This window comes from Lolium perenne, chromosome 4, assembly GCF_019359855.2.
Source record: "Lolium perenne isolate Kyuss_39 chromosome 4, Kyuss_2.0, whole genome shotgun sequence".
Lineage (NCBI taxonomy): Eukaryota > Viridiplantae > Streptophyta > Magnoliopsida > Poales > Poaceae > Lolium > Lolium perenne.
The window spans coordinates 67,853,210-67,924,447 of record NC_067247.2 but is presented as its reverse complement, the minus strand read 5'-3'; the positions used below and the strand labels follow the sequence as shown (position 1 = coordinate 67,924,447).

The 71,238-nt window shown below is 47.0% G+C and overlaps 4 protein-coding genes across 4 annotated transcripts; 2 read left to right on the top strand and 2 right to left on the bottom strand.

Annotated features, from left to right (window-relative positions):
- Positions 1-28,987: 28,987 nt before the first annotated feature.
- On the top strand, positions 28,988-32,452 carry LOC127292864 (uncharacterized). Its single transcript, XM_051322376.2, has 4 exons — positions 28,988-29,950; positions 30,057-30,836; positions 31,138-31,251; positions 32,082-32,452. The coding sequence occupies exons 1-3, from the start codon at positions 29,101-29,103 to the stop codon at positions 31,218-31,220; spliced, it is 1,713 nt and encodes a 570-aa protein (XP_051178336.1). The 5' UTR covers positions 28,988-29,100; the 3' UTR covers positions 31,221-31,251; positions 32,082-32,452.
- Positions 32,453-40,576: 8,124 nt separating this feature from the next.
- LOC127346859 (mitochondrial import inner membrane translocase subunit TIM17-3-like) lies at positions 40,577-41,104 on the top strand. Its single transcript, XM_051373111.1, has one exon. It carries the CDS (start codon positions 40,577-40,579, stop codon positions 41,102-41,104), a length of 528 nt encoding a protein of 175 aa, XP_051229071.1.
- Positions 41,105-41,857: 753 nt separating this feature from the next.
- Positions 41,858-42,515, bottom strand: LOC127346858 (late embryogenesis abundant protein D-34-like). The gene is made up of 3 exons (XM_051373110.1): positions 42,378-42,515; positions 42,115-42,333; positions 41,858-42,010 (listed from the first exon to the last, which is right to left on the bottom strand). Exons 1-3 carry the CDS (start codon positions 42,513-42,515, stop codon positions 41,858-41,860), a joined length of 510 nt encoding a protein of 169 aa, XP_051229070.1.
- A 5,795-nt stretch (positions 42,516-48,310) lies between these two features.
- On the bottom strand, positions 48,311-57,820 carry LOC139838982 (uncharacterized). The gene is made up of 8 exons (XM_071829000.1): positions 57,640-57,820; positions 56,115-56,959; positions 55,907-56,018; positions 54,450-55,537; positions 54,182-54,401; positions 53,888-54,058; positions 50,472-50,668; positions 48,311-48,391 (listed from the first exon to the last, which is right to left on the bottom strand). Exons 1-8 carry the CDS (start codon positions 57,818-57,820, stop codon positions 48,311-48,313), a joined length of 2,895 nt encoding a protein of 964 aa, XP_071685101.1.
- Positions 57,821-71,238: the final 13,418 nt, after the last annotated feature.

Sequence of the window (71,238 nt, the reverse complement as noted above, 5' to 3'; positions counted from 1 at the left end):
AGCTTTATTGATAATCACACATAATACAATGTCATTTACAATATCCAAAATAGTAATATGAAATATTACAACACTTTACATAAATTGACAAAAATGGAAGAAAGAAAATAAAGGAAAATTACAAGAGAATGATTCTATCCTAAATTCTACAAAGACATTTTCACTTGAACTTGGATTAGTGATCTTCATACACATCTGGAGCATCAGATTGATCCCTGCATAAATCAAAGCAAAAAACAAGTTATGCCAAGTGGCATAGCCACTTGGCAGGTTAGAAAGAAATGGAAATGGTGGATAATACCAAGTTCTGCCGAGCTGATCCATCAAATGGACCAAGTCCCAAGCTTGGTACACTCACACACACAGGCTGCACACACAGCATGTGTGCATGCAGTACACACACACAGCAAGAGAGGAGTCACCAACACATGCCAGGCTCAGCTGTCGACCAGGGAAGCATTGGCTGGCCACATATAAGCTTTTCACAGCCAAAACCCTAGCCAATTGCTTCATCCATCGACAGGCATCAGGGTAAGTAACTAGCTAGCAAGAACAGCTCAAGAACACCAAGAACTGGTGAACCGCCACTGCTGTTCAACAAATCTTCACAACCACAGAAAATAAACCAAGATCACAAGCTCACAAGGAGGAGCAGGACAAGCACCAGCTCATCACTCAAGCAATCCTCTACACCAACCCCATTTCTAGGAGCTGGAGTGAGGTATACACAAGAATCATGAGCAAGCATCTGTCTTGCTCATAAATAAGCATACACTTGCATCACAGAAGCAAAGTGGGCATGAAACCCTGGATATATCATCATTTGGTTGCAAGACTAATTGGTGCCAGTAAATCAAACAAAGGCTAGGAGGAAAATTAACCAAGGGAACACTGGTTGTGTCAACCCAGTGACACAACCAGAGAAATCCAGCATGGATTCAATCCATGTAGCCATTCCAAGACACCAAGCACCTAATTGTCAAGCTACACCATCAGAATGGTAGATATACAATCTTCTACCAATTTTGTCAACATCACAAAGCCTCTGGCAATCATACATGATCAGCCAGCAAGCATTTGTCCATGCACAGTAAGCCACAGAGTGGGGAGCTACCATGACAGCAGCACAAGTGCTGTCAGGGCTACCTCAAACCCACAGGAACAATCACTAAGCCACTGCATCATAACCCAATAGGGTTCAGCATGAGCTAGGGTACCCAATCAGTGATTGGCATCCCTCTAGCTACATCAAGTCTATCCATGAGATCATTACTGCTTAGCAATTCACCTCATTTATTTAAACAATCAAGTTAAACCACCCAGATAAATGAAATGAATAATTAAACAGTGCACCAGACCATTGCAAATGATCCAAATGATCACTGCAAGCAACAGCAGGTACTGGGGTAAGCAAGAGCATGCACCAGCACAGGCTTAAGTGCCCCACAAGCCATAGAACAGCAGAATATTACCAAGCACTGAGGATCTTATGATCATCAGGGCCTAACAAAGCATGCAAGTGCATGCTAGGGCCAACCTAGCACCAAATCATGAATCATATAACTTACACAGAACCAATTCATCAACAGTTGCTTCACAGATAATCAAATGAATGATTTATAATTGTATCCAGAAGCACATCAAGTGGATCAAGCTAGACATGAATAGCACACATCACTGACATTGCTCAAGCAACAATTATTCAAGTAAACCAACCAGGAATACATATATATGGCACACACATATAATTAAGCCATAACAGCAACCAGAGCCATTAAGCAAGCAATTGAATCAATTGTAGCATGACCAGTAGCAACTTAGCAGTCCATGAGCATTACAAGATGCTCATATGAATACACTTGGATTTCTGGCAAGCAAAATAACCAGAACCAATTCACAGAGCTAGAATTAAGCAAAAGAGGCAAGCATAGCAAGCAATTAGATAAGAATCTTGCACAGAAGCATTGACCAAGGCCAGCAGATACACATCAGTAGCATGACAGCATAGGAGCAACACACAGCAGCTCATAAGCAGGCAAGCAAGGCGCCACAGTAGAGCATCGGCACGGCGAGCATCTCTACTTAGAGATACAAGCCATGACCAGAGCTTGAGGAGGAAGAAGAACAGACACATGAAGGAGAAAGAATGGAGGCGCACATACCCGGGGTCGAGCAGACGGGCGCAGCCATGGCGGCCATGGCGGCACACGCCGGAGTGCGGCGGCGCCAGGCCAAGCCAGGCCATGGCAGCACCAGGGCACCCCGCGCACACGGTGGCGAAGCCACGGCGGCACCACAGCGCCAGGAGCGACGGGATCGCCCAAATCCCGTAACCCTAGCTGCCGCAGAGGTAGACGAAGACGAGCTGGAGTAGCACCGCTCCAGATCGACGCGGATGAGGAGGACCGCCATCGTGAGGCGCGTCGATTGCGCACCATGGCGGGGGCCAATTCCGGCGGAGCTCACCGGAATCGAGCGGCGACCGCGGAGGCGACGCGAATCGCCAGAGAGGGATTAGGGTTAGGGTTCGGTCACGCGCGAGAGAGAGAGAGGGAGAGAAGTGAGGTGGTCGAGCCAGACCAGGTGGGTCGGCCGACCTAACCCGTTGGGCCACCCTGATAGGTGGGGCCCAAGGGCATTTTAGTCATTTCACAAAATTAGTTAAAAACATAAACTTTGAAATTACATAAGAAATGTTTAAAAGCTCTAAAAAAATAATTAAAAATATGAAAATTGATCAGCAGAAAATTCTCTATCTAAATAAAAATATCAAAGAGAATTTTTGAAGACAATTAAGAATAAGTCTTAATTTGAGGATTTAAATAATGATTTAAATCACACATATTATTTTCAATAATGAAAATAAGTCCATTAATGCAATTGGATTTTAAAAACACCTTGACAATATTTCAAGGTTGTATTTACCCTAAATAGAGTATCTCCAAATCTATCTTAGTATTAACCTCTTACATGAAATAATAATGTCATCGGAAGGGGGGGACAAACCCTAAAACTGGAATCATGCATAATTGCTTCTTTAACCATTGCCCTTATCGGACAATGATGCTATTTTTCAGAAACAGAGGACAAGGGTCAGTCCACACCATCCAACTGCAAAACTTTGCAGTGTTCAGGCAAGTTCATCGCTTGCTCATTCCATTTGAGTATCTTTATCAAATTACTTGCAAAGTACTATGATTATCACTATTGCATAAAAACCAAAACCATTATTTTCATAACTATGAATATGACTATGTGGTGGGAAATGGAACCATGGATTGTGTGGATATGGTGGAGGTTCCATTGCAAGGGTTTATATCCATCTAGGATTAAACAACAAATGTCGTCCAGTGATTCTTGTGCCATAATACCCGTGTTAACCATAAGATCCGGAGTGGGACGGAGTAGTCAAAAGTGTTTCCACCTCTCGTTCATCAACGGATGCGCTTTACCGTAGACACTTGTATCTGTCAGGGCAAGCGGTTGGCTGGGGAAGCCTTAAGTCCCCACGGCATAGTCCGTAGACACTTGTCGCTCGAAGAACAAGCGGTTGGCTGGGGAAGCCTTAAGTCCCCACGGTATTGCGGTCTATGATGGGTTGCAGCTACCGGCGAAGGAGTTTGGTTCGATCCCAGACTGTCGTCATGGTCGGGGTCCACCCGTGAGTGGGAATAATGGGACCGGCGAGGACCCAGGGTCGGAGCATGCAACAAAGGGTGGGTGTTCGAGGTAGCGGAGGAACATGATTGGCTAGACCTTATACCGGGCCTCACACCATAGGAAGTGTGGACGGGAGAGCTGCCCGGTTGGCACCAAGGTTAAGATCTCTTATGGGTAAAGCAACACACCTCTGCAGAGTGTAAAGAACCGTGACCTATCACTCCCTGTTCCGGGATATGGAACTGCGAACGCGGCCGGAAAGGAGCTCCATGAAGTTCTAGTAAACCGGTGAAGGCTGACGGACATAGCTCTTTGAAATAAAAGCAATCTCTTGAAGAAATGTTTATCAAAACCTGCATTGGTATTAGACTTTCTGGTCTAATATCGTAGCTAGTGCATTAAACACCTCTTATCTATAATGAACTTGTTGAGTATGCTCGTACTCATCCCACTCTTAAATCCCTTGCTTAGATTGTCTGAATCGTCTGGAGGAGGACTACGACAACCCTGAAGGAGCCGAGATCATCGGTTATGAAGAACCAGACCTCTCTGGAGGTATTGAAGGCGTAGACTACCTCATAGTCTACGGAACCGGGGAGGCTTCCGGAGGAGATCAAGCCTAGAAGCATCGAGTAGTAGTAGTAGCCGAGCAGCCCGAACTCTTAATACTTAGCTGCTCGAGAGAATAAATGTAGAACTTAATGAGACTTCTATATTGTAAGCTAAGTTGGGTTCGCCTCGAACCCAGGAGTATTCCTCTTAGGACCCAAGAGGAACTCCGTGACGATATGTGTATTATGTTTGTAATATTAAATGAATGAGTTATGGACCTGCTATGTTCTGTTGTACTACTCTGAGCGATGTAATATTTGCGGAATGGTACTTCATGAATGTTATATCAACGACTGGCATACTACAACATGCAGTGGTATGCAGGGTCACCACACGTATAGTGGAAAGAGGAGCAGTGAAGGGGAGTCTCTTTAATGCACCTATCTCTACATGAGGCGGTTTGTGATCCGTCGGCATGTATTGCGCTAGGGGTGGCTGAAGGTGTCCACCTGTCAGCGTGACTGGGAGTCTGGATCATACGTTGATTTTAAGTCGTTAAACCACGAATTTACGTGCGATCAAAATTAGAAAAAGCACGAGGAAACAACAAGTCAAGATTAGGGGAGATTGTTGGAAATAAGATTGCCTTAATCATATAGTTAGTGTTTAATTTGGCAAGTTCTATGCATATGTGTATGCATTGCATGGAAACGTCAAGTTAGTAATTGTAATGTCAGAGTAGTACTTCGTCTAGGTGTGCCCTGTAGTGATAATCGAGTCAGGTTAGGAATCATAAGAGTGAAATGCATGTGCAGTCCATACACTTGTTAGCTATGTCTAAAACAGTCCTTAAACTTAGGAAGTGCAGTAAAACAGTCCCTAATCTAGCTCTGTAGGTCCACATACGGTCCAAACTACGATTTGTGATCGTATTTGGATGACGTGGCGTAGGATTGGTCCCGTAGTGTCGTACCCCACCACCATGCTGCAACGGCCGCTGGGTGCCTTCGTGCTACTTCACGTAAAGTGTTGTCGTGTCCGTGTCCAAGTAGAGTTTCCGTAGGAGTAGGTTTAGTGCGTTGTGTCGGTTGGCCCTGTATTTATACACGAGATTGTCGTGAGTTTGTAACCGTGAGTTGTGGAAAAACAAAAAAGAGAAATAAAGAAGAAAATTATAGAGTGTGACACGCACCCTTGGCTAAAGTTTTGTGTGCTTGCCCGTTCGTCTAATTTGATGACATAGGTCCGTGGGCGAATTCCAACAATTGGTATTAGAACGAGGTCGAAGATCTGAAGCTGCGCTTGCCCAGGGGAGGTGACCCGTACTAGCGCCTCGGGGCAGGCGATCGTCACTCGGCGGAGCGACACGGAAGGGACGGCAGGGTGTTGTCGTCGGCGAGGCGGAGGTGGGTGATCGTTGATGGGAGAGGTGGTGCCGAGGTTCGGTACGGGAGTCTCATCAAGATCATCATCCGGGAGTTTCGTCAAGGTCGTCTTTGGAGAAGTCCGATGAGTCAAAGAGTCAAGTGTGTGCACGTCTAAACGTGCGGTCATCGTCGAGTCTGTGAGTCGTCGTTGTGTCCAAGTGCTTGTTTCTGTGATGATCCGTTGCAGTTGAAGTGTGTCACGTTGAAGTGCTATCCAGTGCGGGGTGTCAACAAGGGCTAGTGCATGAGCGGAGAGGTGTGTCTTAACACAGAGTGCTCAAGCCTATAGTGGGACGAGGAGCAATGAAGGGGAGTCTCTTTAATGAGGACCTATGTCTACATGAGGCGGTTTGTGATCCGTCGGCATGTATTGCGCTAGGGGTAGCCGAAGATGTCCGCCTGTCAGCGTGACTAGGAGTTTGGATCACACGTTAAGTTTAAGTCGTTAAGCCCCGGATTTATGTGCGATCAAAATCAGAAGAAGCACGAGGAAACAACAAGTCAAGATTAGGGGGAGATTGTTGGAAATAATCTTGCCTTAATTAATCATATAGTTAGTTTTTAATTTGGCAAGTTCTATGCATATGTGTATGCACTGCATGGAAACGTCAAGTTAGTAATTGTAATGTCAAGAGTTCTACTTTGTCTACGTGTGTCCCTGTAGTGATAATCGAGTCAGGTTAGGAATCATATTAGCAGCTAGCTGTGTTGTAGTCAAGTTAGATGGCAAGTGTTGTCGTGTCCGTGTCCAAGTAGAGTTTCTGTAGGACTAGGTTTAGTGCGTTGTGTCAGTTGGCCCTGTATTTATACACGAGATTGTCATGAGTTTGTAACCGTGAGTTGTGGAAAAACAAAAAAGAGAAATAAAGAGGAAAATTACAGAGTGCGACATGCACCCTTGGCAAAAGTTTTGTGTGCTTGTCCGTTCGTCTAATTTGATGTGATAGATCCGTGGGTGAATTCCAACAATTGATATCAGAACAAGGTCGAAGGTTTGAAGCTGCGCTTGCCCCGGGGAGGCTACCCATACTAGTGCCTCGGGGCGGGCGATCGTCGCTCGGCGGAGCGACACGGAAGGGACGACAGGGTATTGTCGTCGGCGAGGCGGAGGTGGGTGATCGTTGATGGGAGAGGTGGTGCCGAGGTGCGGTACGGGAGTCTCATCAAGATCATCATCCAGGAGTTTCGTTAAGGTCGTCTTCGGAGAAGTCCGATGAGTCAAAGAGTCAAGTGTGTGCACGTCTAAACGTGGGGTCGTTGTCGAGTCCGTGAGTCGTCGTTGTGTCCAAATGCTTGTTTCTGTGAGGATCCGTTGCAGTTGAAGCGTGTCACGTTGAAGTGCTATCCGGTGCGGGGTGTCACTAAGGGCTAGTGCGTGACCGGAGAAGTGTGTCTTAATGCAGAGTGCTCAAGTGTATAGTGGGGCGGGGACCAGTGAATGGGAGTCTCTTTAATGAGGATCTATCTCTACATGAGACGGTTTGTGATCCGTCGGCATGTATTGCGTTAGGGGTAGTCGAAGGTGTCCGCATGTCAGCGTGACTGGGAGTCTGGATCATACGTTGAGTTTAAGTCGCTAAGCCACGAATTTGCGCCACGAATTTGCGTGAGATCAAAATCAGAAGAAGCACGAGGAAACAACAAGTCAAGATTAGGGGGAGATTGTTGAAAATAATCTTTCCTTAATCATATAATCATATAGTTAGTTAATCAAATAGTTAGTGTTTAATTTAGCAAATACTATGCATATATGTATGCATTGCATGGAAACGTCAAGTGAGTAATTGTAATGTCAGAGTAGTACTTTGTCTAGGTGTGATAATCGAGTCAGGTTAGGAATCATATTAGCAGCTAGCTGAGTTGTAGTTAAGTTAGATGGCAAGTGTTGTCGTATCTGTGTCCAAGTAGAGTTTCTGTAGGACTAGGTTTAGTGCGATGTGTCGGTTGGCCCTGTATTTATACACGAGATTGTCGTTTGTAACCGTGAGTTGTGAAAAACAGAAAAGAGAAATAAAGAGAAAAATTATAGGGTGCGAGACACACCCTTGGCTAAACTTTTTTTTGCTTGTGTGTTCGTCTAATTTGATGTGATAGATTCGTGGGCGAATTCCAACACTGTCCGAGTGCCTCGTGTGCCTGACTGTCGCGGCCACGAACCTCATCTCTGGCTGCGGCAGCACCACACGCCGCGCCAGCATCTGGACCAACGGGTGCTTCGTTGCCTACGCGGACACCGATGCCTCATCTGGCAGCGAGGATGCCTTTTTACATCAAAAGGATCATGAATTTGGACTTGCATACCTATTCGGTAAAATGATCAAACGATTTTTACATCATGATAAGAGTCCAGTGGGTTGGTTTAATTTTGTCATCTAGAATGATTTCTTTCCTTTTTGGTACATTTTTTTTTTTGCTTCTTTGAATATTGCAATGTTTCCACAAGACTTCTCCTCTTATTCACAGGTCTATTACAAAAATAAACCGTAGTTCTTCCTTAGCTTAACATATTGTAGTTTCTGTTTTAATCTGTATTGAATGCCATCTAAATTATTGTGTCGGTGGAAGCAAATAAAATGGAACATGTAGATGATTTGATTGGACCTCAAAAAGAATGAATCAACATTTCTAAAACTGAGTTAAAATGAACTTTGCATATTTTTTTTATCGCAAAAGGATCAATTTCTACAAGAAGAACCATCTTTACGTTTTAGTGTTGTAGGGTCTCCACCTCTTTCTCGCGCTAGGGTCTACGACTCGTTAGTAACTACCCTGCCACCACGCTTGACCCTACGATGCATCCGACGCTGGTGGAGATGCCTGGCGGATGATCAGTGGATTGTGTTGGTGATTTTAGTCCAGTTTTGACAACTCCGATATCCCAGACGTGTCGCTATTATCTTCCTATTTACACTAAATATGTTTACTTATTTGTAACTCATTGAATCAAAATATTAACAAGTTATTAATTGATACAACAATCTTAATGCTTTTTTCCTTTTTTCTATAATAACATTGGCCATGCACTTCAGCTCTCATAGATTAATTATATACAACTCAAACTTTTCTAACTACAAATATACGAATACAAGATTTTAAAAAAAATTTTGCAAACTATTTTTTTATTATGGCATGATTTAGCTAAGTACCATAGTAAATAAAAAACATAAAAATCTCATGAGTCCCTACAAAATATTTTATGTCCACCACTTCTATGTATTACGATGTGTTTGTATGTTTTATGCATATCTTGTTATCATGATATCTTGATCGAAGGTTCCATAGACGTACGAGCGCAATAGATGTTAAGGGCTCATACTAAATATCTAGTATCCATGACAATTTTCCTGTTTTTGGAAGTAAATTCATGCAAGTCAAAAATATATTCAACATACTTACATAAACCATGATAACCTTGGAAGTCGATCCTCTAATGTTCATCCATCTCATTGCAGCAAACAGTCGACATCAACAACCAACTAGCAACATAAAGAAAAAGATTGTCCTGCTCGAATCATTTTCTACCCTACAATCGGTCAATTTGGCAATACAGTTGCAACCCAATTAGGGGAAAATATGTCTACTTTAGAGGTGTTCGGTTGGAAAAAATGGTAACGGTAACAACAACGGTATGAGAATATACACTGGAATTGTAAAGGTAATGCGTGAACCGAAAACCTCAAATGTAACCCGGGCTACGCATAGCTGGGTTTTTTATATTTTTCAAACTTCAAAGTTTTTGGTTTTGAAATTTCAGAAAATTTCAAGAATATAATGTAGATGCAGAGAATATTGTAATCTATCAGTGTGTAAATTTTTGGATTGAAATACATTATATTTTGTTCTCAGTAAAAATAACAAAGTCTCACAAAATGACGGAATCTAGATTGTAGTTCACTGTTCACCAATGCTAAAATCAAGATTTGTTATTTTTGTTGAACCCAAAATAACATATTTGATTCTGAAAATTTACACACTTGTAGATTTTGATATTGTCTACATCATACTCCCTCCAATCCTAAATATAAGCCATATAGTTTTTGGCACGGAAATTAAGAAACACACATTTAGAAGAAAAAAAACAATGTTTAGTTGTGATTAACCCTAGGCAATTAATGTGAGCTAATAGATGACTTTGGATAAGCTAAGAAAACATAATCAAATCACTAAAAATATTACCATATAAGTGGAGCAATGTCGTAAACCTTATATTATGAATTTTTTCTCAAAACACTATATGTCTAGTATTTTTTTCGAATTTTTCTAACATGCTTAAAATGAAAATTTGTACATTTAGAAAATGTCCTACATGTAGCTCGAGCTACAAACGTCCATTCTCGTGGGTGAAACCGATTTTGTTTGGTTCCTGACTGTAAAGGTAACGATGTTTATTGTTGCTTCCTCCACCTTGATTCAGTGCGGCCATTGGTAAGGTGGCGTTGCCGCTGCAACTTGGTAGGCGGTGGATTTGCTTTGCCGCTGCTGGAACTTGGTAGGAGCTGGATTTGCTTGGATTCCAGGTCGAAGACGAGATCGACAGAGAACTATGACGCGCTGACGCTCATGCTGCTCGTCCCATGGCGAGTTTGCTTGTGGCATAGTTAAGGGAGAGGGAGAGGCCATTCTATCTATCATTACTTGAAGTGCTAGGAAGTAGGCTATTGTATCTCATTTGAATAGAAAATCTAAATATAAAGCGCTCGTCAATGTGATTGTTGAACTAATCTAGGTACAAGCACTTCTGAGAGAATTTGGTGTATCTCAGAGTCGTCCACCTATTCTAAGGCGTGACAATATTGGAGAGATGTATCTCTCTTCAAACCTGGTTTTTCATGCTTGTACAGAACATATCGAGTTGGACTATCATTTTGTTCGGAAAAGGGTTGCTCAGAAGTTGCTCCAATTCTTCTAGAGATCATCAAGATCGAAACCAAACTTTGGGTCGCCGGCGGGTGCTAAATATTTGGGATTTGTAATGCTGGGAGAGTAATCCTTTTTGCGTAGCTTAAGTAACACACTTTGTCATATCACAACTCTCCTTCTCAATTTTTTTAGATAATAGGTAATAAAATGCCTAACTTTAAATTAATAAAACATTTAGGTTCCAAACATAGTTAAGATATATTACGGCCTACAGCTTCACCAAAGGAAAACACACTACGCACCCAGGGTCGACCTCCCCACAACAGTCGAGGAAAACAACTAAGTAAGATCAGGGTGCCTGCTTGGGCTTGGAGTTCTTGGTCACACGGCTGCATACAACTCCCGCAACTCGCTCGTCAGTTAAAACGTTTCTTCTTAGTTAATAAAAGAGTTATATATATTTTTGGTACCACAACTTGCACTAGACGTGCAATTTAGTACCACAACTTGCAAAACGTGCATCTAGAGTACCACAACTTGCACTGAGCGAGCAAATAGGTCCACGACCAATTGAGAGCGGCCATGTGGCATTGTGATTTTTGCAAAAAAAAAAACTCCCTTTATATTTTTCTCCCGCAAATGTGACCTTGTTGTTTTTTTTACATGCAGGTCCCACCTGTCAGAACATAGAAAAAACTGAAAACAAAGTAGCAATGCTGGAATTCGAACTCGTTACGTGGAGCAGACTCAAAACAAGGTTGCCATCGACCCAAACAACACTTCGGGTAATTGTTGTCGGATTTTATTATATCATACACATGCATCTTCAAATAGGCTTTAAATACATGTATAGAGGATACACATCGTTCCAACTTCTAACAAACTAAGCTAGTATATCTTCTCCAAACACATGAATAGCAATAAGTGAGCTACGTACAATTTTTATAGATAAAATAAAAGATCAAAGACCCGACATTATTAATTTAACGTCTTTAACTGAGAAATAGATACACGATGTTCAGCCTAGCTTACAAGGTAGAACTGCACACACAGAAGACAAGATTCATCCTAGGAAACACCAGCCGAAAACGCGAGCAGCCGACACGACTATTACAGTCTACAAAGAGGAAGAGCAAGCGCATGACATGATACGTTGTTGGACCGGTGCTCACCCTAGCACGGGCGAACCGACAACCACTGGAACCGACGAGATAGCAGCACCATCGCAAACGCCACCTACGGCCAGCCACCACCAAGAATTGACCAACAAAGCTCACCGCCAACAAGGAACACCAAGGACGAGCACTTCGAGAAACACCACGGGTGCATCACAGAAAGGAAGCTTTGCCGAGGAGGGCAGACCGAGGCGGACCTCCGCCACCTAAAAAATGGAGCGCCACACAGCGTGAGAACCCCAAGGTGGCATCTTCAAGAAGATGACGATGCAAAAGCACCGCTGCCACCCAACCCGGGGATCTTGAGTTTTCACCCGGAGAATGTGAAGTGACTGCACCGCCACCACGACGCCTCCAAGAAGGGAACGATGTCCGCGGACGCCTCCGTAGTGACCCAGAAGGGCAAGGGTTCCCCCGACAGATGTGGAAGGCGACGAGATGACGAGGCGAGGACATGCATAGCCTCTCGTAGTCATATCCTACAGCTAGCGGCATAGACGCTTACACTGATTGTCGTGGGTGATCGATCCGGTAAATCCGTCTCCTACATAGTTCACTAGCCATGCCATTGTTGGTTCCGTGGTACTCGCTGAGGTGCTCATCTTGGTGATGTATGTGGGCTCCTGTTGTCATCCTCTTTCTTGTGCTCTGCTGCTAAACACACACCACATCGTGGTGGTCGGCGGTGCCAGTCCGGCACCACATCATGGCCATGGCGACGTCATCATGGCCAGTACCGTCCGCAATTCACGTCTCGTTCTATGTTGTGCTCTTTTTCAGATGAAGCCGCAGATTTGTAAGAACCCGCAACTTCACTTTCAGGACGTGAGGTGCCTTGGTTGTCATCATCGACAACAATGCGGTCATCGACTTCTCCACCCTCAGGAAGAGGAGGAAGAGATGCGAGAACAGGGTGGTTCTGAGAAAAAAAAAGTGTCGACAAAAAGAAGTTATGCAGAGGAAGCCAGCAAGATAGTAGTCGATAAATATTAAAACTCTGGAATGGCAATATAGCAATTAAAATAAAAATTACCTCGGGGAGAGGATTGGCGCTACTATATGGCATAATGCGGCAAGAAGATGGAATTGGATCCTTCTTGTTGAGCGATGAGATTTTGCGGATAAGCTTTTCATAATCCTTCAGAGGAAGGTCTTTCGAGAGCCTGTCGACATCTTCTTCGCTAGCATACTTCCAGAGGGGATTTTTGCGAGCCTGGAGAGGCTGCACCCTAATCCTAAGGAAATAGGCAGTAATCTCAATGCCCGAAAGTTCCTTGCCGCGAGTGTTTTGAAGCTCGTGGATGCGAGTCATCAGCGCTTGTCGTCGTGGTGAACGAGCAGATGCCATAGGATGGCTTAGATTGGGGCCGAATGGACGCTAGAGGATTCGGGGGAGGGTTTGCGATTAGATGGGAAGAACTTCCGGATGCTTTCCTCAAGAACACAACCAGAGGCCGGTATACAAGAAGAGAGACAAGAGGAAGAACTCTTTACTAGATCGCAAGCTTCATAGATCTCAACATGGTTACAGGTTCAGTTGTCTAATTCCTTCTGTGGACTCGCGCCTGTAAGAGGCAGTACCCCCTCTCCTTATATAGGGGAGAGGGTGGCTTACAGAACAAGAAACCCTAATGGCATCTTTGACTGGACAAACTACTTTACAAAGCTACTTTAATCATAGATAACGCCGGGGTCCTCTTTAATCAGGGCTGCTGATGTCCTCCGGCTTCTTTTAGCGTCATCCCTCTCTTTGGCGCCAGGGCTCTGATTAAAGTCACTTTGCTTAGCTCATCCTTGTCTTCTTGCTCTGAAGAGAATCTTTGACCAGTCCTGCCGATAGGCCCTTCTTTCCGGTAACTTCTTTACCGGGTTCTGGCATACCCCTTTGGGGATGCCGGCTTGGCTTCACTTAGCCCAAACTCCTACCTTTGTTTCCGGCAAGAACATTGAACCGGTATCTCGATGGCTCAAACCATCCGGTTTGGCATGCCTTTGGCATACCGGGGGTTATCCCCCCAACATTAGTCCCCGAAGCTGGTATAGTCTGGAGGATTCTATCCTACAGACCATGCCAGGTTTTCATCTTTTCAGGATACCGGTTTAATCTCTCCGGCCTGAACTTGGATCCGGCATCTTTGCCCTTTTTTGTCTTTTCTCTCCTTGCAAGGTATCTTCCGGCATCTCTCTATTCCGGCATCATTCGCATTTACTCCTTCCTCGGCGAAGTCGAGAATATTTTGGGCCCCGCGCCTGTCAGTGACATGCGCACTGTTAACTGCCACGCCAGTGTCAGTTGTCACTTCGCTTCGACTCCCGCGCGGTCATTAAATGCCCCACTGCGGATCCCACTAGCCGTTTTGGATCCCGTGTGTGCCTCCATGTGGCCTCCCCTTTTTTGCGTGTACCTCTTTGCCACGTGGTGGGTCGTGGTGCGAACCGTCGCGGGCCGCGAGGCGAACCGCCGCGGCCCAGCGGTTTTCGGCCCACCTCCTCTCTCCTTTATAAGCACAACTGCCCCTTCTTCTTCCTCTTCTTCGCATTCCTCATCCTTCGCGCACAGTGCTCCTCGCCTTTGCGCTTCCGCCGCTCTCCGTCCGCCGTCGCTTGCTCAAGCTCCGGCGCCCGGCGAACTCACGCCCTGCTTCCGCCGGACCTCGCCGTGCGGGAATCTTCAGCAGCACCTTCACCGCGCCCGCTGCATTCTCGCCTCTTCGCGAGCTTCTCCGCCTCGCCGTCGACGGTGCTCGTTGGCGACCGCAGGTCCGCTCCACCACCGGCGAACACCTTCCTCAGCGACTGCGTCGCTCCAGGTTGGTACCAATTTTACCTTGCTTGCCATCTGCTTGCTTTTCAGATCTTGGGTCTACGGTGTTCTTATTTCCTCTTGTTCTTTGGTTTTCTTCTTACTCGTAGATCTTCACGCGGGGTTCAAGTGTGGGATTTCTGTTTTTTCGCCTACCTCTCCAATGTCTGACGAGGAATCTTCCTCCGCATCTTCTTCTTCTTTTTCCGTTAAGCGCCGTAGACAATCTCCCGGCGAACCCACGGCTTCAGATCCAATGGACACCGATTCCGGCAACCAGCAGGAATCCGGTAGCCGCCAAGAGTCCGGTGGCCATCTAGAATCCGGTAGCTTTAGCCAAGCTTCCGGTAGCCAAGAAGCGAGTGGCTCTGGCCAAGCCTCTAGTAGCTCTAGCCAATCTTCCGGCGCAGAGCCTTCCCCAATCACTCGCGGAGCCTGGATGGGCTCCAATGTCACTGAGTATGAGATCGATTGGTTATACCGGTCCCGCAGGATTCCGGAAGGAGTCACTTGCCGGATTCCTGGTGACGAAATCGAACCGGACCCCGAACCCGGTGAACATGTTGTTTTTCTTGCTCACTTTGAGCGTGGCTTCGGCCTTCCTGCCTCCCCTTTTTCCGGGAGTTTTTAGATTTCTATAAACTCCAACCTCACCATCTTCCTGGCAACGCCATCTTCTACCTTTCTTGCTATGCCACCTTCATGGAGGCCTATATCGGCATTCGTCCCACTCGTGAGACGTTTGCCCGCTTCTTTTGTTTGCGGATTAATTCCGTCCAGGGCAAGGAAATCCCTAAGCCCAAGCCGCCCGTGGAGTGCGGATCTTGCATCGTTGGCTCCCGCCAAGGGAGCACTTTCCTTAAGTTTTCCGGCCTCGAGTCCTGCCGCGCCTGGCAAGGAACTTTCTTCTATGTGAAGAACAACGGCCGCGCCAATCTTATCGATCTTCCTCCATTCCAAGCGGGGCCTCCTAGCAGAGCCAATTGGAGCTACAACCCGAAGACGGATCATGCTGAAACCAACCGGGTGGTGCGCTTCTTGGCCTCTTTGAAGAAGGAGACCAACATCTGCTCGGATGATATCATCCGCACCTTTATTTCACGCCGGGTGCTTCCTCTGAAGCGCCGTGCGCATAGGATGAGCGAGATGTATGGCCCTGGCGATCCTACCAAGATCACAGGCCGTCCCCTTAGCAAGAAAGATGTTGTTCGCAAGGCTAAGCAGATTTGCCAAACTGCTATGCCATTTGACTGGGAATGGGGCCTCCTTCCCCTCAGCACTACTAACCCTCCGACCCAAGAAGTAAGAGATTACGCAATTGGGGTTGTTTTTGCCGGTAACTTTCTGCTTTTGTTAACTTTCCTTTTTTCGTGTTTCAGGCCAAGGACCGCTTCCCCCTCATCCAAGCAGAGCGACGTGGGATTCCGGTGAAGCGCGCCCTTGACTCCTTCGACCCAGATCCCTACATTTTTTGGAAGGATCTGAAGATGGGCAAGATCCCGGCTGCGCGCCTTGGCCGGGACCCGCCGGAGCCAACCGGGTCCTCCGATGACCTGACCACGCTTGAGGTATTTTCTTTTCTGGTCTCTTTTACTTTTCCGCTATTGCTTTCCTGCGAATTGCCTCTTAGCCATATTCATCTCATAGATCCACGAGCGTGTGCCGCCCCTGCGCGCCGAGGCCGGCTCTGAGTTTGTGGACAAACTCATGGCCCAGGGCCAAAAGAACAAGCAGCCGGCGTCTAATGCCGGTTCCAGCCAGGCCCCTCCCTCCAAGCGCTTCCGGACTGAGCCCGTGGGGGAGAAGGAAGTGGGCGTGCGCCGCTACGGGCGCAAGGCGATGCCAACTGCTTCCGGGTAAGTTTTTCATTTTCTTGCTTGCCTCTTTTGCCAAGTTCTTTTTCCGGTTGCTTTTTTCCAACTATTTTTCTTTCTTTTTCTCAGCCCTGCGCTCAAGCTTGGCCCAAGGCCATCGGGCTCTGAAGGTTCCGCAAGGACCTCAACCCCTCCTCCTCACTCAGGCCCAGCACCATCTGGTGCCGGCAACACCTCTGCCTCCCTTTCGGGGGGCACAACAAATTCGGGGCGTGCGGCCCCTTCATCATCAGATCACCGCACGGAGGAGGATCTTTCCTTTCTCCAAGAGAACCAAGATACCGGCGCCAGCAACATCGGCGCCGAAGAAGAAGAATCTGCCGGGCGGGCGGAGCCTCCGGCTCCTCCCGTCCTTGAAAAGACGACAACTTCCGCGCCGGAATCTTCCGCGCCGGAATCTTCCGCGCCGGAAGGCTCCAAATCGGGTGACGCGCCTAGCGCTCCCCCTTCTCCACGAACCATTCTCATGCCACCTCCAGACGCTCCTCGCGCCAAGCCCTCCCGGGCTGCTCCAACTGCGCCGCCGCCCAAGACCTCCAGGCTGATCAAGGGGAAGGCGACGGCCTCCAGCGCCCCTTCCGGCGGCCAGCAGCCCCTGGTGCTGCACGTCGGCAAGGCCGCCAAAGATACCGCCACGAAGGCCACCGGCCTCCTTGGCCGTATTACTGAATTCCAGCGCCAAGGTCGGGACTTGGGGCATCTTCTGCCCTACGCCCAAAAGTGGAACGCCGCGGACATGACTCCGGCGACCCGCGGCCTGGGCAAGGACAGGCTGCCGGCACCTGACCCTGTCGGGGACCGGTCTTCCGAGGAGCACTTCATGCGGCTTCGCAGCGCCGTGAAGGAGCTCGACAGCGCGTGGTACGATTCCACGAACAACTTGATGGTACGTTCTACTAACTTTCTTCAATCTTTACCGGTTTCCTTGCTTCCGGCTTGCTCTATCTTTTCTTTAGTTTATGCCAGTTTCTCTCTTGTCTATCTTCCCAGTCCCCGAGTTTTGTGGTGAGAGCGCAGCTCTTAGCGCAAAACTTAACTAAAAAACTTAGCGCAAAACCGGCACTGCCAGTCCCCGAGTTTCGGGTCAAACACCTTCTTCTTAGCGCACAACTTATCTCAGAAACGCGCAAAACCGGCACTGCCAGTCCCCGAGTTTCGGGTTAAGAACTTTGTTCTTAGCGCAAAACTTATCTTAGAAACGCGCAAAACCGGCACTGCCAGTCCCCGAGTTTCGGGTTGAGAACTTTGTTCTCAGCGCAAAACTTAACTCATTTCTTTTTCTTGAACAGCTCACGGCTGACGCTCGGAAGGCCCTCTTTGAGGAGCTTCTATGAGAGCATCGGGAACTCGCTGAGGCACACGATAAGTGCCAAGGTAATTTTGTACAACCGGCATCTTTTTACCGGAAATCTTTTTTCCTTCTGATATCTATAATCTTTGCTTAACAGTGATCCCGGAAGCTTCCATCGAGGCTCTCAAGGAGCAGCTCGCTGCCGCCCAACGTACAACTCTTTCCCCTCTTTTGTTAACTTGGTTTTCTTTGCATCTTTACCAGCACAATCGTGTCAACATCTTCTTTTTCGGGTTGCAGGGGAGAAGGACGAACTCATCCGGCGGCATCAGGAAAAGCTGAGCGCCCAGAAAACCAGCTACCAGGAGCTCAAGTCCCAGCTCATCCAGCTGGGGCTTGACCATGCCAAGGCCCTCAAAGCCGCTGAAGCTGATGCAGCGGCCAAGATGGACGAGGCTCTGGAAGATGCCAGCAATGCCACTGTGGTGTTGCGAGCTGAGCTGGAGGAGCTGGCCAAGGCCCGGAAGGGTGCCGAGGAGAAGGCTGCGCGCCTGGAGGAGGAGCAGAAGGAGTGCAACAGGATGGTGCTGCAAACCGACACGCTTGCCTATCGTAAGTCCTTTGCCTTTGCGCTTTCTTATTGCTGCCCGCAAGTCTTTTTCCTTCCGACCGCATTTTCTTTCAGTTGCATTTTCTTTCGGTTGCATTTTTCACTCCGGTTACATTTTCCATTCCGGTTGCATGTTCTTCCGGATTCCTTTCCTTAGCCTTTTTCTTTCTTCGCACAGGCCTCTTTCCGGACTCTCAGAGGTATGCTGTCAAGAAAGTTGACGAGCGCCGCACTGCCCAAGGCCAAGCGAATCTTGCCGTGCCATGGACGCCCTATGACCATCTGGTCGCGCTGAACGCGCGGGTGTCTCACATGCGCGCCATAGATCGCAACTTATCTGACATTCCTGATGTAGCTACCCAGCTCTTCAGGATCTGTGGCCTGGCGAGGAGGTGCCGGATACTTTCTCCCTCATCAGCGATCGTCTCATGGGCGCCGGCAAAAGGATCCGCGAGTGGCAGTGTTCTGCTGCCCGCGCTGGAGCAGATTCCGCCCTCCGCGTCGCTTGCTCTTGGTACCCGGAGCTTAACCTGGATGCCCTCACCGGAGTGCGCGAAGGCGCGGAAACCGATGTGGACCCGATTCTCACCGCTAAGCGGCAGGATCGTGCGTACCACATTGCGGAGTACGCCGACATGCGCACCTTCATCCCTCCCCCTCCTGACGTCAAAGATTATCTTGATGAGGAGGAGGATGAAGCCGAGGAGGAGCCTCTGGACGACGCTGGTGCTGGCGATGCCCCTCCTGAAGCTCCCGCTGCCTGATTACCTGCCTTAAGATTTACCTTGTCGTGCTGTTTGGCCCTGCGTGCCTTAAAACAATGTTCTGTTAAATTCTACCCCGGTATGCCGGGGTTTATGATGTAAAACCTTAAGTCCTTTGTGGTTGCCGTACAACATTTTATGCCGGTAAGTTATACCGGTTGCTAATTACCTTAAGTTTGTCTTAGCATATTTGCTTTTGGTTTTGCTTTTATCCTGTACTGCAAAGATTTCCAAATTGTTTCCGCATCCAATTCGATGCACACTTGGTTCTTTTGCCTTGGCTCTGCCTGCCTTCTCTGGGCGTTCTTTGGCGTATGAGCACAAGGTTCTTTCACCAAACAAGCATTTTCTTGAACTTAGAAATAACTTCGAAATTTTGCAAAAAACCGGTTAAACTGGGGTTAGTTAAATTTTCCGGATTGTTCTTTCCTGCTCTCCCTCTTCGCAGTTCATGTGCTTATCCCCTACCGGTTTATCTTGCTTGCCATGAAGCCGGGTTGCGGACAGCAGCAGAGTCGAAGACTCCGGTAGGATTTAGCACATTACTAAACCGGAAAGAAAAAACGTTCAATAAGCAACCGGTAAACTGAAAAAATAAACAAGTTCCATGCAACCTTATTGGGGTAGTCCCCGAGATTCATTCAAGGTTCCGGCATCTTTTATTCATAGCAATTAAGGTACAAAAAGGAACTTCTTACACCGCAACTTCAAGAGTAGAAAGGACGCAATAGAGCTACGTTCCATGGACGCTTGCTCTCCTCTCCGGACCTGTCCGCCTTTCCTTTTTTCCACTCCTGTGCATCGATCAAGTAGTATGCATCATTGTGAAGCACCTTGCTTACAATGAAGGGACCTTCCCATGGTGGTAAGAGCTTGTGCCGGCCTTCAGTGCGCTGCACTAGGCGTAGCACCAGATCTCCTTCCCGGAAAACTCTCGGGTTAACCTTCCGGCTATGATAGCGTCTGAGGTTCTGCTGGTAGATGGCTGTTCTTGCCAAAGCCAGCTCTCTTGCTTCTTCTAACAAGTCCACATCATTTTCTCTGGCCTCTTTGACCTCTTGCTCAGTATAGAGCTGTACCCTTGGTGAATCATGAATGATGTCAGTCGGTATGACCGCTTCTGCTCCATAAACCATGAAGAACGGAGTGTATCCGGTAGACCGGTTTGGAGTTGTTCTTATACTCCACAGTACTGATGGTAGCTCATCGAGCCAACATCCCGGTGATTTTTCCACAGCATCAATGAGTCTTGGTTTGATACCGGAAAGTACCAGGGCATTCATTCTTTCCACTTGGCCATTGCCTTGTGGGTGTGCCACTGAACACAAATCCAACCGGATGTTGTTGTCCTCACAGAACCTTTTGAACTCACCTTGAGCAAAGTTGGTTCCATTGTCAGTGATGATGCTGTGCGGGTATCCATACCGCAAAATGACATCTTTCAAGAACTTCACCGCTGTGCGCCCATCACACTTTGCGATAGGTTTCACTTCTAGCCATTTGGTGAATTTATCCACCATTACCAAGATGTGAGTCATGCTGCTCCTTGCAGTTTTGAATGGGCCAACCATATCGAGGCACCAAACGGCAAACGGCCATGTTAATGGTATTGTCTTTAAACCGGATGCTGGGGTATGATTTTGCTTGGCGTACCTCTGGCACCCGTTGCATTTTCTTACCAAATCCTCAGCGTTCTCCAAAGCAGTGGGCCAATAAAACCCATGCCGGAATACTTTTGCTACTAGCGCCCTTGATGAGGCATGATGCCCACATTCTCCTTGGTGAATTTCCTCAAGCATTTCTTTCCCTTCTTCCGGTTCCACACATCTTTGAAGGACACCGGTAACGCTTCTCTTGTACACCTCACCATTGATGAACGTGTATGCTTTGGACCTTCTTTGTATTCTCCTTGACTCATTTTCGTCAGCCGGCAAGCCTTGTTTAGGTTGGTGTAGTCGATGCACATGCGCCACACCTTCGGAGCTTTTGCCTCCAGGTTCTCATCTTTTTTCTTTTCGACCATTACCGGATTGGCCAGCCACTCTGTGTGCGTGACCTCCACAATGAATCCGGCAACAAGCAGTTTGGTTACCTCTTCTCCTATGATTTTCCTTCTATCTTCAGCGAACCGGCGCAAGGGTTGCCGCACCGGCTTGGCGTCCTTCCGGACATTTAAAGAGTGCTCAGCCAGCTCCCTCGGAACACCTACCAAATCATCAGTTGACCAGGCAAAGATATTCCGATTCTCACGGAGGAAGCTGACGAGCGCGCTTTCCTATGCTTGATCGAGTCCGGCACCGATGCGAACTGTGCGCTCTGGGTAAGCCGGATCCAGCACAATGTCCTTTGTTTCATTCGTCGGCTTGAATGCCGGTGAGCCCAAGTTTCCACTCATTGCCGCTAAGCTCAACTGTGAGGACTGAGCCAGCGCAACCGCTGTTTGCATCCTTCTCTTTTCCTCCGCGATCACCAGCGATTCCGCTAGGTTCGATCCGGCAGATGCAGTTTCCAGTGAGACTTTGTAGTTCCCCACCACAGTTAAGGGTCCACGAGGTGCCGGCATCTTCATCTTGAGGTAAGCCGTATGAGTGGTAGCCATGAAAGCTGCTAATGCTGGTCTTCCCAACAACGCATGGTAAGGACTGTCTAGATCCACCACCTCAAACTCAACATTTTTAACCCGGCAATTGTCACGTCCTCCAAATGCTACGTCCACCCGAACTTTTCCTATCGGGGCACAGGACAAGCCTGGAACGATTCCGTGGAACGTTGTACGCGTGGGCTGAAGCATGTTTTCCGTTATGCCCAGCGTATGCATGGTGTGCTTGTACATGATGTTTATGCTGCTGCCGTTGTCTATCAGCACCTTGCTGAACTTTACTCGAGTTTGCGGCCCTTTCATGATTGGGTCCACAACGAGAGCGTATCCACCCGGATTCGGCATGATCTTAGGGTGATCCTTAGATGACCAGGTGATTTCTTGATTGGACCACAGCATGTATTTGGGAACTGCCGGCATCACGGTGTTTACTTCCATGGAGCGGCGATGCATACTTTGCCTGTCTGTTGGCTCAGTGACAAAAACAACACAGCACAGATGCGGGTCTTCGTAAACATTCCGGCCTAAAGGTGCCGGTGGAGGTGGTTGGTTATCGTTTTGCTCCACCCGGTTAACTTGCTGGTACTGCTGCCGGTTTGGCTGCACCGGTAAGGCGTTTGCCCCGGTAAGTGGTGGTGGTGGCGGTAGCTGTTGTTGCCGAGGCATATCTTGTGGTGGTTGTGCATCTTTTACCGCTCCCTTTTGCATCAAGTACTTGGTCCAGGTACAATCCTTCGTCAGGTGGTTTGACGGGTGTGCCGGATTCGGTGTGTGCCACCGGCAAGGTTGGTCCATGGCAGCTTCCATGGTGTACTTTGCGGGTTCTTGCCAGTTTCTTTTCTGGACCCAGGGTTTCTTTTCCACCCATTGTTTCTTAGGACCCGCCCATGGCTGCGATCCGGTTCTTTGCCTCTGACTGCCGCTGGCCTCAGAGTTTTCCTGTACAGCAGCAACTTGCTGCGGACCGTACCTTCGATCCGGAAAATCTTCTCTTCTTTTGTTATTCCGGTTATCCCGGTGTTGTTCGTGGCGCAGCTGTTCCGGCTCAGGTTGCACTGCTGGCTGCGTTGGGTCTCCCAACGCATAGCTATCCGCCACACGTATCATCTCTGCCAACGTTATCGGCATGTTTCGCTGCAGCTTTTGCCACAACGGTGAACCTCTTCTGCACCCACTGCTAAACCAAGCGATGGCCTGTGCCTCGATTACCCCTTCACAGGAGTTCCTTGTAGTGTTCCACCGGGCCAGATAATCCCGGTCTGTTTCATTTGCGCGCTGTACGCACAGAGCGAGTTGCTGCGGCCTGTTTGGCCTTTGATAGGTGCTGCTGAAATTGCTCACAAAAGCTTCCTCAAAATCCAGCCAGCCATTTATGCTTCCTGCCGGCAAATTGTTCAGCCAGATTCTTGCCGGCCCAACCAAAAACGATGGTATGATCCTCACAGCCCAACGCCGATTTCCTCCTCCTGCTACGGTTCCTCCACCGCCTGCGACGTATACAGCGGTCACGTAATCAGCGAGCCAGTCTTCCGGCTTTGTAGTGCCATCGTATGTTTTTGTGTCACGGGGCAACATAAAGTTGCATACTGGTGGTTTTTCTTTCATGATCCTTGGGCCAAAGCACTTTGGGCCTGGGGGACCTTCCTCCTCGATCATTTCTGACAAGTATACTCTATCCAGACGGTGCCTCGCATCCCGTTCCGGTAAGTATCTCTCTCCCAGGCGTTCTCCCAATGCGTTCCGGAAAGCTGCCGGTCTTGCAGAATCAGCTTCATCATAACATTCCGGTACCACGGCCCTTGCCTGCCGGTACCTCGGGGGATCTATTTCCTCCTCATCGTACGCTGCCCTCGCAGCTCAATAATTTTGCCCGGTTTCATATCTACCGGCATGATTGTTTCCGGCATAGCCTCCTCTGGCGTAGCCTCGTTCTGCCCCTTGGCTTTTTCTACCGGCATCATGTTGCCCGGCTTGTTGCTTTCCGGCCAGAACCGGATCATACACAGTCATCTGCTGCGCATTCACTTCTTTTTCTCTTCTTCTGTCCGGATGGGGGGACGAAGCCTGCCCATGGGACTTGCTACCGGCATTCTTTGTTGAACGCGCGGATTTTGAGGCCGCGGCCTTGTTCAGCTTAGCCAGCTGCTCAGCGTTCTGCTGCTCGATAGTTTCCAGCAGCTCTCTAACACGCTCTTGCTGTTTTACCAAAGCATCTCCGGAAAGCGACTCGCATAGCTCTACGGCAGCTTTAGCAGCTTTTATGGTTTTATCCGGGCTACTGTACTTAGGTTTTTCCACGATGCTAACAGATGCAGAGGTACTTTTGCCGGCATGAATTTCTTTGCGCAAATCCTGATCTAGGTTGCGAGCTTTTAGCCGGTTTTCCGGCATCCTAGCAGCATGCGCGCTAACAGAAGCAAAGCCATGGGCAGCGTTGTACTCACGTAGGGTAAGGTTCAGCTCGCGCTGCGCCCGGATGATGTCCTTGCCGCTCTCGAGCACCTTTTGGTGTTGCGCCTCCAGCTCCGCCTGAGCCGCTGCCGGATCGATGTTCTGCGCGATGGGGGTGGCGAGGACGTTCATCGCCGCTTGGAGCGGTGTTTCCGGTGGTGCGGATGATGCTCCCGCTGCGCCTGCGTCGCGCTCCAGCGGTGGCTTGGCCGCACGGGTCGAAACCGCACGACCAGCACCTTCACCCACAGCCTCTTTTCCTGCACCAACCACACTGGTCATCATTACCTCGACGCTGCCGGCGGCGCGGCCAGCACAGAGCCATCTTGGCGGGTCCGGTGCCACCAGCACCGGCGAGAGGCGCTGGCGCACAGGGACGGTGCCGAAGTAGACGCGGTGGCTGCCAAACTCGATGATGCGGCCGTTCTTGGGGAAGATGCCGCCGTTGGCGAAGCAGCCCGCGTTGTCGTTGATGAAGTCCATGGCGTAGATGCGCTGCACGAGCGCGGACACCATACGCTCGCCGGCGACCTCGAGGATGCCCGCCCGAATGTGAACTCCTTCAAGCGCCACTTCCAGCCCCACGGTGGGCGCCAACTGTCGTCGTGGTGAACGAGCAGATGCCATAGGATGGCTTAGATTGGGGCCGAATGGACGCTAGAGGATTCGGGGGAGGGTTTGCGATTAGATGGGAAGAACTTCCGGATGCTTTCCTCAAGAACACAACCAGAGGCCGGTATACAAGAAGAGAGACAAGAGGAAGAACTCTTTACTAGATCGCAAGCTTCATAGATCTCAACATGGTTACAGGTTCAGTTGTCTAATTCCTTCTGTGGACTCGCGCCTGTAAGAGGCAGTACCCCCTCTCCTTATATAGGGGAGAGGGTGGCTTACAGAACAAGAAACCCTAATGGCATCTTTGACTGGACAAACTACTTTACAAAGCTACTTTAATCATAGATAACGCCGGGGTCCTCTTTAATCAGGGCTGCTGATGTCCTCCGGCTTCTTTTAGCGTCATCCCTCTCTTTGGCGCCAGGGCTCTGATTAAAGTCACTTTGCTTAGCTCATCCTTGTCTTCTTGCTCTGAAGAGAATCTTTGACCAGTCCTGCCGACAGGCCCTTCTTTCCGGTAACTTCTTTACCGGGTTCCGGCATACCCCTTTGGGGATGCCGGCTTGGCTTCACTTAGCCCAAACTCCTACCTTTGTTTCCGGCAAGAACATTGAACCGGTATCTCGATGGCTCAAACCATCCGGTTTGGCATGCCTTTGGCATACCAGGGGTTATCCCCCCAACAGCGCTTCTGTCGCCAATTTCTCTGCTTCGGTAGCTTCAGCATCCCAGGAACGGCGGCGAAGGATTTTGGTTTCTCCATCAAAAGGGGCGATGTTTTCCTCCACTGGATTGGAGCTTTCTTCGCGGATATATAGCCACTTCTTTCGCCAACCTTGGACGGGGAATTTGACATCGAAATACTCGACGTCAGAGCGAATACAGATAACAACGCCGCCAATATTGTAGGCGACGTTGTGGGAGCCATTACGGCGGAGGCAGAAAATACGCTTCAACAGAGCCCAATTAGGTTGGACCCCGAGGAAGCACTCACACAATGTGATGAAAATAGAGATGTGGAGGATGAAATTGGGCGTCAACTGATGCAGTTGAAGCCCATAGACAAACAAAAGACCACGAAGAAACTCGTGGATTGGGGGAGAAAGACCTCGGATGAGGTGGTCAGCAAAACTGACCCGATACTCGATTGGAGGCTTGGGGTAGCTCTCCTCCTTGGGGAAGTGGAGCGAGTTTTCCTTCTTGCTGAACCCCATCTTCTTCAGCAGATTGATGTCTTGGGCAGAGATCTTGGATCTTTCCCACTCTGCGCTTCCTAGATTCGCCGTCGCCATTCTTGATTCCGGAGTGTTGTACCTTGTCAAACGGATGCGAGGAGGCATCAATGGACTTGGCGGCGGAGGGTGTGAGTGTGGTTGCGAGCTTGCAGCACTAGGAGCAATGGAGGATTTGGCAGAGGAGAAGCAGAGGTGCGGCGCGTGCGAAAAGACTGAAGGAGGAAGATGATACCTTTTTATAGAGGTGCGGTGAATCGACGCACCGTTGGATTGAGAGGTTGCGGGACAGATGGTGTACACGTGGATAAGGGGTAAAAAGTAATTTCATACAGACGAGAAAGCATAGGCACTACAGTACGTGCGCCAGGAAAAGCGGAGGACGTGTGTCCCCCACTTGCGCGACGTGTCAATACGATGCATAATTTGGGCCCGCAAGGCAGTGAGAGAGAACTTCTCGCGTTTTCCAGGAACAGTGGTCGTGGCTATCGTCAGCAGTGATGTCAGATTAATAAAAGAAAGTTTCGACTAAGCAGCTTCATAAAAAGGCGACAGCAGAAGATTACGGACTATTCTGAGAGACTTTGATCAAATACAAGTTTTTGATCAAATGCTCGGGGGCTACTTTGGAAAAATGAAAAATTCGAGAAAGACAAAATAGAAATGGCGAGAGCCTATGATCAAATACAAGTATTTGTTCATAGCCTCGGGGGCTACTCCCATCGGGAGCGCTGTTCGCGCACCCGAGAGATTTGAAAAATTATGCGACAGGTGAAAAATATAGCGACATAAGGCGTGGAGCCTACACCCAAGCACAAGTCCTTGGTTGTAGCCTCGGGGGCTACTCCCATCGGAAACGCTGTTCGCGTGCCCGATGAAATTATAAAAAAGAGAGAGAAAAAGAAGAAGAAAAAGTGAGCATATTTCGAGTTATATACATAACTCTACATATACTCCCATCGGGAGAGAAATATAAGTAATCAATGACTCAATAAAATGTGCTATTCCAACGGCCGAAAAAGCACTCGACAATATATTCTCAGAACGCCAAAGTTGCGAACAATTTCTGAATGCCGCAAAACTTTGCGAAGGTAAGACCCCGGATCCGTTCTGTGTGGCGTGGCGCCGTCTCTGACGTCGGTTTGCTACTTTTATCCGTATCAATAGATACGAAGAAAAATCCTAACGGACGCGTTAGGTACCCAATAAATATGATTGGGACTCGACAGAATGGTAAGACCTTAAGCGGCACCTGTCGAAGTTTACACCAGTATCCCGAGATCATGTCCAGGGACGTGATCTTGAAGTAGGTTTTTGCGGATTGCCACTAGAGCAGTTAACTAGTACCTGATCCGTCAGATGAACTAGCCCCAACTACCATTATCCCTGTACAATATAGAAATTTGTATGCGAAAATATATGATAAAGTTCAGAGTTATCGAATAAAAATAAAGGTGGAGATTTTCCCTGACTCTACGATTCAAGCAAAATCTCGGGGGCTACTGACATAGGCATCCCCAATGGGTCTGCCGAAGATGGTACCCGGGGTTTATTGAAGGCCCACGACCCGAAGGATAAGAAGAATTCAGAAGCCCAACTTGTTAGTTAAGGAAAGCTAGAGTTGTATTAGGAAAGAACACTTGTAATATTACGGGAGGAGTTGAAAACCTTCCCGAACTCTGTAACTTGTACATCAAAAATCCCTCGGCTCCACCTCCTATATAAGGGGGAGTCGAGGGACAAAGGAAGCATCGATTCATTGTCTCACAAACCCTAGCTTTCGTATCGTCGAGCACTTTTCGGCTGAAACCTTCGAGATCTACTTGCCCTCTACTTCTAACTAAACCCTAGTCTACAACCCGTAGGCATTGACAAGTTGATACCTTGTCATTTATGGCGAGGGGTTCCCTCGTTGCTGTGGCATGTGGTAGTGCAACACCCCCTTGTTCTTTGGCTCTCTACCGACTCATTACGGAAACCGTCGACGCCATCGTGTGCGTGTCCTACGATGCCACCACGCTCCGGACTATCAACGAACGCAACAGACGTATGTTCAACAAGTCTTCACAACAGTAACATCCTATCACGTAGTGTACCTAGCTCGCGTTATTGTTATTCGCGTGCTTGGAGAAGAAATATTAACTTAGTTTTTTGGAAGTTAAAACGATGTGAATATCTTTATACATGTATTTAAGCCTATTTGGAGATGCCTGCGTCCATACAACAATCGTATAATATAGTGAAGTCCGACTACAATTCACAAAAGTGTTGCCTGGTTCGGTGGCAACCTTGTTTTTGAGGTTGATCCAGGTAATGAGTTCGATTCCTAGCAAGCGCTACTTTGTTTTCAATTTTTCATATGTTCTGACAGGTGGGACCTGCATATAAAAACAACAAGGTCACATTTGTGAGAGAAAAATATAAAGGGTGCTTTTTTGCAAAAATCACAATGCTATATGTCCGCTCCTCATTGGTCGTGGACCTATTTGCTCACTCGGTGCAAGTTGTGTACTCCGGATGCTCGTTTTGCAAGTTGTGGTACTAAACTGCACATCCAGTGCAAGTTGTGGTACCAAAAATGTATATAACTCTTAATAAAATGAGGCAAATCTTTTACCTCTGTTTTAAAAAAGTTACGTCAAATTAAGTTCATCTCCATTAATTCAACTTTCATCCGACGCCAGCACAGCTGCACATGTATGATGGCCAAAAACTACCACTCTCGGCACACACAGCGATTACTTCCTGGTGTGGTGATCGTCCTTCTTTTGCATGCTACCGCTGTCACCGTGTCCACACCATGGTCAGAACTCAGAAGAAGTAATGCCACAATCTTTTTTTGCTTCGGTGTGCACCTTTTTTTTTTTTGTAAACTTTGATCCTTTATGAATAGCTAGAATTTTCCCATATTTTTTCGTGGGCTAACTTACCTTCAACATTAGTGATAGTGGAAGCGAAGGGGACACCGAATCTCACCTCGATGCCACAATTCACGAGTTTGGAAAAACAGGAAAAAGTGATTGCAAGCGCGTTGGGTGCAAGGAGGGCTTTATTTCGTGCAAGAACTCACCTCTTCTCTGCGTCGAGGCTCGTGCGGTTTCCCTCCTGGAGCTCCTCACTTTGTCCACCACTTCATAGCTAGCTCTGCCTCGTTCCTCCTCCCACCCACTTCCAAAGTTCCAAAACAATGGCGTTGCCAGGGATCTGGCTACTTCTCTCCCTCCTCGTCGTGGTGATGCCGGTCAAAGGCTCCTGCGAGAAGATCGTGCGCACAGGCACAGGCAACCTGATCCAGTGCTACGACCCGGCGCCAGCGCTCACCGACGCCACGAACGGCACGGCGTTCAGCGCCCGCCTACACCAGCTCCTCCGCGCGCTCCCCTCCGCCGCCGCGACGACGGGCTTCGCGTCGCTGCACTCCGCCGGCAACGACACTGCGTTCGTCCGCGGGCTCTGCTTCGGCGACGCCACGGTGCCGTCCGACTGCCTCGCGTGCCTGACTGTCGCGGCCACGAACCTCACCTCCGGCTGCGGCAGCACCACACGCCGCGCCGGCATCTGGACCGACGGGTGCTTCGTCGCCTACGCGGACACCGACGCCTCATCTCGCAGCGAGGACGCCTTCCGCTCGCGTGTCCTCCTCCAGGGCCACGTCGCCGCCCCTGTCCCTGACACCGACGCGACAAACTACTCCGACTACCAGCTACGACGGCATGCTTATGTCGTCGCCATGGCTAAGCACGGGGCCGTCGATGCTGCTTCGGACATCTCGGGGCCTCGGATGCTGGCCACAGCGGACAAGACCAGCTACGACGGCTGGCCCGTGGTCATGAGGAGCAGGGTGCGCGTGCTGGCGCAGTGCCCCAGGGACAGTACGGAGGACGAGTGCATCCTGTGCCTCTACGACTCGGTGCACGCCGTGGACTGGGACGTCGACGCCGCCAGCGGTGACGGCGGCGTTGCAGCTGCGGTGGTGGCCTTCAACTGCTACCTACGGTTCGAGGTCTCCACTTCCCTGCTACCTCAAAAAAATTTCAGTGAGCTCTCTCTCTCTCTCTCTGAAAATTACTGTAAAGTGTAAACCTAATTGGAAAAGCATTACGTGATCACCGTCTGGGCTCCTGTAATCCTTTTTGCACGCAGGCAGCTTCTTGATCGACAAGCGCGCGCACATAGGCAGCTTCCTGACCCAGTGCTACGACCCGGAGCCGGCGCTCACCAACGACACCGAGTTCCGCGCCACCCTGCTCCGCCTCCTCCACGCGCTCCCTTCCGCCGCCGCGCCGACGGGCTTCGCCTCCCTCAATTCCACCACCGGCCGCGGCGACCGTGCGTTCGTCCGCGGGCTCTGCTTCGACTTCGAGACGCCGGCGCCGTCCGACTGCCTCAGGTGCCTCACCGTCGCGGCCAGGAACCTAACCTCAGGCTGCGGCGCCACCACCCGCCGCGCCGGCGTCTGGACCGACGGATGCTTCGTCGCCTACGCGGACACCGACGACTCCTCGTCCAGCGAGGACGACTTCCGCTCGCGTGTCCTCCTCCGGGGCCACGTCGCCGTCCCTGTCCCCGTCGGTGGCCTGGCATACTACCCCGGCGACGTGCACGCTAAGGTCGTAGTCTCGGCTCAGCTCCGGGCTAAGATTGCGGTTTTGGACATCAAGGGGCCGCGGTTGCTGGTCACCGCGGACGAGACCTGCGACGACGGCTGGCCCGTGACCGTGACGAGCACCGTGCGCGTCCTCGCGCAGTGCCCCAGGGATCGTCCGGAGGTCGACTGCAGCCTTTGCCTGTACGAGTCGGCGCAGGCCATGGACTGGGACCTCGACGCCACCCGCGGTGACGGCGGCGTTGCAGCTGCGGTGGTCGGATTCAATTGCTACCTGCGGTTCGAAGTCTCCACTTCCGTGCCGCCTCATTCTGACAGTGAGCTCTCTCTCGGTTTAGTCAAGTTTGACTGAGTTGCAAGAAAAAATATTAATATTTTTAATACCAAACACATATAATATGAAAATTTACATTGTCACCATTCTAATGCAACAGATCTTTTTATTCTAGATGCTGATATTTTATCGTAAATTGCTCTAATTTTACAAAGTTTTGACTTTATAACTAAACATAAAACGTAAGTAATTGTGAACGGAGGGAGTAATATTTTTCCTCCAAGGAGAACAAAATGACTACCGTGAACTCATACAGTACTACGATTTTTTTTTTCTCTTTTCAGGTGTCGCCGTTTCTGCCGGAGGCTTTGTCGCAGCAGTTGCACTATCTGTTTCTTCGCTGTTAATTCTAGGGACCTGGGGATGAGAGCTCAAAGTCTATTACCTCTCCATGCATGGTAAGAGATTTCTAATCATTTCTGACCTGTATTTCTTTTTCTTTTTTGACTTGTTTTGATTGAAAATGGAATTTTAGGACATGGTAACGGTAAACAACGTCATGTAAAAAGAAAGTGTTGTCAACCTTCAAACTCAGATTTGATCCTGAAACTTTGTAAGAGATTTCTGGGAGTTTAATACCCATTACGTACACTCAACCAATCAACTACCCTAAACTACCTCTTGCTTTGTGCTCCAACTTCCCAAAACTAAAAGACTCAAAAAGAAACATTAACAACCTTTGTTATATGACCCATCTACCATGCGTCCATGCTACAAAACTAAAAGAAAAATATCAGATTCATAGCTTTGTTGTAGGCACCACACCATTCAAATTGGCGTGGATACAACTTTTTCGATGCTATTCGCATTCTAGTCTATATTTCTTCTGTTTCTTGAGCTCTTTTCAAATGGAATTTTAGGACGTGCTAATGGTAATATAAACATCGTCACGTAAAAAGATGTTGTCAGCTTTCGAATCCAGATTTATTTCTGTAACTTTTCTTCTTGGGGTATGATCATGTGTAGGTACTAGGTACAATATATATAATGACCATACAGAACTGGAGGAAGCACCGGATATTTGCAGCTTATTACCTTGTTGTCTATCTGCCTAGTTGGTTTGACATGATTATGGGATGCTCCTTAATTCGTCCCATTTCGCATTTGCTAAGTGGAACTGTATTTTCTCTCATATATACCGTGCATATGTTTTTAGCATCTGGTCAGTACCTAGTATGCTTTAAATTTATTTTGTTCACGTATTTATGTTGTATTTATCGTATCGCAGTGATGAGATGAGATCAGAGCAAGCAGCAACAAACTCAAGGCCGGCAACAAGACGTGCAACCGAGAGAGGGTGCATATGTTAGAAGTCCTAATTAGCGCTCAATCTGCATCTATGTATGTCTTCAATCGTCTCTTTTTTCCTTTTCAATTCCCTGGTTACTGTTTGTAGCCAGTGTGTGGTCAACCAGTGAGGGCACGCGTCCTTCTATTTAGTTATGTTTTAGTTATGCACTGCATGTCGTAAGCTGTCAGCGTGTATGCATGCCAACCAGATTTTAGATCTCTGAACCTTTCAAGTGGTAACTCACGGAGAGCTGTACAAATTATTGGTTTGATCAACGGAATCCATCTCTGGGATCTGATAGCCAGCTAGCTGCACATGTGTTATCTCTTTGGCTACAACGTGTACAGAGTATTTACATGTAAAGGTTTCCGCAGGGCCAGGGGAGAAGAGGCCTGGCTATAAGAGGAAAGTACTGACCGACTTGCTCATGCTTGTAACTTTCCTCACGAATCGACGACACCAATATCTATGACTAAAATCGTCACTTCCGTTTTTCTCCAGTTTTTTAAATGTGATATTAAATATGCAATTTTGAAGGCCAGCAGCGACATGCTTATTCATAAGAATTAGATCATCAGAATAGGAGAATCTGATTCCGAATTCAGTATCAGTCTTTAGTGTACTTAAGAATGGTGGACATCGGTGTGAATATGAAGGCGCACACGGAAAATCCTCGGATGAACCGGCTGGCATATGCTCCGGCCAGAACTCGGTCTACCATTGGCTAGCACAAAGATGGGCCTGCCACAGCAGGTTGGAATTTTTACGATGAAGTCAACAATACAGACATGAATACACATAGATGGGACCCATCACAGAGGAGAGAGACGGGTGGGGGGGACTAGTTTTCCCGTACCAGCTAAGGCACTCTCCCTCGCCAGTGACGTCCAACCCGCGGCCATCGGTGTCGGAGATGGCGTTCGAGCCCCAAGATCGGTCGGAGTATGTACAAAGCGGCGGCGACGGCACCGCGGAGGCGCTGGACCGTGCGAATGGAGGCGTGGACCACACACAGTCCTCGCTGGAGCGCGCGACAGATCTTGTTGCCGTCAGCTGGTGCGAGCAGGAGGCCGTGGTGCTCTGCTGCGGCCGCGCCGACCTGCTCGCGCACGCCGTGCGCCACAGCGACTCTCCCCGTCGCTGCGGACCAGGGTGTCGACGACCCTCCGTCTTCAACGACGCCGCCTCCCGTCGCTGAAGCGGGTCCGGCTGCAAAGGCAGCAACAACACCGGTCGTCGTCATCCTCGACGAGGAGGAAGAGGTCGCCGCGGCGCATGCGTCGTCCGTCGTCAAGCACGTTGCTGAATCAAGCCACAGCTCCCAGTCTAGCGACGCCCTGCCGGATTTCTCGTGGCAGGGCATGTCCGCCTTCGACGAGGTCGCGGCGCACCCCACCATCCCCGTCCCAAAATTCGAAGCTGAGCAGGTGGCAGCGCCACGAAGCGGCCAAGGACGAAGGCACGGAGCCACATGACACCGACGTGTTGTTCGACGTTCTCCTCTTCTCTGAGCAGTTCCCCTTCTTCTTCGACGATGGCGCCTACGAATCCCTCGACAGCCTCTTCAGCGAGCGGGGCGCCCGCACGTTGGAGGAGCAGTTGTGCGCGGACGCGCGGGAGGAGAGGCGGCGTGACCTGACCCGATGCGACGCAAAGGAGGCGACCTGCGACGGGCGGCACGAATCGGCTGTGCCAACCACCAGCTCTGGTTTGCAAGATCAATCGGTACATCACTGGAGCATCGACAGGCTGATCTTGCTTCTGCTGCTTTCGAAGCTCAGGGCGGCGAGCAGTAGCCTGATGTAGCTGTTACTGTTACGGCTGTGGAGAAAGACGAGAGCTCGAGGAGAGAGAGAGGTGGGAAGGGGACGTACGGGTGTCACCATTGAATTTCTCGTGCGGGGACCAGGTTGTTGCCCATTTTTTTACACACTCTCTGCCCACAAACAGGGCCCACACTCATGTATTCAGCTCTGATTACTTTCATGGTACACAGAATACCTACCTTTAGTTGTAGACCCCACACATATTTCTGCACCAATCACATAACGACTTGACGCAGGTTCATATGTCGCCAGGTTCTATTCGTCCACTCTCCACACCACACGCACACATGCTATATATTGTGTTAACCAAATCCACATTCTTCTAGTATAAGTAGATGCACACATGTTATACATGTCGTTTTGGACATTGACGATTCCTCTTACAAACACATTTGAACATTGCTTTTTATGTGTATATGTCAATAGAAAATATTAAAAATTTGCAGTATTGGAATTTTTTCATAGCAAATAAAAATTAGCATCTTTAGTTTCAGAATGTGCATAGTTTTACATATTTTAACAGCGAAAGCAACAACATTATATGATTTTTGGGACGGCATGCATTGACAAACCGAGAGATGTGTGCCATACTAGCAGTTTAGTAGTAAAGCCAAATTGTTTTAGTAAAAGGAATAAGAAGACTGCATGTAGACTGCATCACTATCCTAATGTGGATGTCATATGGAGCTAATTGTGATAGAGCAGTTGTTTAGTAAATTGAGTCCGTCTTTGTCCAAAGTGCACAAGATCACAAGGTCCCGCTCCTTGAGAAGAATGAATATTTGCGGCTTTACAAAATCAAAGAGGTTCGTCCAACTCTTATAGGTTTGATCTTCTACTGCTCTATCCCTGGAGAGAAATGAGTATAGTCAAGATGGATATTAGTAATATTTAAGAAATGGGGATACTGATCGATTTATCCGTTCTTGTAACTTTCCTCATGGAGGCTATCACACCAATATGTTGGTGATGAGAAGTTCAATCTATGGTGATCTTTAAAAAAAATGTATGTGTTGTTGGAAAGAGAGGCAATATGTTGATCTTGTAAGCTTACTGGTGGTTAGTTATTTGCTTCGTAATTGCTACTAGAAAACCTGTAAACTCAGTATCTCGTATTTGTTCTTAATTATAAACATCTCCACAATTTTAAAATTGTGGAGCGCCCATGTCATCCAACCAAACATGAACAGTCTTCCGTGTGAACATATTGGTAAGGCATTCAAACCCAGTCAAAAATAAAAAGGAACAAATAGTCCACGGAACGTTATAGGAAATAATATATCCCAACAAATAATAATGAAGACACATTAGAAGACGGAGGGTGCCACATAAAGAGTACCAGGAGAAGAAGAGTGGAGCTACGAAGTAGGGGAAGATGAAGAGGGAGAAATGGGATGGTGATAGATGGCGGAATGAGCTCGTTAGAAACAATGAGCAGTGACTACGGCTAGTCGTGGTTCACCGTGCAAGATAAACTCGACAACGACAACGAAGAGATGGTGATGCATGCCGTATAAACGCGTGAGATCTCCTGAGGTTTAGCGACACCTCAACTTGATGCCACCGGTGATAACGCAAATATCATATGGTGTGGGCAGAGGTGAAAACTTGCGGTGCTCTGAAACACGCAAGCGGGGGAGGGGGTGACAGAGGTAAAATGAAGAAAATAAACAGATGAATGTTGAGTTCTTTGCCGGGCTTGCGCTACAAGCCTACAAGTTTGTTGCAGTTAGCATACAGAGGTTGCTAAGTAAATGTTGTCTTGGTTTGTACCTTCGTTTACATTCGCCTTGGTTGACAAGAAAAATATACTTATTAAATTCAGGTTAAGTCAATTGTAGAGGAGCTGAAGTGTTTGACACAAGTCAGATGACTTAAGTCCCTGTCGCGTGGAACCATCAGACATGGAGTCCATATATGTCAGCGACTCTGAATCAGGTTGACTTAAGTTGGTTGCGCCTCAAGTATAGTTCTTGTATACCTTCTCTACAGATGTAAATCCTTGTTCTTATCCGTATCGCATTCGACCCATGTGGCCTCCCATATTCATCATTTTTACCAACCTAAATTACTGTGAAAACCGAGTAAATGACGCAGAACTACCACATTATAGACGATGATGTCCGAAAACTACCAGCATTGGGCTAGGCGACACTTAACTACCAGCTTTGAGGTCAGGTCGAGACGCGCGGCACTGATCGGTGGAGTTTAGTGTTTAAGCCATTTGTTGGACGGAGAAGGACTAACGGCCGTTAGGGCACGTCTGTACAGTGAGTCAAACGCACCCGAATAAGTCCCCGACCGCACCCGAAGGAGTCAAACGCATCTCCCTCGTCTGTGTCAATGGAGCGTGGAGGTGGCGGCGGCGGGGTGGAGGGGGACGGCGGAGCTCTGTTCGAAGGGCGCCCCCATTTCGTTCTTGCTAGGAACGACTTCCGTTTCGCCGCCATCGCCAGTGATGCTGATGGAGAGGAGAGGGATTCCGAGGACGAGGAAAGCTCACCGGAGGAGCAGGACCCGCCGCCACCTTCTCCCTCTTCCCAGTTGGCTTGCTCGGTGGCGGGCAAGAGGCACACAGAGGATCCGCTTAGCCACTACCAGTCGCCCAGCAGGTAATATTTATTTCCTTTGTCTTTATTGTGCGGACGATTTCATCAAGTGTTCTTGCTACCTTCTCTGCAATTAGTGATGAACACATGTTTGTGCTGTAGAAATAGGCCATCTGATGACATGTGGGAGCTGTATTTTCAATTCGATGGTGCGAAGTTCGTGCAAATCAGTATACCCCGTAGTGACATTAGGTTTCTGAATTTACTGTCTGTCATGGAGAAGGAAGGATACGGCATGTGTGATTCCTTGTACTATGTAAAAGATGAAGGGGAGGGACTTAATGGCCTTGCTCTGATTGATAGCAATTTGAAGGTGGAAGAAATGGTTAGGAAGTATGAACATGCTAGGAAATTGGTTCTGACAGTAATGAGGGACAAGAGAAAGCTATCAATTGTGGTTTCTCCAGTGAAGCCCTTTGGGAGAGGCAGATCACCTGATGATGATGAAGTGGATGGTCATTATCCAGAGCATCCTTTGCAAACAGTGTCTCCTGTCTTTCCCTTGCAGACACAAACTGATGAAAATGAATGGGCACAAGAAGAAGCACAACAGGATGAAGATGATGATGGAGGAGAAGCATCTGATGGCAGTGACAGTTTTTTGTATCCATGCAATTATTACTCTGTGGATGCTGAAGAAAAGAGGAGAAAAGAGGCAGAGGAACTTGAGAAGACAATAACTGAGTTGAGGAGGAAGAGAGCTGATCCTTTGGAGCACTGTGAGGGAGAAACTGATGTTGAAGATATATTTGACACTCCTCCAACTGTTAATTATGAAGACATGTTGTCACAGATGCCAGTGAAGAAGAAACCCAGGAGGCAGGGCCCTACTCTGAGATCACACTCCCAAGTAGAGGAGCCTGTCAAGGATGAATGGGCTCCATCTGATGAAGAAGATGGCCTAGGTTTTCTTGCAGAGGAGGATGATGATGGACATGAGCCTGTGCCATTCAAGCAGCCAAAGGGAAGAAAAAGCAGGGCCAAGAAGCAACCAGAGAGGACATGGTATGATGAAAACAGGGAGAATCCTGAGCAACAATTCACACCAAGACTTTGTTTCAAAGATGTTTATCAGTTCAGAGAGGCACTGGCAAGGCTGCACATTACTCAGGTTAGAAATTTCCACTACCACAGGAACACACCTGACAGAATCATTGTTTGGTGCAAACCTGAGAAGAAACTGCAGTATAAATGCAATTTCTATATGATTGCTGCCAAGATCAAGCATGAGAACACATTCTGCATAAAGAAGATGCATTTGGAGCACAGTTGTCCTACTGAACCTAAAGATAGCAGAGTGGATTCTAGGTGGCTAAGCAATGCATATGTCGACAAGTTCAGATCAGATCCCAACACTTCCATCACAACATTAGTTGACAAGGCCAAGAAGGATTTTGGTGTTGATGTCCCTAAGAGGATGGCTTATAGAGCTAGGACTAGAGCAAGAAATGTGGTAATGGGAGATCACAAGAAGCATTACCATAGATTAAGGGACTATTTGCAAACTGCTATGTTGATGTCATTTTGGTTGGGGCAAAGTAGTTGCCAGTGAACTACTATGTAATCATGTCACTTTGCATGATTCTTTTGTGTCAAACATCTATGACATGCTATCTGTCCTAATTTGAGTAATGAATGTGTCTTTCCATGATTCTTATGTGTCAAACATTTTATTTGGCTCTATGTTTTAAGATGGTAAGGTCTCGACATCGAGTCGAGACGATGTCGAAACCACCTCTATGTTTTAAGATGGTAAGGTCTCGACATCGAGTCGAGACGATGTCGAAACCACATCTATGTTTTAGGATGGTAAGGTCTCGACATCGCCTCGAGACCTTATCCAAAACAACTTTTTGTTTTAACATGGCAAGGTCTCGACAGTCGAGACCTTGTCCAAAACAACCCCATATATTGCAACTACCTTACCATCATCTTATTGCAACTACATAGTTCACCAACATAGTTCAATCTAATATTGCAACAACATTGTTCACCAGAATTACAATAACTTAAAATTCATTACAATCCAAGACTACCAAATAGATAAAGTACATGCCAGGCCACCATTACAGTTCTTCCAGGTGCACAGCACCTTTAATTAACATACAAACACCCAATTACTCTGAGGCAATTTGAATGATCTTCTTCATCTTTGACCTGTGCTCTTCCTTCTGCTTCAGGAAATCTCCAATGATGAACTCCAGCTTTCTCTTGTCAGCCTTCACCTCATCCCTCTCCTTCTTCATCAGATCCCTCTCCTTCTTCATCAGGTCCATCTCCTTCTTCATCAGGTCCCTATCCTTCTCTGCCCTAATTCTCAGAACTTTGTGCATGTTGGAATGGTGTGCATCAATGAGCTTCTTCTGCTCTAGTTCAGCCCTTGCATCTATCAGAGCTTGTTCTGCTTTAGCCTTCAGAGCAAGTGTCATCTGCTTCTCACCTATCATTGTCTTCAGTTCATCTTGTGCCATCTTCAGATCCTTGTGCAGCTTGCTAATTTCATCATGCAGCTTGAACTTTGTTCAAAATGATCCAGAGCATCAGTAGTTCTACCATGCTTCTGAGCACCATGCATTTCCCAAAGTCTTCCCAATGCTTTCTTCAAGTTCATGGGCCATTCACCATCTATCCACTTCACATAATCACATCGACGCCCTTCCTACAGAAATCAATGGATATAATTTTTTTCTAAGGTACATATTATCTACTCCTACACAATTTAGATTACTGCACAGAGACACACACCTCCATATCACATCCAAGAAACCTCCTGCCAGTGTGCCATCCCTCGAAAGCCACAAATCTCCCAGCTACTTTGCGACATTTGCAGCGAGCAGCAGGTAATCCATCATCTGACCCGCAATACTCCGAGTCATAGATGGTATTCAGTGCCTAAACATTGCATTTTCATTTCAATCAGTGAAAGATCCCCAGATTTCCCACATTCCCCAGACCACAAGAGATGGGATGCAGAGAGAGAACTCACATCATCGTCGCTATCCGAGCTCTGGTAGTCTGATGACTCTTCACCATCACCCCACGAGACCATCACCGGCGGCGGCGAGCTCCAGGCGCTGGCGGCGGCGTGAACATAGGAGGAGGATAGTGAGATGGGGAAAGAGTGAGCTGGGGCAAAGAAAATCAGCCTAAACGGCTATTTATTTGCCCACGCTGACGCCCTAACGCCGTCCCTCCTTCTCCGTCCAACAAATGGTTTAAGCGCTAAACTCCACCGATCAGTGCCGCGCGTCTCGACCTGACCTCAAAGCTGGTAGTTAAGTGTCGCCTAGCCCAATGCTGGTAGTTTTCGGACATCATCGACTGTAATGTGGTAGATCTGCGTCATTTACTCGTGAAAACCTATCTCACGTCATCAGACTTGCTGGGTCCGCTGGGTAGGGGTGGGCATTCGGTCATGACCGAAAATTCGGTTTTTGTATTTCGGTCTATTTCAAATTCGGTCAGAAAAAAATGAAGACCGAAATATACTTGTTACTTTTACTACCCGACAAATTCGAGTACCCAATAATTCGGGTTCGGGTTCGGTCATGACCGAACAATGTGGCCGACGTTGTCAACGCAAAACTTAGACATTATTTAGTAAAAGGTTGGCCACATTTTAGATGTATTTTGGATGTTTTTTCATTGCATATATTATTATCAATTGGCACGAATAAATGTTCAAAAAACTAAACAAAAATGTAACAACGCTCGAGAATTTTGTGAACATTCAACAATATCACATCTCAGGCATGTCACAAAATTTAAAGATCGGGATAGTCTTACGTAAAATTCGGTCAGTTCGGTCTATTCGGTTACTCAGAACAAAATGACCGAATTGATTAAACTTAATTCGGTCTATAAAATTTTCTACCCAATATTTTATCGGTCATTTCGGTCTCGGTCTTTTCGGGTTCGGTCTCGGTCTTTTCGGTTTCGGTCTTCGGTCAATGGTTTTTTTGCCCACCGTGACCGCTGGGAGAGCAACCGGAGTACGATGACCCACCCAGATCCGGGCTCACGCGAGGAGACGCCGCTGGCGCCGGCGCGGACACCGTTCCCTGACTGCATCGCCAGTGACGCGGGCCTCGGCTTCATCATCGGTGGCGCGGGCGGGTCCGTGTTCCACTTCCACAAGGCCCTCCGCAGCTCGCCCAGCGGCCGCCGCCTCGCCGGCGGCGTGCAAGCCGTTCGCGCGAACGCGCCCCGCCTCGCCGGGACTTGGACAGGCCTGCTTGTCGCCTTCTCCGCCGTCGATTCCGCCATGTACTCCGCTCGCGGCAAGGATGACCCGTGGAACCGCATCGTCGCGTTCGCCTGCATGCGAGGCCTACGCCATAGACGCAAGGGGCTCAAAGCCGCCATCAGGTCCGCGCTCGTCGGCGCCGTTTTCTGGGGCCTCGTCGAGGTTTCGGTGATCGGTATGGACGCCGACTTCGCAGATCCGCACCGGAAAAATCTCAAAAATCGCTGCCCGCTACCCGCTTCCTGCTCGGACGGGGATCCGGCCCGCGCCGCCCAATGAGGCTGAGTAGGTCTCGGTTCTTGGAGAAGTCACGGTCTGGAATTTTCGCAATTCCTTTCCGATCATCCGATGTACATACTGTTGTATTATATACGCATGGTTTTGTCGTACATCTTCCAGCTTGAGAGCAGCACGGTAGATAGATTATTTGAGTTGATCATTGAAGATGTGCGATCTTGGAGAGCCGCTGGTTGCATCATCTCCTTTTATTAGTTGTAGCTTTCGTTCTGAGGCGTTCGTGCTGATCGTCCTACTGGCCTGAGCTACACAGGTCTTTCTTTTTCGTTCGTGGCGTCGACTTGTTTATCGGCTACCTCAGCCGTTGTTTTGCCACGACCTTGTACTTTCTCCATTGCTATCTCAATAAAAGTTCGGCCTCAGGCCCTTCGAAAAAAAATAAACAACAGGATTTTACTTGATCGCAATATTGCTGTTTTACTTTTACCCATAAGATCGAATAGAGATGCAGGTACATGCTCTAAAAAAGACAGTTCGAACTAATGAAAAAATATATATACTCGTTGCGATCTGTTCGACTTGTGGTGCGATCAGTGCTGAGCTCATAAATCGGATGGATAATTCTGGATTTGATGGTGAATTAATAAGCCAATTGTCTGATGTCCTGCTATGAAATTTGCCAATGACCAAATTCAGTTATCACTCTTAATTTTCAGTTCTCGATTCATCCTCCTCATGGACGCTAGATATAGGTACATGAGCACCGACTGATCGATCGTCCCGACATTCTGCTATTTACCACGATTCGTCCTGGTTGTGCCTCGCCGCCTCTGTAAGCGCCGCCCCCACGCCGTATGGCTTGGTCGCCTCACCGGGGGACTCCACCGCGGCCGCCGCGTCCTCCCTCGTCACCGCCTTGTCCGTCGGCAGCTTCGCCGTCGCGTTCCACTGAAACACCACACCAGACATGCATCCGTGCAGTCAGAGAGGTCAGGTGTTTCAGTCAAGTCACCATGCGCGGGCGGAGGACGTGTATCGCCGTATCGGTGTACCTTAAGGACGTCGGCGATAGTGACCTTGTCCTCGTCGTCCTCGACCGTGGCGTTGGACTCCGCCGCCTGCTCCGCCTGCTCGGCGACCCCGCCGGGGATGGTCGCTCCCGGGCCGACGGCGCGCGCCTCCGCCGCTCGTATCGCCGCGGCGTCGGACCGCTCCACGGGGTGGTCGCCCACGGCCAGCGCCGCCGCCTCCAGCGCCTCCGCGATCTTCACCTTTTGGTGTCGTACTCTTCGTCCACGACGTCACCGCAGCCCACGTGTGCGAGCCGCTCCACGTTGAGCTCGTCGGCGTCCCTTGGGGTAACCTTCTCGGGGCCTTCGAACACCCTGGCTTGGTTGCTCGTCATGGTCTGGGCGTAGGCTTGGCAGTCCACTCTGGGCTGGCCTTGCTCCATCGCTCTGGCTCTTGTTAGAGTCCTTCACGACCGACGTTCCTTTTCGAGGCGGGAGCTTCGCCCGTTGTTTGTGTGCGGCCAGCGATGGGAACTGACCATGCCCATCGATCAGCGGCAGAGTTTATAGTTTTTTTTTTTTGAACAATTCCATTAATATATAAGCAAGCAAGCCGCCTCATTAAAAACCTTCCAGTCCCCGTAGGTACCCTGGTAAGGAAAAGAGTGCGAAAGAAACTTGCCGCTATAGTAATGTTACATCATTTGCGAGCTTGCTAATAATAAAACTAGGGGGCTCATCGACCCAAATACAAGAATTACTAGTTTCAAAAGAATGTCTAGCAAGCTCATGCGCCACCTGATTTGCTTCTCGGTGGCAATGCTCCACCTCTACTGTGTCAAAACCACTCCACATAATCCTACAGTCATCATATATGGCCGCAGCTGCTGTAGCACAAAAACCATCATCCCTCATTATCTCAACCACCTGAGTACAATCAGTTTGGAGAACAAAATTATTTATGCCAATTTGTTGTGCTAGAACCAGTCCTTCCCTAAGAGCATAAGCCTCTGCCATAGGGGCGTCAACCACATGGGGGAGAAACTTCTGGGATGCAGCAATGCATTGGCCTCTGTAATCTCTAATGACAACACCACTAGCCCCCTTCCCTGACTGAACATCAAATGCAGCATCAACATTAATTTTCAACATACCCTCCAATGGCTTCGACCAGGTCCATTCCTTCTTCCTCTGGGGCTTTTTTGCAGCCATCATATAATTCTTTGTAATAACCACAATAGATGTCGCAGAACGAAAAGGTGTTTGTATCTCTTCATTATGTACTTTTTGCCTTCTCTCCCACCAGATATACCATCCAGCACATAAAACTAATTCAGCAAATCCCACATTATCCATCAACTGAAGCCGGCCACCCTTCCTTATAATTTCTTCAACAATAACAGAACCCGACCTGTCCTGTATTAAGATTTCCTCCAGGGCCCCCCACAGCCCCAAACATCTCCAGACTTCCTTCGCCCTCTGACAAGTAAAAAAGCATATGCTTCATATCTTCACAACCTTCATTACATAAGGGGCAGCCCCCCTGATTCCCAATATGTCGGTTTGCAAGAATACCCCTACATGGGATCATGCCATGCAACACTCTCCAGCCAAAAATCTTTATCTTACTAGGAATTTCAAGACCCCATAATTTATCCCAAACAGTATTCGAAGCAGCTTCAGAGATACTTGTATTTCTATTACTCCTCCCAAATTTAAAATCCCATTGACAGTAGTAAGCAGATCGAACTGAAAAAAGACCGAGTTTATTGAAGTGCCATGCCACTAAATCTTCTCTATCCTGTATCAAAGGAATTTGCTTGATTCTGTGGACATCCACTGGCCAAAACATAGTCTCCAAAAGCTCTTCATCCCAATTACCATCAACTGGATTAATAAGATCACTCACACGGGTAAACAAATTATTTCCTTTTGGCGTCATCACCTTCAAATTGTGACTAGAGGGGATCCAATTATCTTCCCATATATTAATCTGTGTCCCATCTCCCACTCTCCAAATGTACCATTTTTTGAAACAACTCAAACCAGCCATAATACTCTGCCATGTATAGGAGCTCCCACCCTTCAACGTTGCATTAAGGAGCTTACCATCTGGATAGTACTTTGCTCTGAGAACTCTTGCACATAAAGATTCAGGTTCACTTAATAATCTCCATACCTGTTTTGACAACATAGCAAGGTTAAAACAATGCAAATCCCTAAAACCCATACCTCCACTCTTCTTTGGGATACACATTTTCCACCAGGCCTTCCAATGCATATGTTTCTGTTCCTCCTCATCCCCCCACCAGAATTGGGCTATTACATCCGATATTCCTTTGCATATGTTCTTCGGAATTTTAAAGACCATCATAGCAAAAACTGGTATAGATTGAGCAATAGCTTTTATAAGAGTTTCCTTCCCTCCCAAACTTAGCAGTTTTTCTTTCCAACCATTAATTCTTGCTACCACTCTGTCAATTAAAAACCTGAAACAATCAGACTTGTCAATCCCTATCAGGGCCGGCAGACCAAGGTACTTATCACTCAAAGCCTCTGTCATGATATTTAAAACTTGACACACTTCAACTCTCTCCTCAACAACAGTATTAGGACTAAAGTATATACTCGATTTTGCCTCACTAATTCTCTGGCCTGAACTTGCACAGTATCTGTCAAGGATCTCTTTTAGTTTCATCGCGTTCCTGCTATCCGCCTTCATCAAGATCAAGGAGTCGTCAGCAAATAATAGATGGGAAATCATAGGCGCCTCACGGCAAACCCTCACTCCTTCCAATTCCCCCCTTAATTCTGCTCCTTTGATCATACAAGAAAGGCCCTCCGCTACCAGAAGGAACAAATAAGGGGATAAAGGGTCCCCTTGCCTTAAACCCCTAGTAGGTAGAAATTCATCAGTTTCAATAGAATTAAACCTCACATTGTACTGGACAGAGGACACACATGCCATAACCATATCAACCCATCTTCTCTGAAAGCCCATCTTAATCATTATCTTCTCTAGATAAACCCACTCAACACGATCATATGCTTTATGCATGTCAAGCTTGACAGCACATAGTCCACTCTTCCCCTTCTTTTTCTTCATTGCATGTATACTTTCATAAGCCAGAAGGATATTATCAGTAATCAATCTCCCCGGGACAAAAGCACTTTGATGATCACTAATAATTTCTGGGAGATAACCTTTCAACCTATTTGCCAGCATTTTGGATATTACCTTATAGACCACATTGCAAAGGCTGATGGGTCTAAACTGAGCTACACTTTCAGGATTCTCAATCTTGGGAATCAACACAATAGTGGTATTATTCCATCCCCCTGGTACAGCAATAGTATTCACCGCTGTCAACACTTCCTTAATCAAATCATCCCCCAATAATTCCCAGAACCTTTTGTAAAAAATAGCGTGAAGGCCATCAGGACCAGGCGCCTTCAGATCACCAATACTAAACAGGGCTTTCTTCACCTCCTCCTCAGTAAACGGAGCCAACAAACCAACATTCATATCTGCAGTAACTTTCCTTTGAACATCATCCAGTATAGTATCTTCTATTTCTGGAATCTCAGAAGTAAACAGGTTAGTAAAATAATCCAACACTACATCACACATACCTTCCCTGTTTTCATGTTTTGTCCCATTTGCATCAATCAAACCCTTTATAGTATTCTGCTTCTTTCTTTTGGAAGCTGCTCTGTGAAAGAAGTTTGTATTCCTGTCACCATATTTTAGCCAGTTCGCTCTAGCCCGCTGTACCCAATACATTTCTTCCTTCTCCAGAGTTTGTTCAATCTGTAATTGGACTTCCTTTTGTGCCGCAAGAGCAGCATCCGTCATAGGGCCCCTCCTAAGCAGCTCCAAATCTTGTTTTAATTCTTTTAATTTTTTACCCGGTCTTTTCAGGATATTTTTGTCCCAAATATGTAGCTCTGAATGAACATCACCACATTTTTGCATTAACGTTATTTCCTCTCCTCTATCCTTTGCTCTTTCCCAGGCAGCTTTAACCATATTTTCTACTTCCTCTTCTTGCAACCATCTTGCTTCAAACCTCTTCGGTACCTGAATCCGGCCTTGCTGTTTATTCAAATATTCAGTGTCCACTAACAGAGGACGATGATCAGACCGAGTGGTCTCACTATTAATTAAACTAGCAAACGGAAACAAGGTGTTCCAATGGTCATTTACAACACCTCTGTCCAGTCTCTCACGGATCTTCCCCCTCCTCCAAGTGAAAAGATCTCCCACATATCCCATATCCTCCAGTTCACAATCTCTCAAAGCATCATGAAAATCTTGCATGGCTTTTTGGGCCCTTGGCCGGCCACCCTCCTTCTCATAATTAAACAAGATCTCATTAAAATCTCCCAGAATAAGCCATGGTAACTGAATTTGGCCATGTAAGTTGCGAAGAGCTTCCCAAGTCACATGTTTTTGGCCCCAGGCCGGCTCACCATAAATACCTGTGAACCTCCAGGTTACTTCATCTTGTACCACTACATCAATATAATTTTTGCAGACGCTCTTCTCAATGATCTGTACATTGTTTTTCCAAAGCATCATTAGACCACCACTCTGACCATCACTCACAACCAAACTGTATTGATCAAACCCCAACTTCCTCCTCAGATTTTCTGCCCTTGTTTTATCCAAATGTGTCTCAGACAGGAAAAACACATCAGGTTTTAATTGCTTCTCAAGATCAAGAAGCGCTCGAACTGCCCGGCGGTTACGAAGCCCGCGGCAGTTCAGTCCACATAGTTTCATTGATCCCGGCGATCCTCCAACGCGGAGGTCGCTGTCGTTGCCTAATCGACGGTACCTCGGAGGAGGGATCCTCACGAGGGGGAGAAGAAGTAGGGGCCATAGGGCGGAGTGCACACGGGACGGTGGTACGCGAGTTACCCAGCTTCGGAACACCTGCACGATGACAGGGCCTACTGCTGCTTGTCTGGAATTATCTGGGCGCTTTCGCGTTGTTACAATGAGTTGTAGTTCTGCCTCTAGGGCTCCCGGGGATCCGGCTTATAAAGGCGCACGGATCTAGGGTTTACATGGAGAGTCCTAGCCGGATTACAGACAGCCTAGCTACGGAACAATATCTTGCCGTGCACGTCACGGATCCGCCTTCCATACACGTCGTACTGGATCCGGGTTCCTCATGGGCCTCCCTGGATCCGGGTCACTCCTAGGTCGGTACGGATCCGGCCTGCTGATCCTGGGCTGGACTTCTTCCTGCATGATCAACAAGAATCGGGCCGCCCGATGGGCCACATGCCTCATCACCGTCTGTGGGCCACCCGGGCTTGCCGGATCTAGGCACCGTCGATGGTACACCCATGAAGTATACCCACAACAAGTAGCCCCCGAGAGTTCTCCGAGTTTCACCTGCTGTTTCCGCCTCACTAGTCCATCATGGTCTCCGGCAATATTGGTAACGCGGAGAAACTTGAAGAGCTCTAACTTCATATTTTCTTCTTTCCCAACTTTCAGTCGGAAAAAACCCTCATCCTGCGGGACTTCATCCATCGACAGTACATAACATGTCTCCGGGTTACTCCCCTGCTTGCGGACAAGAATTTGCTTATCTTCACGCCGTTACCCGGAACCTTAAAAGATTCAAACGGTTCCGCCTATCTTGGCGCCATTTTCGCGTGATTTGAGCGGTAAGTTGAGGTGCGGATCCGACTACCAAAAATTAGGTGCGGATCCGGCTACCAAAAATTAGTTGCAGATCCGGCTACCAAATATATAGGTGCGGATCCGGCTACCAAAATATAATTGCGGATCCGGCTACCAAATATATAGGTGCGGATCCGGCTAGTTAGCCCCCGAGCGTTGAGCCGGCTTGCTCCAAGGAGACTCGATGCTCAGAAACTTACCCCCCAAGCGTCAAGGTGGAAATTTTCCGGCTTGTTACTCAGAGAACTTCATCGATGTAGCCCCCGAGCGCCAAGGTGAATTTTCTTGAAAATCCGGCTTGGTGCTCTTAGAGTAGCTTTATCTTTATATGTGACTTAGGAATAGCATAAATCCCAAGCATCTAGGCGGAAATTTCCAGCACTGATACCGAAAAGAAACACACTTTTCACCTAAGATCAAACCGCAGCCCCCGAGGGTTGGTTCCAGCTAAGCATAGCGGAATCAAGACTCAAGCTGCTTCTCCAGCTGTGCACGCCATGGATCCGCCTAACCTTCTCTCATTGGATCCGGCTAGCTTCACCTGGGGCTTCGCGCGATGCTAGATCTGCTTGAAAACACCTTAAATCGAGGACTGTTGTACGTCCAAGTGTCATGTACCTGATACATAAACATAAAAACATATTTGTATTAAATTGTTTCTTTGATCATGTTCAACGAACAAATGTAAGGCGGAACAAAAACGGCCTTTGAACAAATGTTTTAAAGCTGAAACTATGCAGCAGTTGAACAACATAAAACTGTCAAGGCGGAAAAAACTCGACTATCTTGAACAGTTAATGTAATTTATATGTTTTAAGCAAGTGCTGGTTTATCCGTTCTTCTGGTTTATATGCTTGACTTTTCGCGAGACGGCAAACTTTAAACACAGAACATCTGCTGAGGCGATAGCGCTTAATAGCGAAACAATCAAGAACCTCAGAAACAGAGGCCGGCTTTAAGTACCGAGATGTCACTACTAAGGAATCCACACATAAAACAACAGAAAACGTGTAGGCCAGAAAACTCAAGCTAACGCCCGAAGGCGGAAATTTTGCAGCGTAAAGGAGCCTTAAGCGGCAAAAACAGTACAAAGTTTTTCACGAGCGCGAGGCAAATCGTGGGAAAGATATGACCAACAGTGAAAGCGGTAAAAGACTCAGGATATGAGTGAACCAATCTTAATCTCATGATCATAAAATTTTAAAATATTAAATATAAATAGGGACTTAGCTGTTTGGAGCGGAGTCAACGTCGGTCGTGGCGGTTTTTCTTCGGCGTTCCGACGAGCCGGTGCGAGATTGATTGTCGCAGTGGTCCTGTAGGTGCGGATCCACCTACCAAAATTTAGGTGTGGATCCGACTTCCAAAAATTTAGGTGCGGATCCACCTACCAAAATTTTGGCATGGATCCGGCTACAAAAAATAGGTGCGGATCCACCTACCAAAATTTTGGTATGGATCCGGCTACAAAAAATAGGTGCGGATCCGACTACCAAAAACGTAGGCGCGGATCCGACTACCAAAAACGTAGGCGCGAATCCGGCAACCAAAAACATAGGTGCGGATCCGACTACCAAAAACGTAGGCGCGGATCCGACTACCAAAAACGTAGGCGCGGATCCGGCAACCAAAAACATAGGTGCGGATCCGACTACCAAAAACGTAGGCGCGGATCCGGCAACCAGAAACATAGGTGCGGATCCGACTACCAAAAACGTAGGCGCGGATCCGGCTACCAAAACCAGAATTTGAAATTTCCGGGTCTAAGGCGGATTCTTCTGTGGAAAGCTCCAGCGACTCGGATCGGATCTTTGCAGCTGCGTCCTGCTCGGCGGCGGTCGTAGCTACATTACTTACCAGTGCGTTTCCGTCGAAATCAACGGTTTCGCCGATGAAGATGTGTATGCCGCCAATTGGGACGATGGAGAGCTTGACGGGGTTTGCCCTAGCCGGAATCCAACACTCATCCGGAGGGACGATCGGCAGATTTCCGGCGTAGAGGACGCGCCCCACAGCGATGGTGTCGTCGTAGCTTCCCATGGCGGAACCCTCCCGGTTCCGGCCTCCAGACGCCACAGGCCCCACGGTGGGCGCCAACTGTCGTTGCCTAATCGACGGTACCTCGGAGGAGGGATCCTCACGAGGGGGAGAAGAAGTAGGGGCCATAGGGCGGAGTGCACACGGGACGGTGGTACGCGAGTTACCCAGCTTCGGAACACCTGCACGATGACAGGGCCTACTGCTGCTTGTCTGGAATTATCTGGGCGCTTTCGCGTTGTTACAATGAGTTGTAGTTCTGCCTCTAGGGCTCCCGGGGATCCGGCTTATAAAGGCGCACGGATCTAGGGTTTACATGGAGAGTCCTAGCCGGATTACAGACAGCCTAGCTACGGAACAATATCTTGCCGTGCACGTCACGGATCCGCCTTCCATACACGTCGTACTGGATCCGGGTTCCTCATGGGCCTCCCTGGATCCGGGTCACTCCTAGGTCGGTACGGATCCGGCCTGCTGATCCTGGGCTGGACTTCTTCCTGCATGATCAACAGCAACTGGGCCGCCCGATGGGCCACATGCCTCATCACCGTCTGTGGGCCACCCGGGCTTGCCGGATCTAGGCACTGTCGATGGTACACCCATGAAGTATACCCACAACAGTCGCCGATCCTAAAAATTCTTCCGTTTCCTCACCATTAACCCCTTTTCTTTGTCTCTTTGGTGGCTGCACTTTTTGTGGAGTAGTATCAGACTTCTCCCCATTCTCAATTGCAGTACCATTCTCCAGTAATTGAACCTGTGTGGCAACCTTCCCTGGATGTGAATTTAGAGAATTATCTCTTGCACGCAGATTCACTGATCCATCCACCCCTATCAGACGCTTCCTTGCCCCAGCACCTGCAGAGAAAGGATTCTCAGCACCCCAGTCCATATCAGTGGCTTCAGAATTATTTGGTTCGCCTGGCACAAAACCTCTCCCTCTACCACGGCCCGAACCAGCTCTACCTGCCATCCCTCTTCCACCTCCCGTGGGATTACTTGTTAGTGTGGCTGCGGCAGGCCAGCCGGGAATGACACGTGGGGATACGTGTCAGCAACAGAGCATGCCCGAGGACACCTGCATCGAAGCACAGCGCACAGAGCCTCTTCCAGGCCTGCAGCGGGTACATATATATACTTCCGCGTCTTGCCTCGGTGCACGTTGTGCCGTCCCACTCATCAGTGATCAGTTCACCTATATGTACCTCTTAGATTTTTTTATAAAGAGCATATACTGAAATCGTGGAGATATCAATTACAGTCTCTATAATAACATCATGTTCTAATGATATAAAAGGATGTACACATCCAAAACGAAATTAAAGAGAAGACTTACAAAAAAAAAGAAAAAAAGACTCTCCAATCCAAAACTGTAGGAATTTATTGCAATATTTTATATGTTGAGGGAGTCGTGCTCTCGCTTTTAGGTGCATTTGATCGTTTTATTTTAAAATTCATCTTTAAGACATTTTAAGATGTTAAAATATTTCAAGTGAACCCAAATTTACGTGTCATCTTCACATGCTACTTGCGTATGAAGTCTTTGAGTTAAAAATCAACTTGTTGTTTGTGCTGTGTAAAAAAGATAAAATACGATGCTAAAAATAAAGCTTTTTGTGCTACATGTTTTATCTTTTTACATCGCTCACAAAAAATAACGGCTTTTCAGGGAATTGTATGAACGCACATAGATCGTCGAGATGTACATAAGAATTTTTTTATTGATTTTTTTTGACAATTAAAAGTATGTTTTTTTGGGTGGAGGGAACATATGCACCCGAAAGCTAAATTGAATTTCGATATGTGGACTACATTGTTATCCTCCTGGAATTAAAATCTCAACGTGAAAATATTCATGGAAATAACACGGAATAATTAAAGCGGAATTGAAATTAAGACAATATATTGAAGGAAGCCAATACGGCTGTACTGAAACACAGTGTATAGAGTACAATGAAATTACCAAGAAAAATATAGAGTGGACCGCCAGGTTATCCATATAATTGGCTCTATGGATTGTTAATCCATGCGGAGTTTGATTTTGGATTTAAACTCGGCGCACAACTCACACACAAAACTCAGTAGATGATTGTTAACGATTGTGATTGGTTTGACAAGTCACTGAGTCGTAGCTGAAAAACAGATGAAAATATTTCGAAATTGAAGTCTATATAAAAATTCTTATCCTATAGTCTCTATGCATTATGAGGGGCACCATCGATAAAAGAGATGAATAGATGGTAAGACAAATAGCTCCTAAACCTAGTTTTCTACATTGTATCTTCAATATGCGCAGCGTTTGAAGCCGATTGAGAAAGAATGTAAATAGGAGTATGTTGCAGCCTTGCAGATCTAAAGTTAATAGTATCATCTGCTATTTGCACATCACTATTTTCTAGGACACACATTATCATTTTTTTTTGGATGAAAAATTGTAGATGAAACATAATCTATGTACATAATTTATTTTGCATTTTTTTAAAACTTAGATGTGCTACATGTGATATGGGGTGTGTGTGTGTAACTAGTTGCAAACACTAATTTCCCACATTCAATGATCAAGGGGACCGGCTAGGATTAATAGTGCCACATACGATGTGTAGGAAACCATTTTTAGGTAATATTTTGTAATGCCACATGTAGTAGTTTATACAAGGTTGGTAACTTAACTTTGAATTTAGTAATGATGTATGGAGATGTCCAACATGATGGTAAGGACAAAAACAAGCCCACTTCGTATAGCTAGTGATTTTGATACGACAAGGAGAGATAGTGAAAAAAGAACAAGCCATGAGGTTATGGTGAAGTCCTTTATTCAATGCATTTGTTGATCAAGGCTACCTAACAAAGATTTATCTAACTCGATCACAATCTGAGAAGTTGTTTGCCACGTGGGAGAAGTACAATGCATCATCCGAGAATGGAGAAGTGCAGTTGGTTCCTATGCCACACGACCCTCTATTGTTCACCGGCACTAGTGGAGGCACTCTATGGAGGGTGGTCGGGTTTCATGAAATCTCTTTGGTGGTTCTTATGATACCCTAGGTCAACACACAATACCACATGTATCACATGAAAAACAGTGCTGGTGGCAGAGGTGGTGGCGGCGGTGGTGACCGAGGTGGTGGAGAAGACGGTAGTGATGGTGGTTGTGGCAACCATGGTTGAGGAGGAGGTGGTGATGATCATGGCGGTAGAGGTGGGAAAGGGAAAATAAATGTAAAATGCCTATTTATACTAAACATGTTTACTTATTTACAAACCCATTGTCCCCAAAACTTAACATGTTTTTATTTGATGCAGCATCTATAACACTATTAAAATATATTTCCCATTTTATCTACTCTTTTTTTAATACAAGGTCACTGTCGAAAATAGATCTTTTGCGCATAAAAGGTCACCATGTCTTCCCAAGAGAATTGCTTAGATTTCTATCACGTGCGATGGTGCTTATTAATGCTAAGGATGCATGCAGCCATTTGGAAACATGCATCACAAGCAGCAAGATTAATTATCCCGGACACGCTATAATATAGCATGCATTGGTTTCCGCGAAAGTTAAAATTATCTAACTTTGACTAAGTCTATTGACAAAATTATACTTCATGATAAATATTTTTTGAAAGCGGTTGTATATTAATTAAAACATAATATCTGGATTACAATCATTGCAAGCCGCTCTCGACACGCAGGTCGGGACCGCACTTAGCAGAACACCACTACTCAACTCTCTACGACTAAATTGACATAATTCATGAGCGACCTTGTTACAGTTTCTATTAATTTTTAAAATTTTCACTTGTCTATCTGGTGGCTTCTTCCTTCTAAACTCCTTTGCGATGATACTGATTTCGGATCTATCCATACTCCCTTCCCGGAAAGCCTCAATGGTTAAAGAGCTATCTGATTCGATAATCATGTCAGCTTCAGAGTTGTTTAAAGCAACTTGCAAGCCATTTAGACACGCAATTGCTTCAGCCACATAGGCCGATTGACAGTGGGGTATTAAGCCCCAAGCTGAGCAGATGATTTTTCCAAAATTGTCTCTGACTACTGCGCCCCAGGAGCCCGTCTTACCTTCTGACAGAAAGCTTGCATCAACATTGCACTTTATCCACCCTTCCTCAGGTTTCATCCAGGTGTTATTTTCATTATTTTCCTTCAAGATTGGCCCCTGTCTATGAACATTTCCTTGTGAAATTGTACCTTTTCCTTTCCGATCAGCAACAATATGACCTGCAGCTATACCTTGAAACGTAGTGAGATAGTTTTGTAAAAACCGAATCGAATTATCCACTGAAGCCTGGCCATTATCAAAGATGATATTGTTTCTATGGTGCCAAGCCCTCCACCATAGGAACATCATCTTACTTCTTTGGTCATGAGTTAGGCTGTCCAGAAGAACCAAAACCCAGTCGGGACCGGTGTGAATTAACTTTGATTCCGGTGGAAGATTCCAGGATTTTTCCAGGCCCTGTCTCAAGGCAATAGCTTTTGTACAAACCATTGTAGCATGGTATCCGGTCTCCTCCTCCATCCCACAGATAGTACACATAGGCAGGATATTTGGAAGTCTGCGAGCTCTATTAACCTGTACAGCAATATTATTAGTAGCAAGCTTCCAAGTAAAGATTTTTACCTTTGGGGGTACATTTGTACTCCAAATGACTTTCCAAAGATTCCTATCACCATTTTGGCAGCTGCTTGAATTAGGCGGTGTTCCGTTTTTCAGGTCGAGCGCAAGGTTGTACGCGCTCCTGACAGTGAACATGCCATGATTTTCAAGTGTCCAGGAAATAAAGTCCTCATCATCATAGGATGGCAGTCTAATACGTAAGACAGCATCAGCATCATGAGGCATAAAGATATCACGGATAACATCTTCCTTCCAGGTGTGGTCATGGTTGTTTATCAATTGAGAGACTCTTCTTAACCGTGAGTTGTTTACATTAGCAGATATTTTCATATTTCCCCTTGGCACCCAGTTGTCTCTCCAAATACGTACTTTGGCCCCATTACCAATTCTCCATATAGCCCCTTTCTTCAAGAGCTCTAGGCCATGCATTATTCCCTGCCATCCAGGGGATGGGTTCTGGATAAAAGCTGTGTCCATTAATTCCCCATTCGGGTAGTATTTTGCTTTCAGCAACTTTGCACAAAGACTGTCAGGGAAGGCAATCAACCTCCAGGCCTGTTTTGCCAGCAGAGCTTGGTTAAAAAGATGGAGATCTTTAAAACCCATGCCACCTTGTCCTTTCCTCTTTGTTATTTTATCCCAGCTCATCCAATGCATCCGTCTTCTCTCTTTTTCATCACCCCACCAGAAGTCTCTAGTTAATTTCATCAAATCTTCACAAAGCCCTTCAGAGAATTTAAAAACACTCATTGGATAAGTGGGGATGGCCTGGATAACAGATTTTATCAGGACATCCTTCGCTCCACTAGACGCATATTTTTCAGCATAGTCAGAGAACTTCTTTTTTAATTTCTCTTTAACCGGCTGAAATTTACCATCTTTCATGCGCCCTTCTGGCACTGGCAAACCTAGGTACTTTTCCTCAAAACCTATAGTTTGAATGTCCAGAATGGAAGCCACTACTTGGCTTTGATCCTCAGAACACTTATTTCCAACAAGCAATGAACATTTACCAGGGCTTAGGAGTTGTCCTGTTGCCTTCTCATATTTGTTTAAGACTACCTTGACCTTGCTTGCTTGATCTGGGTTGGCTTCAAAAAACAACAGACTATCATCTGCGAATAGTAAATGAGAAATACCGGGGCTTCGTCTGCACACTTTCAGCTCTGTAATTCTTCCTTCATCAATTTCTTTCTGGAGAAGTCTTGATAAGCCATCCGCAACAAAAAGGAACAGATAGGGTGATAATGGGTCTCCCTGTCTTAATCCTCTAGAGGGGGTGAATTTATTTAACAGCTCCCCATTGAATCTAACTGAGTAAGAGACTGATTTGATGCAAGACATAATCCATCCAATCCATTGTTCAGCAAAACCAAGCTTTACAAGTACACCTTCCAAATAAGACCAGTCAACTCTATCATAGGCTTTAGCTAAGTCTAGCTTATAGGCACAGAAGTTACCTTTTCTATCATTGCTTTTTTGAAGAGAGTGAATGCATTCAAAAGCAATCAATGCATTGTCAGTGATTATCCTCCCAGGAACGAAAGCGCTCTGGTTTGGTGCAATTATATCCTGGAGAATCGGTCTCAGCCTATTAACCAAGCATTTGGAAACCACTTTATAAATAACATTGCATAGGCTTATTGGTCTAAAGTCTCTTAGACAAACCGGGTTTTTCTTTTTTGGGATCATCACGATCACAGTATCATTAATACCCTCCGGCATTCTCTTTGTTCTAAAGAATTCTTTTACTGCCTCAGTGATATCCTCTTTGAACACTCCCCAATGTCTCTGGAAAAATCTTGCCGGGAAACCATCCCTGCCAGGCGCCTTTAGTGGGCCTATTTGGAATAAGGCAGTACCTATTTCTTCATCAGCGAAGTCTGCACATAATTTCTCATTAATTTCCTCTGAGATCTGAGGGACCATATCCTCTAAAATGGCTTCAGGTTGCACACCAGGGTCCGCTGTATATAGGTCTTTGAAAAACTGATTTGTCATCTCTTTCATCTGTTCCTTATCAACAATAACCGAGCCATTATCTTGTTGTAACTTTTCTATTTTATTCTTCTTCGATCTCCAGGTTGCTTTTCTGTGAAAATTTTTTGTATTTCGATCACCTTCTTTTAGCCAGTTTATTCTTGATCTTTGCTTCCAGTACACTTCTTCTTGTTCCAGTAACTTGTCAAGCTCCTTCTCAATATTTCTTCTTGTCTCTTGTTCATTATCAAAATTCCTTAGATTTAATTTCTTCAACTTCTTTCTAAGCTTCTCTATTCTATTGTTCACCGATCCAACTGTTCTTTTACTCCAGGTCTGAAGACAGTCCATCACGCCTGATAGGTTAGAAGCCACTGCACCCAGATCATGTGGTTTTGCATGCTTCTCCCAAGCAAATTGTATTTCCTCCATGAGTGATGCCTCTGCCTCCCAAACCGCTTCATACCTTCTCGGGCGAGCTGAAATATTTCCTCCTCCTTCCTGGTACATATCAAGTAAAATAGGACAGTGATCTGAACGAGAAGAAGTAAGGTGAGTCACTTGGCTTTGAGGGTAAATGTTTGTCCAGCTAGGATTGGCTACTGCCCTATCTAGCCTAACTTTCACATTATCTTTTCCTTTTTGTTTATTATCAAAAGTCCAAGGCGTTCCACTGAAGCCAAGGTCATGGAGATCACAATGAGAAAGTACTTCTCTAAAATCTAACATTTGTTTTTCATTTCTTTTCTTTTTTGATAAATGTTCACACTGCCACATGGTTTCATTAAAATCTCCTAACATAAGCCAAGGCAAATTCATCATTGGTTTTATCTTTTTTAACATATCCCACATATGATGTCTCATATGTGTTTTAGGCTCACCATACACAAACGTGCACCTCCATTTTATTCCTTTTTTCGAATCAAAAACGGTTACATCGATAATTCTATCATTTATTTTAAACAACTCAACTTCTAAGTCTTCATGCCAGAAGAGGGCTAGACCTCCCCCCTTCCCTTCTTCATGGTAGGAAACCACATGTTTCAGTCCAAGCCTCCACCTGAGGTTTTCAACCACATCCTTTCTTTTCCTGGTTTCTGATAAGAATACAAGCTGAGGCTGGTGAGTGTGCACGAGGCGTTCAAGCTCCTGAGCCGTCCGGGAGTCGCCCACCCCCCGGGGGTTCCATGCCAGGGCTCTCATGGCTTCTGACAGGCACGATCATCCGCGCCTGTCAGTTGACCAGCGGCCCCATGGCTGGTTGCCTCCTGTTCTTCCTCCTTGTCTTCCTCCACATTCTGCTGCACCTCTTGGCTGTTATCTTCTAGAGCTTTGTTGCGCTTGCCTTCATTCCCCCTGAACCGGATCACAAAACTCTGTCCTCCTTCCTCCATGCTAGAGTCTTCTGAATTTGGGCGCTTGCCTAAAATCTTGCTTTTCGTCTTCAGAAAAGCAATCAGCATTGGCAGCATTTTCTTTCAATTCTTCATATAAGCTTCCATCTTCACGAAGGCAATCCAAGATGGAAGGAACTGCCATCGTCCTTGGTCCACCTACAACCCTCATCGCCCTGGTACCGCCATGATTCTTTTTCAACTTATTGTTCCTAGTCCAGCTCATTCTTTTCTTTGCCTCCTGGGTTGCCTTGGTCACTTGCTCATCTGTGATCCCTTTGCCTATTTCATCATTGACTTGCAGATTTGTAACAGCATCGGCAAGCGCCTCTTGGATCATTTCAGGAACTGCATGTGTCTCTTCTTCTACAGCTGCCTGGTCAGAGGTCACAATATCATGCTGAGCTTGGACGAGAATATTACCCATCGAATCAGTCTCAGGGGTCAATTTCCATCCAGAACTAGCAGGTGAGAAATGCAGGCTTCTCTTGGTCTTCTTTTCCTCAGCTGGGACATAATAACTTCGATTCTCAGCATGCCTAAATGGGGAAGCACGCTGTTCCTCACAATATCTGACAAGTTTCTCTTCTTCTGGTAGTAGACACGATCTTTCACTATGGCCGAAAATACCACAGAAAAAACAGAAATGCGGTGCTCCTTCGTATTTCACATCATACCTCTTTGGCTTACTTCCCTCTTTTGCAGCAATGGGGATCCATCGTTTGATTGGATGCTCCACATTGTGCTCAACACGGATTCTTAGGAAGGACGCCCACACATGTCCATGGTTGTCCTTCCCTACCTCACGAACTTCACCCAAAAACTTTTTTCCCAGCTTCTCTCCCCACTTTTTTGTCATCATTGGGATAGGCAGGTCAAGAATTCGAACCCAGATTGGCATGATGTTTATTGGGACCTCTGACGCAGATGAGACTCCATCATACTTTGCAACCAGAAATGCATCATTCTGGTACAGCCAAGGTCCTCCTTTCAGTATATGTTTATAATCCCCTTCATGCTCCAGCACAATCAGAAACTTCTTCTCGCCGATCCCTTTTTCAACCATGCCTCCCTGGGGCTGCCATAGGTGGCGCAGCCGAGCAAACAAACCAGCAGTGTTGAAAATTCTCTTGGTGTTGTATCTTCCAACAATGATCCAGGGTGTCTGCAGCTCCTTTTTTGCTTCTTCAAAATCAACCACCAGGATCTCTTCATCTTCAGGGGCTCTATCTTCATGGATCTTCACAGCCGTCTTCTTCCTTCCCGTGCCTGCTGCGATCGCTGCTGCCATGAGTTTCTTCCCTGGGGCCGCTACGCTTGCAGCCGCCAGCTGGTGAGGTCCTGTGCGTCCAACCCCTGTCCCTGCTGCAGCCCTTCGAGCAATGGGGGTGATGTTCTCCCCCGCACTGCTCCTCTCTCCTTCTCCTTGCTTCTTCTTTCCATCAGCGATCTCCATCCTCTTGTCCATCAGAGCCAACTTTCTAGTGTGAGTACAGTGTGTTTTCAGGTTGCGTTGATTTTGAGTCACACCATCTTCTTTGCCTGATATAAACAGAGCTATTCTGTGTTCTTTTGGATAGCAATCAGAACATAAATGGGTATCACGTTTTCCTTCTTCTAGTTCAGTCAAATCAGATATCCACCAGGTAAATATGATGTCGTTCCAAAATTTGCCTTGAAAAAAATTAAGATTACCAGCACCATGATCTGATTCCGTTATTACATTCCATTCATGATAAATATGGTTGTATTTATTTGATGTTCTAGATGATGATATTACCTCCATCAAAATTTATATGTTTTATATGTTTTGACTTTCAAAAAAATCTAATAGACACTATATTTCGGCATAGAGGGGGTATTTGTAAAATGAGATAGGGGCCTTGTATGCAAAACTTGAGGGAGTGATAACATTATCTACAATATAAATCACACACTTTACTTATATACACACTTTATATATATACAACTCAAGCTCTTAAATTTACAAATACACCAATATAAAAGTACAATAATATTGTTTAAATTGTTTTATTTTAATCATATATTATGGCATATTTTGGCAAAGTAAGTACCATATATATTGAACGAAACATAAAAAGATGACAAAGTCCCATATTTCTACAAAGTATTTTATGTCACTTGTATGTATTACAATATGTTTATGTTTTATGTTTGTGCATATCTTGTTACTACAATATCTTGATAGAAGATTGCACGAGCGTGCAAGTGGGATAAATATTCTAATAAAGGCTCGTACTGAATTATCTAATATCCATGATAGAATTTCATGTATATGAAAGTAAATTCATGTAAGTCAAAAATATTCAAAAAAAAGTCATAAAAACATAATAGTCTTGGAAGTGGCGCCACTCCTTCCTGGAGGACATCATGAAAATACCATGCACACTGTACTCTGCATGCCGGGAAAATCAATGGAACCTTTGGTTTGGGCTTCTTAAAGGGGTTGCTTGGCACATGTTGCTTTGGGGTGCGTGCAACGAGGTGGGCTAAAGATAGAGGGCACAGATAATCATCCTTTTGTCACTTCGTCATAGCCTTCATTTCTTTTCTTTTTGAACATGTTTGTGTTGCTACCCAGCATTTTGTTTGTTTTGAATTCTTGTATTAGTGTAATTGATATATATTAATATAGCGGACCGGAAGCTTATTTCAAGAAAGTGCATGCCGCAAGTAAGATGATTTAGCCGCCTGGCACGTGGGATCATTAGATATAGATCCCATATAAGGGAGACTCACTGTCAGGGTGACTTAAGTCTGACCAGCTGGGAGCGCCTAAATATAATTATATTTCTCTAGGTAGGATAGATGTAAACCTTCGTCCTTATCTGTATCGCATTCGACCTATGATGCATGCCATATCCATCACTTTATACCAACCTAAATTGTCGTGAAAACCTCTCTCATGTCATCAAACCGACTGAGAGAGAGCAACCGGAGAACACCCACTTTTGCTCCGGTGCTCCTCTTCTGGAAAAATTCTAGTCGCGTCAAACACAACAACGGTGGAGATCTTCCCATATTTGTTCATAAGCGGGGCCACGATCGTAATTTCAGTGTCGGTCCACCGTCCGTACAACCTTGTATAGGCCCGTATGACCCGCGTTGTGTTGTACCTCGTTTTTATACGTATCTACACTAGTAGAAAATCTCTCATCAGTACCGGTTCCAGAGGGGCATTCGTACCGGTTGAGCAACCGGTACAAATTATCCGGCACTAAAGGCCCCCCCCCCTTTCGTACCGGTTGCTTACGAACCGGTATAAAAGGTCCCTCCACGTGGGCCACCAGGAGAGCTCAGGGCCAAGGAGCTTTGGTACCGGTTGGTAATACGAACCGGTACCAAAGGTTCCCACCCGCGGCAGGGAAATTGCCCAAATCTCTGCCGCGGCAGAGAATTGGATTTTTAGGGTTTTTTGGAGGGGTTTAGGGATATCGGTTTGTTTCATATCGCGTCGATGCACCAGAAACGCGTTTGGGTTTAGGTAGTAAATGAAGATCAAGATGATGCATAGCAAGTTGGTGCATATAATATAACACACATGTAATTGCATAAGATCGCAAATTAAGTAGCACTATGCATGAAGATCGATCTTCATGCATAGTGGTACTCTCCGAGGCGTACTCTATATATGTCTATTACATGTAGCATAGTGGTACTCTTCGAGTCAACTATATATGTAACATGTACATCTTCATTCATAGTGGTACTCTGCGAATGGTGGTATGACGTCTCGAAGGAAAAATCCCGCCAATTCCTCGCCTATTGCTATGAAGCGGTCATCGATTGAGAGCTTGTTCCGCTTTCTTGCCAACTATAAAAGAATAAGATACAAATGAATACATGAAACAACTATTACCGAAACTCAGCACAACTTATGATAAGAAAACAAATTTGTGAAGATTGTTTTTGTACCTCTTTATTTCTTTCATTATTCGTTCTCTCGCTGACAATTCTGCGGATGTACTCGCAAACGAAGAATCCACAGAGATCGGTCCCTTGTGGTTGTTGCGGGCATTTCTTTACAAGAATATAATTCAATCAAACAATAGTCAAGTATGATAATTAAAGGTGTGTGGACCTAGGTAGTACTACTTACTTTCGCCTTCCATCGCAGCTTCGGTGTCCATTCACGGGACGTATCTTCCTTGATGAAAGTTTCCCATACGCTGCTCGACAAAAGAAAATGCATAAAAGAGTCATCAATTAGTTCATAGCAGGAAATTAACGAAACAAACCGATAAGAATTAAAATTACCTTCTGAGCATTAAATAACAAGACAAGTATAGTTCCGATTTTTTGCTTAGTGAGTCATAGACTTCAACTTCTCCAATTTCCAAATTGATGACGAGAAGAATAAAGTGAAACCTACGCACGTTTCAATATGTAGTGTCATATATATAAGTCATTAGTTAAAATTTTGACATACGGTGAGCAAAATATAATGTGTTATAAGACAGAAGACTCACTCGAAGTTGTAAGGCCAAATTATTAGCTTTTTGTCACGTTGTCGCTTCAAAAACCTTAGCAAAGTCTCCGGTGTATCCTTGTTATAGAGAGGATCTTCTATGGTTTTAACATGCATTGTGTGCGGGTCAATGAACCCAATGTCTGTGATATCGTCCCTTTTGCATTCGAGCATCTTCGATCTGCATAATATAGCGCAGAAAAGATTATAATCTGCAGACAATGAACGAGCTGAGCTAAAGACTTCTCAAATTAAATAAATAAATCACTTACAGACAATAGCAACTGATGATTGATTTGTCGAGGGCCCGGAGATTGTATAACTGAAAGACTTCGGCGAAGTCAACGTTCACACAGATTCTCCTGGAAGTAGTGCTCTTCCCTAACTCGCACCATGATAGTCCTGATCCCGTCCTTTGAGGCCTTAAGGTACCACGAATGCAAGTTACGCATACATGTTGGTACCTTCCTGAGATTCTCGACCAAATCTTTCCCTTGAACAAACTGATATGCTCGTTCAGCTAAGGCGTAATCAGTTCCGTCTTGTCGAGAACTTTGAACGGTCTTCCCGTCAAACACCTTGAGAGGGGCGACCGATTGAACGGGTTGTTGTCCGAGCTGGTAGACACTGTGTATCCCTTTTATCTCCCTGATACCCGATTGAACGGGTTTTGTCGCCTCGATCATCTTGTCATACGACCTTTCAATAGAACGCGCATAGTCAGATGGCGGCGATGGTACAGGGTCATATAGATTGTCAACGGTACGCACAACTTTCTCCCGATCTAGTGTCTTCTCGAAAGGTATCTCTGGCACTTTCGGTGCAAAAATTTCTTCACCTCGGCCTGAACGGCCTCCGCGTTTTCCTCCGGGAGTTTTTTCCCAAGGTAACTTCTCGCAGGCGGCAGTTGTTTCTCCTTTCTAGCTTTCTTCCTAGGCGGCGCACTGCTCCGCTTAACGGACGCCGTCTTACGCGGAGGATCTCGAGATGGTGGACTCACGCTGGGGTCCCTCTCGGGTAGGTGTGGACTTGGCTGCTCACCAGACTGCCACCAGAGGAGTCGATGGAATTTGGTGCTCAAGTGTATTAGTCTGTGGCCTTTCCAAAAGGACGACGTACTTCTTAGGCCATAGGGCGAAACCGTGCTTGACATCCGCCATTGTCCTCTCATCTTCACCTCTAGGAATATCAAGCTCCACTTTTTCAAAACCCGAAACAACTTCATCCACCCCGACACGAACACAACCAGGTGGAATGGGCATATGATGGTGCATTGCTCCATCTTCACTTGGGTACACATAGCCGACCGCCACCTTAACAGAAGCGGTCCTGATTAACATATGTAGCTCGCAATCTGTCTTCTCCGTGACATAATCCACGGGGTAGCTTCCTCCACATCCGTCAAGATGCGAGGAACCGACACTGCTTCTTCGCTGAGATGGGGCAGCATCGGCTTGTGGATCCTGTAGAAACAGCGGCTGATCAGGTGCCCTCTGATTTCTCTCAAGAGCCTCCACCCTAGATAACAACTCCGTTACAATGTCGGTGTCCTTCTTCTTCTTTCGCGAACGGCTTCTATAAGTGTCAGCGCTGTCCGGCCACGCTTCCTTCATGGTGAGACCTGGGCGAGCTCGTACCCGTCCAACATGTTCAGGGTTCCCCAGAGCGAGTGTCAGCTCGTCATTCTTTCGATCGGGAATGTACTCTCCCTTTCTGACCTTTTCAATTGCATCTACAAGCTTCGGTACAATTCCCTCAATTTTTTCCTTCCATTTTCCCTTCGCAACGATCAACCCTGTCTTTGGGTCCAACCCTGCCCCATGAGCGAACAACCAGAACTTGGACCGTTCGGGCCAGTCCCATGTCCGTGGAGTGATTCCATGATCCATCAGTTTATTCTCAAACGCTGTCCACTTCGGAATGGCACTCTTGTAGCCACCTGACCCCAAATGATGCGGAAGTTTCTTCTTTGCAGCATTTTCGGTATTTTTCTTCGATCGGGACACAAAAGTAGACGATTTCTTATACTCCTTAAATGCGGCCCAGTGATCTTTTATCTTCACTAGATTATCATCGAATACTGGATCTTCATTCTTATATTTGTCCCATAAATTTTTCTTGAAGCTCTGGAATTGTATGGCCATCTTCTTCCATGTCCATTCCTTGACTTTATTCTTCTGGCCTTCCGTCATGTCTTCCGGTAGGCTGAACTTTGTCAGTAGCGTGTCCCAAAGAAATTTTTTCATCTTGTAGTTGACATAACTAGCACCACTCTCCGGGTTCTTCGGCTTATGCCACTCTTGAATGCTGATCGGTACATGGTCCCTAACAATAACTCCGGATTGACTTGTAAATTTGCGGCAAAACTCCTTGGGCTCCACTGGCACCTCCTTGGGCAAACCTCCTTCCCCACAGTCCACACCGGGCACCTCTGCCGTCGCCAACCCACCATGGCCGCGGCGATCCTCCGCCGTCTCAACCCCACCACCGCCACGCAACGCATGACACCGCTGCTACCCCTCGCACGAGCAGCCTCCGACTCGACCTCACCGCTCACCGTCGAGACCTCGCCGCCGACTCGCTCTACAAGGCGAAGCTCATCCGGGGCTTCTGCCACCTCTACGACGGGCAGGAGGCGGTGGCCGTGGGCATGGAGGCCGCCATCACGCGCCGCGACGCCATCATCACCGCCTACCGCGACCACTGCCTCTACCTGGCCCGCGGGGGCAGCCTCGTGGGAGCCAGGAGGACAGCGCAAGGGCGTGCTCGGGGAGGCCGTGGCGCGCGTAGCCCGCGAGCAGCGCGTTCCAGACGACGAGGTCCCTGGTCGGCATCTCGTCGAACACCTTGCGGGCACTGGCGAGGGAGGCCGCACTTGGCGTACATGTCGAGCAAGGCGGTGGCGACGACTTGGTCCCAGGCGAGGGCGGGGCGCGTGAGCACGAGCGCGTGGATGAGGCGGCCGGCGGCAGCTTCGGCGAGGTGCGCGCGGGCGCGGAGGGCAGTGGGCACGGCGGTAGGGAGGGAAAGAAGGAGGAGAGGGCCGGGGAGGTTACCTGCGGGCGGCGGCGGCTGCGTCGGCGGCGGCGGCTGCGGCGGCGGCTGCGTCGACGGCGGCGTGGCTGCGTCGGCGGCGTGGGTGCGTCGGCGGCTCGCTTTGTGCGTCGCGCGCGGCTAAGGGAGAACCAGGATTTGGGGATTTTTGGCCCGCGCGCTAAGTGTAAACGAGGAGAAGACCCTTTCGTACCGGTTGGTACCACCAACCGGTACGAAAGACCTTTCGTACGGTTGGTGGTACCAACCGGTACCAAAGGGTTTTTTATTTTCTTTTCGTTTGCTTTGTTTCTTTTCTATTTCTTTTTTATTTTCTGTTTTTTCTTTCTTTTCTGTTTCTTTTTCTTTTCTTTTGTGTTTCTTTTCTTTTCTTTTTATTTTCTATTTCTTTTCTTTTCTATTTGTTTTCTATTTCTTTTTCTATTTCTGTTTGTTTTCTTTTCTATTTGTTTTCTATATCCTTTTTTATATTTCTTTTCTATATATTTTCTATATATTTTCTATATATTATCTATTTCTATTCTTTACTCTTGCCACGACGCCGTCCGCGCGGGAAACTTTCCCGCCACGTACGACGGAAAAAGGCGGGAAAGAAAGGGCAGGAATAAAATTTTATTACGATTGAACTCGAATTAAAAGTACATAGCTTAACTGAAAATTAAAGATACATGGCCAAATTCTACTGTTGGAGTCATTCAGTCATACTCGTGCCTAGCCCTGTAGTAGTCGCCACTGTAGTCGTCGTAGTCGCCGTCATCATCGTCGCTGGCATCGGGGTCGCGGTACTCTCCGGTCGGCGGGTGAGCACGCGTGGGCTGGGACTGAGGGTAGCGCAGGCGGGGGCCACGGTAGGCCATGACGCCCTGGAGAGTCCGGCCGCACCACCACAGCCGACGGCCGGCCTCGTTGAAGTTCGAAGGAGGCGGACCGCCCTCCTCATGCCTGGAAAGCGCCCTCTCACGCCGATTGATGAAGAAGCTTTCCCAAGTCGGGCTGTAGTCGGGATGCCACTGGGGATTCCTCCGCCGCTGCCCGGCGTGAGCTCGAAGTAGTAGTGGTTCGTGATGGCCATCTCGCGCGCCACACCTAGAGGGACTGGAGGGACCGGTACGCCTCCGACGCTTAGCAACCAGCCGGTCGGGACGCGGTAGCCCGGCGGGCAGGGGTAGTTCGAGGCGCAAAGTGCCTCCGCCTCCCGGGGGGTTAGAGATGCGATGGAAGCCATGGGAGAGAATGATGAGGTTTGCAGATATGAGTCTACATGTGATATGTAAATGGTGGCCAAGCCTACATATATATAGTGAAAAAATGGCGGGAAGACAAAGGCGGGAACCGGTGGAAAGCGTGGGAAGAAAATAGGCGGGAAGACAGAGGCAAACCTTTAGTACCGGTTGGTGGGTGCAACCGGTACTAAAGCTGTCGGCAGGATAAGGACGCCCTGCTCGATGAGATAAATTATGTAGCGCACGACGCCCTGTCGGTGGGATAAGGACGCGTGGGTAACCTTTAGTACCGGTTCGTGTCTGCAACCGGTACTAAAGCTGTCGGCAGGATAAGGACGCCCTGCTCGATGAGATAAAGTATGTAGCGCACGACGCCCTGTCGGTGGGATAAGGATGCGTGGGTAACCTTTAGGACCGGTTCGTGTCTGCAACCGGTACTAAAGCTGTCGGCGGGATAAGGACGCTCTGCCTATAAAAGGAGCATCGATACACCATGGGAAGCAGCTCAACAAGCCAACATGGATGGAGAGTTTCATCACCATGGATGGAGGAAAGGGTTGGGAAATCTCCCGTGGCGGAACTTGTCGAAGATGCCCTTGGTGCACACGCCCTATGGCATCTTCGGAAGTTCCGCCTTGGAATTTTTTTCCTGCAAGCCCGTGGAAGACTCCATCTCCTATAACAATTTTGCGGAAAGGGTTGGGAAATCTCCCGTGGCGGAACTTCTCGAATATGCCCTTGGTGCACATGCCCTATATATGGCATATTCGGAAGTTCCGCCTCGGAAAAATTTCCCTACAAGCCCATGACTTAACTAGTAAAACAAGCCAACCATCTCCATTGTTAATATCTTACATACAGTAACATCATTACACAAAAGTGATTTCCATATTGAGATACACAAGTTATGATCCCTATATGTAGCTAGCTAGTCTTCTGAGTTTTCTTCGCCCGTTTCCCTTTCTTCTTACTGCGACGCAACCATGGACAATCTTCATTGTTTAAGATGATGCTTGGGTCAATTTTTACCTTGAAGGGTGGAATATCGTCAAACTTATTATAATCTTCTGACATGTCTGTCTTGTCCTCTACTCCCACGATGTTTCTTTTTCCTGAAAGAACTATGTGCCGCTTTGGCTCATCGTATGATGTGTCCTCTTGCCTTTCTTTTCTTTTTTTCGGTTTGCTAGACATATCCTTCACATAAAAAACCTGAGCCACTTCACTGGCTAGGACGAATGGTTCGGTGTCGTACCCAAGATTCTTGAAATCCACTGTAGTCATTCCGCATCGCGGGTCTACCTGTACCCGTCTTTCAGGTTGAACCATTTACACCGGAACAAAGGGACCTTGAAATTAGGTCCATAGTCAAGTTCCCATATCTCCTCTATGTACCCATAATATGTGACCTTGTTCCCATTGCCATCTTCTGCATCAAAGCGGACACCACTGTTTTGGTTGGTGCTCTTTTTGTCTTGGGCGAAAGTGTAAAATGTGTTCCCATTAATCTCGTACCCTTGAAAAGTCGATATAGTAGAAGATGGTTGCTTGGCCAACAAGTACAGCTGCTCGTCATCGGTGACATTCATGAGACGTGTTTGCAACCAACCGCCGAAAGTCTTCATGTGTTCTCCATCAATCCAATCTTCACGTTGCTCCGGGTATTTAGAGCGTAAGATCTCCTTGTGTTCCTCTTTGTACGGAGCCACCAAGATGGAATTAAGTAGAACTGTGTAGTGTGCTTGAGTGAAAGAATGTCCGTCCATACACGTTGCTGATTTCTTTCCTAGCGTGCCTTTTCCACGCAGCTTCCCCTCATAGCGCGATTCAGAACACCGATCGGCTTAAGGTCAGGAATAAAGTCAACACAAAACTCAATGACCTCCTCTGTTCCATAGCCCTTGGAGATGCTTCCTTCGGCCTAGCACGGTTATGAACGTACTTCTTTAAGACTCCCATGAATCTCTCAAAGGGGAACATGTTGTGTAGAAATACAGACCGAGAACGCCAATCTCTTCGACCAGGTGAACTAGTAGATGTGTCATAATATTGAAGAAGGATGGTGGGAACACCAACTCGAAGCCTGACTAGACATTGGACCACATCCTTCGTAAATTTTGTAGAGTAAGTGGATTGATCACCTTCGAGAAATTGCATTGAGGAACGCACATAGCTTCACAATGGGTACTCGAACATTTTCCTGTAAGCCCCCTCAATGCAACCGGAAGTAATTGTGTCATAATCACGTGGCGGTCATGAGACTTTAGGTTTTGAAACTTTTTCTCCGACATGTTTATTATTCCCTTTATATTCGACGAGAAGCCGACGGGACCTTGATGCTACTCGGGACTTCAAAAAAGATCTCCTTCTCCTCTTTGGTAAGAGCATAGTCAGCGGGACCTTGATACTTCTCTGGATTCAGGTTGTTTCCTTCGTGGATACTTTGCTGGTCCTGCCGTGCATCCGGTGTATCTTTTGTCTTCCCATACACGCCCAAGAAGTTTAGCAGGTTCACGCAAATATTTTTCGTCACGTGCATCACGTCGATTGCAGAGTGAACCTCTAAGAATTTCCTAGGGTAGCTCCCAAAATATCGACTTCTTCTTCCACATGGGTACGTGTCCGTCAACATCATGCGGAACAGTTGTCCGCCGGGACCCTTTCCAAAGATCACTTTTAAATCCTTGACCATATCATATATAACTTCCCCATTAGGGCGGGTAGGCTTCGTTCGGTTATCCGCCTCACCTCCGAAATGCTTTCCTCTCTTTCTTACGTGATGTTGTTTTGGAAGAAATCGACGATGCCCCAGTACACATTCTTGTTTCCCAAATAATTACTATCAGTCTCACCTAAACAGTGTGTGCATGCATTGTATCCCTTGTTTGACTGCCCTGAAATGTTACCAAGAGCAGGCCAATCATTGATGGTTACAAATAACAACGCTCGTAGGTTAAATTCCTTTTGTTCGTGCTCATCCCACACAGGTACACCTTCGTCACGCCACAACTCTAAAAGTTCTTCAACCAATGGCCTCAGGTACACATCAATGTCGTTGCCGGGTTGCTTCGGGCCCTGGATGAGCACTGGCATCATAATGAACTTCCGCTTCATGCACAACCAAGGAGGAAGGTTATAGATACATAGAGTCACCGGCCAGTGCTATGACTGAGCTCGCTCCCCGAAAGGATTAAAGCCATCTGTACTTAGACCAAATCTTAAGTTCCTTGCGTCATCTGAAAATGACTTGAACTCTCTGTCGATTTTTCTCCACCGCGACCCGTCGGCGGGGTGTCTCAAAGCATCACATCTTTCTTACGGTCCTCTTTGTGCCATCGCAACAACTTGGCATGCTCTTTGTTCCGGGAACAAACGTTTCAACCGTGGTATTATAGGAGCATACCACATCACCTTCGCAGGAACCCTCTTCCCGGGGGTGGACTCACCCTCAACATCGCCAGGGTCATCTCGCCCGATCTTATACCTCAATGCACTACATACCGGGCATGCATTCAAATTCTCGTACTCCCGCGGTAGAGGATGCAGTCATTGATGCATGCATGTATCTTCTGCACCTCTAATCCTAGAGGGCAGACAACCTTCTTTGCTTCGTACGTGCTAGAGGGCAACACGTTCTCCCCGGAAGCATCTTCTTTATTATTTTCAAAGAACTTTTCAAATCCCTTGTCGAAGTACCATTCTCTCGCCTTCCACCGCAAAGCAATTCCAGCGTGGTACCCAGCTTTTTCTCGACCATTTTCGCAATTTGGGTACAACAGTTTGTTGTGATCCTCTAACATTTTCTCCAACTTCAACCTCTCCTTTTCATTTCCGCAGTTCATCTTCGCATCAAGAATGGCCCGACCCAAATCGTCATCCGGGTCATCAAAAATCGGCTCATCGAAAATGAGCTCTTCTTCAGCTTCGTCTTCCCCCATTCTACTACCACCGTCTTCAGTGAATAAGGGATAGTTGTCACTATCCTCTTCTTCTTCGTTGTCTTCCAATATAACCCCTCTTTCTCCGTGCTTGGTCCAACAATTATAGCTGGGCATGAAACCATTCTCCAGCAGGTGGACGTGAAGGGTCTTCGAGATAGAGTAATCCTTCATATTCTTACAGGAACTACATGGACAATACATGAAACCATTCGACTGCCTGTTTGCCTCAGCCACGTTGAGAAAATAATGCATGCCAGTAATGAACTCGGGATGGCACCGGTCACCGTACATCCATTGTCGACTCATCTGCATTTTATATGTATATCAAAAATCATTAAGTACACAACATCATGGATATATGAGTGACCAACTTAATTAATATTCAAGTTCATCACATAAAACTAAGTTTTTTTTATAAAAAAGAAGAGGCTCACCGAGGTTGTACGGTGCCGGCTAGGGGACGACGCTAGCGATTGTAATATCCCAGGTTTAGAGGCTATAAAATAAGAGAACACCAAAGTGTGCATTGCATTCATGCATAGAAAATCCGGGGAATTTTCGCGCTTCAAATAAAACTTACCACAGTAACTGAAGTTTCACTTGACTTGCTGGAATTGAAGTAGATCATCAAGTCCAGCGCTATAAACTTCACTGTGATCTTTGCTAAAACCTTATTTTGGGTAGAGATGATTTGATCTATGGATTAGATCA

What these genes read in the sequence shown, in the direction of transcription:
- LOC127346858 (XM_051373110.1), bottom strand. Translation starts at nt 42,515, where the DNA reads ATGGAGCAAGGCCAGCCCAGAGTGGACTGCCAAGCCTACGCCCAGACC. An exon ending in ACGTGGAGCGGCTCGCACAC is followed by an intron (nt 42,334 to 42,377) that starts GTGGGCTGCGGT and finishes CGACACCAAAAG; the next exon opens with GTGAAGATCGCGGAGGCGCT. An exon ending in CTATCGCCGACGTCCTTAAG is followed by an intron (nt 42,011 to 42,114) that starts GTACACCGATAC and finishes GTGGTGTTTCAG; the next exon opens with TGGAACGCGACGGCGAAGCT.
- LOC139838982 (XM_071829000.1), bottom strand. Translation starts at nt 57,820, where the DNA reads ATGGAGGAAGGAGGACAGAGTTTTGTGATCCGGTTCAGGGGGAATGAA. An exon ending in AGGCGCGGATGATCGTGCCT is followed by an intron (nt 56,960 to 57,639) that starts GTCAGAAGCCAT and finishes CTTCTCGTTCAG; the next exon opens with ATCACTGTCCTATTTTACTT. An exon ending in CAAAGAGACAAAGAAAAGGG is followed by an intron (nt 48,392 to 50,471) that starts GTTAATGGTGAG and finishes TTTATGTATCAG; the next exon opens with GTACATGACACTTGGACGTA.
- LOC127346859 (XM_051373111.1), top strand. Translation starts at nt 40,577, where the DNA reads ATGACCCACCCAGATCCGGGCTCACGCGAGGAGACGCCGCTGGCGCCG.
- LOC127292864 (XM_051322376.2), top strand. Translation starts at nt 29,101, where the DNA reads ATGGCGTTGCCAGGGATCTGGCTACTTCTCTCCCTCCTCGTCGTGGTG. An exon ending in GCTACCTCAAAAAAATTTCA is followed by an intron (nt 29,951 to 30,056) that starts GTGAGCTCTCTC and finishes TTTTGCACGCAG; the next exon opens with GCAGCTTCTTGATCGACAAG. An exon ending in CGTGCCGCCTCATTCTGACA is followed by an intron (nt 30,837 to 31,137) that starts GTGAGCTCTCTC and finishes TTCTCTTTTCAG; the next exon opens with GTGTCGCCGTTTCTGCCGGA.